The sequence below is a fragment of the Staurois parvus genome, unplaced genomic scaffold, assembly GCF_062004578.1.
Source record: "Staurois parvus isolate SC_StPar_1 unplaced genomic scaffold, SC_StPar_1.0 ptg001329l, whole genome shotgun sequence".
Lineage (NCBI taxonomy): Eukaryota > Metazoa > Chordata > Amphibia > Anura > Ranidae > Staurois > Staurois parvus.
The window spans coordinates 1,544,607-1,616,695 of NW_028319125.1; the positions used below are offsets into that span (position 1 = coordinate 1,544,607).

The window sequence follows — 72,089 nt, forward strand, 5'->3', positions numbered from 1 at the left end:
GTGTGCAATCAGACTGAATTGTGTTTGGGCAACTGGTTAGACAAAAACATTTTATATATACATATATACAGTTGTATGTTATGTGCAATTAAACCATGGCAACATCTAATGTTTGTGTAGTATTATGTTCAGCAGACCGTGTTCTTCTATTGTTGTGACTTAGATGACGTTCAGAGCACATTTTATGCCCAATTCATGCAAAACTCCACGTAATCCCAAGGGGTTCACATACTTTTTTCTTGCAACTGTATAGGAGTAGGTTAGAAAAAATTGAAATACAATGTGGAAATAAATATATAGTTTTACATTTTGACCATAGATGCTTTAAACAGTGTTTGATCTGCTAGGCATTGGGAATGTTTTTAATAACACAGAATGAATTGTCGGAAGGGAAGTGCTGCAAGGTAATATCAAGAACACATCATGAGACCCCTGCATCAGTTCCTTATGTCACAAGCTGGGGTTCAAAATGAAGACCTGTCATATTGGAAACATTGCCTGATGTACTTTCCCAACATGTAAAGGCACCCCCAGGGTTACACATACCCCAAACCTAAAACCACTACTATCTATTTATGTGCAAAATAATCAGTCATCCTTTTAAACTGACATTTTCAATTTCTATTTAGTCTAAAGTAAATGTCTGAAAGAAAGTGCTTGCCAGTACTGTTTTCATTGCAGCTGGGAGTGCTCATTATGTTATATATAGAAGAATTTGGGTATGTTCCAATTACGTGTGGTATTGTGTTTATTTTTGCTGGATGCTCACATCTGGCAGCATCAAATAGGAAGCTTGCCAGCCTCAGGGAGAAAGATTAACTATTTTTTTTTTAATAAATAAATAAAACCCATAAAACAATGGAGTTCTGTAATTTGTAAAAACAAAAACAAAACAACCTAACAATATAAAAAAAAACTCCAAGTATGGCAATGTGTTCTCTGATTGGATGAGGTGGAAAGGAAGAGCAGTGATGGCAACTGGTAAAAGGAGATTTATGATCACAACACACTTTCACTGCAATAACAATACAAACAATCGTTATTTTTAACAATACAATATAAGCTTACTTGAAAAATCTCCTTTCATGTTGCATCTTAATAGCATCATGGGCCCCTGGGCAAAGTAATGCACTGGGGCCCCCAGCAGCCTGCCCCAATTTACACACCCGCTCTCAAGAATTAAAGTATAAATAATTGATAGAATTAAAAATTTATTAGTACTATTAATGAAATCAATTTTAAACAAAAATGTGCCATAAATCAAAGTCTAATAACGGCCATTCTGGGAAGACTTAGTAAAGAGTGCGGTTGTCCCGGCATATCCGGGACAGTTGACAAGTATGATGTATTGCAAAATTATCATGGGGCCCCCATGCACTTGGGGACCCTGAGCAACGTCCTGGAGTCACTGCATGCTTGGCACCTTCTCCTCTGCTGTTTGCCTTTCATTACTAAGGACTACATATCCCATGGTACCATGCTGCCTGCAAGCAGTGATTCCTGTACTGAATCTGCCTCAGGGTGCATAAAAATCAATGATTTTTTTAAAAAATAAAAAAAACTGATTTTTTTGATTTAAATCTGATTTTTTTGATTTTAAATCTGATTTTTTTAAATAAAATGCTTTTTGAGGAAAATATATTACCATCCAAAGGTTATTCCATCATGAAATAAAGATTCGTTTTTTAATTATGTAGAATAAGGCTGTATATGTTTAATGTTTTTGGTAAATAAATTCCATGAATCCATTCACAATGTCATGCTCTTCCAGAGGTTTTTGTACGATTATTGGGCAGTTTCTCTGCCTACAAGATATTATCACAGATGTCGGTTTACTTTTGCAGTTCTCAAAACTGAATTTGACTCAGCGGAGATCACATGCCTCTTCTTCACAGCAAAAATGTTATAACATGAACAGAGTTAAGAAAAAGACCTTCATCCTAACTTCTACAAACCTATGAATACAGAATCAACCCCTTCAGTGCTAAGTTTCAAGAAGTTCAGTGAATAGAATAGAAACAATATTTTTCTGATTGTTTGGAGTGGAATAGATCTGCACAAGAAGAAAGTGAAACTAAGTGTGAGGAGGAAGGGGCTGACAGTCTAAGTTTCTTACAATATATAGATTTTGTTTAGCCAAATTAGTTACAAACATGAATGTTTAAGCAAATCACATATGCTGGAATGTTATTGTTTCAGATGAATAAATCTATTTAAGTTGTTATTATTAAGGTAATGATTATTTTTCTCCTTCCTAAATACAACAGAAAAGTTGTCCAAATATGAATGATTAACCTATTAAACTGCGGATGAAAAAACTAATATGAAAAGTTATTTTAAAAATCTTCATCTACTTGTATATTAAAGTTATACCAGCAAGAATTAGTCTTTATGTAGAAAACTAGGATTTACATCAAGCCTTACTGACTAGTGATTTAAATCGTGATTTAAATCGTGATTTAAATCAGTTTGATTTAAATCAAATCCACCCTGATCTGCCTCCTGAATTTCCTCCTCTCATTATCTCTGTAGTTCAGAAGGCAGGCTCTGTGAAATGTGTGACACAGCACTGCCTAGTCACAGGACATAGTGACTACATGTCACAGAATTCAGGGAAGTAAATGTGTGGGATCTTCGCAATGTATGTTAGCAAACTTCAAGATTGTTCAGAATGATAGGAAAAGGCTAGAAATAATTGAAATACAGTGTGGAAATGCATATATATGATTTTACATTTTGGCCATAGATATGCTTTAGATTCCAAACTTTCTGCATAACATTTTGCTATTATCCTTAGAATGCAGATAAATACAGACAATATTCCTTTTGCCTAATTTTTATTTGTTTTTAATTTTTTTTGCAAAAGACTGAAAAAATTGATTTCCGTAGCTACACTCTTGCACACAAATTTCTGATTATCCTCAGAGCTCACGCTGACACAAGGAATTGAATCTCATAACATAACTGCTTGTTTATGACAAACATTTGTGCTTTGGTAGGATACCACATGTGGAATTTATGTGGTAACACATTTTGGAACTGGACCAGAGAAAATGAGAAGATAACTGACAAGCTGTGTGTGCAGCGGACCAGAATGAAAGTCTTCTTGGACAGTGACTCAGTTTGTTTAGGGAACACAGTCAGCTGGCTTTATGATTTTAAAATATTTTTTCCCTGTTTGTGAGTCATACAGTGTGAGTGTTATTTATTTATCTAATCTATTTAACAATGAAATGCCAATTAAAGTGTCAACATATTCTGCAGTGTACATGGAACAGTTCACATCAGGACCTGCCCCTGAGGGAACTGCAGTGTAACCCTGTCCCCCACCATCACATTACAGACATAATCACGCACACATACTAGGGCCAGTTTGGAAGTTGGTGACCCAAATGTTTTGAAGGACTGGAATGAAGGCACCTAAAGTTCATTCCTGGGCAAAAAAAATCCCACCCCTTTACCATTTGAAAAAATTCCTCTAAGGCACCTCCTTTCTTTAATCCAACCTGACCATCATATGTCTCTTGCTGATGCCACTTCCACTAATAGGGATCGGTGTCAGCACTGCACTTTTGGTCCTGCCACTGACTGGCCTGGTAATAGCTCCTTATCATGATGTAAGCCGTGTACCGGGGTGGGCTCCCCAGAATACAGTGAAGTCATGAACGAGGAAAGTAACCCCAACACCAGCTTTTGCCACAACAGAATTTTACTTAGATGTGGCAAATAAACACAACCACAAATGCTGGGAACATACAATAAATTTACATACACCCAGCCCAAAGGCTGAGACCCTTGTGCTGCACAGCACGGCGCCTTCTGATGGATGAAGGTAGAAAGTGAAGTAATTTACCTACTGGCTGGCACAACTAAGCTGCCACACCTTACCTGTTATTACCCTAAAAGAGCAGGAATCAGTGTATGGGTGTACGGTATGGGCCAGCCTGCGGTGCAGCACAACAGCTTACAATCTTACACAAATCTACAGTATTCCCCCTCCCATAACTGGTCCTGTAGCACTTGCCTGAGTATTCCTTCTGAGCAAAACACCAGTCTCGCTTGAATTTGTAGGATTTTTATCAGCTCTCCAATGTGAAATGTCACTTTAAGTTGTGGAGTCCTTCCAATAATCGGTAACAACACTTGCGGCCTGACACAAACAGAGACCCTAACTAACTATAGGCCTGGACTGAGTCTATAGGCGCCAACACTGAAATGAGGTGCGTGCACGATCTTACCAACCTGGGTCTGCTTTGCATCTGCTGGTGACTCTGAACAGAACAAATGTCTCTCCAACAAGCTTGCGATATTGCAGTGTATGCTGCGTTGTTCCTCTGCTCTCATCAGCATTACTGGCAGCAATCTTCCTTTCTCTGAACAGGATCAGGGTCTTGGACACGATCAGCTTCACTTAGCTGCAGCTCTGGTTACTGAGGGATGTTCTCACACCTGGATGTCATTGGATTCTCAGCTCACACGGCCCCTTCGTTCAGCACCGTTCAAAACATGGCTGCAGTCTCCTCTTCCTGTTCACTCCAACTCTGTGTGAAAACTCCACCTCTTCATGAATATACAAATATCTATGCAGTCTGAGGCTCTGTTAGAAAAACAGTGACATCTTGTGGCTAAACCGCAGAATGTCAGTCAAAACAATTTACTTCCACACAATCAGTGTTCAAACAATGAGAGCTGTTTCCCCATCTCACAATGACATCATGATGCCATTGGATTCTTTAAAACCTGTGAGGATTGTGCCAATGTACAGATAATAGAAAGTGTCCATGATACAAAGCAGCAACATCAGATCCTGTGATGAGGGAACGGGGAGTGGGTGAGAGCCGCACTGGCTATGTCTGTGGATGCAGGCAGGGTTACTTGAGATGGAGCCCACACAAGTGCCCCCATAGTAAGCAGCTTTCTATGGGGGCAGTCACCTAAGAGGAGGAGGCAGGAGCATGGGCGGGCAACTCCAGAAGAGGAGATTCGGGGCTTTTCTGTTCAAAACCATTGCACAGAGCAGATAAGTATGGGTTAGGATCACTTTAGGGTAGCAACAGACCAAAGTGGTCTCGGTGACCCAGATTTGGTGTGCTAAAACTTAGAACTCTGTTAGAGTTGGTACTCTGCAGCTCTGCTGGAAGCTTCACGTCCAGTTACTGCCAGAATCTTGACATACCTTGCCAGAGGAAGTGTGATCTTGATACATTTCAATTTAATAAATTTTTTTAAAGGGTCACATCTGAGATTATTATTATTATTATTATTATACAGTATTTATAAAGTGCCAATAGTTTGCTCAGCGCTGTACATTACAGAGGGGAACAGAACATGTGACAGAACAATACCAATACAATGCAAAACATGAGGGGATCGAGGGCCCTGCTCTTTCCAGCTTACAATCTAGGAGATAATATATTGTACTTTTCAAAGATAGGGGCTTAATACCGAGTACCCCCCTCCTGTCACCCTTTGCAGCTATAACAGCCCCTCCACTCTTCTGGTAAGTCTTTAGAATAAAATTTTGGAATGTGCCTGTGGGAATTCTGACCCATTCCGCCAAATGAACACTTGTGAAGTGGGTACCAAAAGTACATTGAAAAACCAAGCAAACTCCCAGATGAAGGGCAAAGAGTCACCAACCTTGGTGGGTTGATTTCACCCAAGAATCTTTAAGATAATACAAGAAGCTGGCAGGTTGGATAGCCTTTTTAATTATTCAAACCAGACCTAAAGAAAGAGCTTAACAAAATAATTTGTTTAATATATTTTATTACAAAATTTAAACAATAAACACAAGTTATATTTAATTAAATAATATATTTTCCTTGCTGTACAGATCATTGAAATATCCGTCATTAGATTGGAATGTAAGTGCATTTTACATACATCAAGTGTCAGGTGATATTGGTTCCTCCATAAATAGGAGTTGTAAACACATTTTTGGAATATAATCAAAACACAAAAACGAAGCATTCCTACATCATGGCATTCTGAAGGCACATATATATATATATTTTTTTTGTACCAGCAGAGAAAGTGATTAAAGTAATTGCCCACATTTCAGGATCAGAGGACACTTATTCATCATTTGATTTGCTCATGAAATTACCAGTTATACATTCAACAACATTTTGCTGGAATTGGTTTTAAACGTCAACATGTGGACCATTTAGGTGAAACATTCTAAAAAAAAAAATCATACAAATAAACAGTTTTTTTCAATCAGCGGGCTGAATGAGAAAAACTGAACAGATTCCCTCATCCACACAAGCAAGGTGGATGAAGGAATCCTCTCCAGTGTGCTATTGTATACTTGGGACTCCCCTGCTGTCAGAATACACTTATGGGCTGCAACGCTGATCGAAGGAAAATTTTCCATCAAGCCGGTTCGAGAGAAGTTGATCATTAGATTGACTTCTCTAGAACGGGAATGGTTATAGATGGGTAAAAAGTCAGCCAATCCCTGCTGAACCACCCACATTTAGCGCTTAGACGTTTACTAATTTCGTTGGCCTTTCTCAACCAGGGTGCCCAGGCACCTTGAGGTCCCTTGGCAAAATGTCTAAAAATTGTCCAAAACTTGTATACAAGCCACCGGGTGGAACAATCCTGCCTTTTAGTTACACAAAGCCACGAGTTTTCATTGTGCACCATTACGACCGTCTAGCCGCCGGCGTCTGACAACCAATGACATCATCAGTTGATAAGGAGGATGTCAGCTGCCCACACAGCATCCTAATTTGACCCTCCACCGCCCCTCTCCATCAGTATTGGGGTCACATTAGCTCAGTGATGGAGAAAAACTGAGAGAGAAGAGAAACATTGGAATACTAGTCGGTACCAGTGTGCAAAAGTGTATTTGCTTTGGAAGAATAAATCACCTCTAATGTTGGGTGTCCTACGTGTGTGGATGTTGCTGCCTTATATAAAAGTATTAGAATACTTTTTCCCGTTTTAGAATGGGGTGCCTCAAGACTGTCCATCATTTTAAAGGGTGCCTTGACTGAAAAGAGGTTGAGAAACACTGGACTAGAGTACTTGCCATTGAAATGAATAATCGCCCAAGTGTTAACACGGTTAGAGCTGAGGTGAGTTTTATACGCGCTTTTGACACGTTTAGTATTTTTTGACAATTTTTTGAGAGTGACATTTACCTGCCCCTAAACTGTGGTGCTGCTAAACTCTGATAAAGGCCTACGTGTGCGTGGACTCGTGTTTAAGAGCAGCAGTGTGCATGAGGCCTTTAAAGTAGTTTCTAACCAAGCCATTAAACATTGTCAGTGCTGACATGGAGATCACATGACTTTGCTGATCAACTCGATATGCACCTGGGAAAAAAAATACTTTTAAGCTCAATTGAGCCCTAATTAATTATTACTATAATACAGTCCGGCTGCATATATAGTAATATTTATATTATTTTTACACAGGGTGCAGCAATGGTTACAAGACCAGACCATTTCTCTCGCACAAACAGCAAACCCAACTCTACAGCTGTCTGACAAGCCACCCAAACACTGCTTTAGGCCCCTTTCACATGGACGTTCCCATCGGGTCCACCTATCTGTTTTTCAGGAGGCCCAGATCGAAACCACTATTCTCCGCTATGGAGCGGAGTTGACATGTATCCATTTACACCTTCCCAGGGGCGGACTGACAACTCATGGGGCCTCCGGGCAATAGGGGATCATGGGGCCCCTGTGTCCTTGCCCAAACTCAAAAAAGCCAATGAATAAGGTACCAGGCAGGGGCGGACTGACAACTCATGGGGCCCCTGGGCAATAGGGGATCATGGGGCCCCTGTGTCCTTGCCCAAACTCAAAAAAGCCTCCTACTGAGCCCAGGCCCTCCGGTAAAGTATAGCCACACTATCTCCATGGTATAAAAAACAAAAAGTAGATGTTAAAAGGTAGCAATGAGAGGCATCTGCGCATACCTTCAGACTGTCTTATCATTAAATCCACATTTCATGGCAATCAACAGATCACATGTCAACATTACCAGAACACTTTTGTTCCTTTTTTTTTTTCTTTTCAGTGAAAACACCTTTTCCTTGGGGGGGAAAAGAAAACACTGTTCCTGACAGGGGTGGACTGACAACTCATGGGGCCCCCGGGCAATAGGGGATCATGGGGCCCCTATGTCCTTGCCCAAACTCAAAAAAGCCTATGAAAAAGGTACCAGGAGCATCTCATGGGGCATCCTACTGACCCCGGGCCCTCGGGCAGTGCCTGAGTTTCCAAATGGTCAGTCCGCCCCTGCACCTGCCTACATCCAATCAGATCCACCAAAAGAAACAGACGTTCCCCTTCCATGCATTGGGTAGAAATGGATGGCAGTCGGATGTAAACAGGCCGTCCATTTACATCCGACCGCCCATAGAGGAGAGTGGTCTGTGTCATCCGCCTGCGGATCTTCATCTACCTGCTCGGCAGGGATCAGCGGACAGATTCCCTGCTGAACAAGCTGATCGCAGCTGCAGTCCATCCCATGTGAAAGGGGCCTTAATCAACAGTGCCGCTGCTCAGAGAGTGCTGTGATTAAGGGAGCCTATTAGATCGCTGGAGAGCCAGACCACCACTTTGTTTGAGAGAACAGCTGTCTGACTCTCCTACATGCCTCTGGCACAGGAAATTTTGATGCAGCACTTAGCAGAGTAAAAAAGTAAAAGCAAATATGGTATTGTACAGCAGCCTGACTGCAATACAGTAACAAATCATGACCCCCGGTTCACATCTATGCGGCCGTGCGGGCCATGTTTTGCACGGGCACGAGATCCCATTCATTTGAATGGACTCCCGTGCCCCGTGACACGCAGGGAAAGAAGTCCCTGCACTACTTTGGAAAACGCAGCCCGCACGGGAACCTCGAATCCCAGTACGATTGTGTTTTCTAGTGTGGGCAGCGTGCCATTAGAACTAATGGCACCCGCTCGCGGGTACGCATGTCTCTGTGCGGGTGGTGCGGCTGCATGGATTTTTGTTCGGATCCGCAGCGTCACCACCCGGACAGATGTGAACCGAGAGTTAGGGTTCAATTAGGTTTTGAGAAAATGATAAAAAGTGTATGTATCTAAATGCAAGAGCAAAAATAAATTATATTGCAGCTTTCTTGGATGTGATGGCTGCATTAGTTTTCTTTTTTCATCTTTTTTTCTTTTCATCTGGTGATCTGGTCAGAAGGTCTGTTAATTGTTACCTTTCTTTTACAGGTCCAGCAAAAATGGCAGTTAGAGGGTTGAGATAAACCATTTACAACTGACAGGGGTGCTTAAAATGGTCAGTCTTTATTCACTTTGAAGACTTATATCCCAAAAGGGGAGAAAATATGCTTTAACTGCTTAAAATGTGTTAGCTGGAACTCTGCTTTAATTTCATTAATTAAGTCCATCGAAATCTGCTAGTGTATTTTAACACTTCCCTCTACCCAGGTTGACAATACTGCTGTCCAGAATTGTCTCAGTTGCTCCTCCATTGGGTGGAACCATCCAGATCATCAGATGAAAAGATTAAAAAAAGAAAAACAATGCAGCCACCTTATTATTTAAGGACTGGTAATCTGCTAAAGAGCAAAGTTTTTGTTTTTGTGGGGGTGGGGATTTACCCCTCCCCCCAAATGTAAATAAATAGAATGATAGAATGTGCCTCTATAATCCTGCGGAGCCATTTCAAGCTCAATGCACCCTTAAAGTGTTACTAAACCCACAACCGTAAACAATAAAATCAGTCTGTATATGGATCCATTATGTAAGAAGGCTGTTTGATCCTGTCTTCTCTAATTCTCTCCTTCTTTTGCAGTCCTCAATGCATCTACCATAGCACAAAGCAGCAGTGGTAAGTCTGCACATGCTCTGTTATGTGTTTTGCTAGGGAGTTGGTTTTTTTTTTCTGGGAGGGTGCATCTGCACATGCTCAGTTTAGTGTATATTGTTAGAGGGTTTTTTTTTCTTTGGTAGGGTGCATGTGATCAGCACAGGGCCGACAGCACTGTCCAGACAGAAGGTTATGGGTCATGCAGCCTCATAGGACAGTCCAAGGAGAATGAAAACTTCTCCTTCAAGATTAACCAGTGCTTGGCTGGACATTGATAGAAGTCACAAGACTGCTATATACTGCCGAGAAAAAGTATTTGGCAGTTTATAATTGCTAAAATAATTGCTTTCCCATGTTTTGTGTACTGTGGGAGACCAGATATATTGAATGCAGGGTCTGTGGAGACCAAATATAGTGAATGCAGGGTCTGTGGAGACCAGATATAGTGAATGCAGGGTCCGGGGAGACCAGATATAGTGAATGCAGGGTCCTGGGAGACCAGGTATAGTGAATGCAGGGTCCGGGGAGACCAGATATAGTGAATGCAGGGTCTGGGGAGACCGGATATAGTGACTGCAGGGTCCGGGGAGACCGGATATAGTGAATGCAGGGTTCGGGGAGACCAGATATAGTGAATGCAGGGTCCGGGGAGACCAGATATAGTGGGTGCAGGGTCCGGGGACACCGGATATAGTGACTGCAGGGTCCGGGGAGACCGGATATAGTGAATGCAGGGTCCGGGGAGAGCGGATATGTTCAATGCAGGGCCTAGGGAAACCAGATATAGTGAATGCAGGGTCCGGGGAGACCAGATATAGTGAATGCAGGGTCTGGGAGACCAGAAATAGTGAATGCAGGGTCCGTGAAGACCAGATATAGTGAATGCAGGGTCCGTGGAGACCAGAAATAGTGAATGCGGGGTCTGGGGAGACCAGAAATAGTGAATGCAGGGTCGTGGGTTTAGTAATACTTTAAAACCAACCAAAATCACCTTCATTCTTAATTTTCCTTGTATATTGCCTTCAATAGATTTAGCTAAAATGGCAATTTGTGAAGACTTTTTTGTGATGAGACACCTCTTAATTTTGCTCATCACTGCTCGCTGCCAAGCCACACCATCATCAACAGGGTGCAGTACTGCTATGTTTTTGGTGTAGAGTTTAACCATTTGTCATGCTTGTTCTTTCTGTCCTGTCCACGGGTATTCGCCGAGTAGATTCCATATTCTCATATCGCTCCAATACAGAGAATTGTATGACTTTCCATAACTTTGGTCGGTATCTACTTCTGTAAGTGCCCAAATGCCTTCCGAAGTGCTTTTAAGATGCAAGTTGCATCTGCCTTTATAGACAAAAATAATTGTTCCTATGTGTCTGTTTTTTCTCCCCATGCAATCTTATCCCCATCAGCTACACCCTTCTCCCGGGCACTCCCATATGTAGTGTCTATATTTATCTTGGTGTTCGTTGTTAGATGGGTATTGAGAGAGGGGAAGTTTGAGATGCTCTTGTTTTTGAAAGAGGTCTGGCAGCATATAACTAAACGCATCACCCTGAGAACAGAAGGTCGCAGGACGGTGAAAATCCATGGGTCTATGATAGAATTCACAGACAGGAATCTGAGCGCTAAAAGGTCCAGCGTGTCTTCACCTTTGTCACCGGCAACTCTGTTGATGTACGCTCTGATCTGCAAAACAAGTAAAACACAACAGTGGCATTAAAACTGGCAGTCTGGAAAGTAGAAATAAAACTTTATATAGTCAATATGTCTGTGAAGGTTTCCATTTATTCATGTTGTTGCAAAGCTAGTAGTAGTTGGTCACATTCAGGCCCCTTCCACATGGGACAGACTCCGCTTTGCTCAGCGGGGAGAATGCCCACTGATCCCCTGTAGAGCTGGGCAGAGCAGGAGGATGACAAGTACAGGTCCACTTCACTTATGTAGAGCGGACACGGACATAGCCTGCTCTGCTCTATGGGCAGCTGGGTGTATATCGAACGGCTTGTCCATTTCCCCCCCAGCTGCCCTCTAATCCAATCCGCTCAGACAGAGGGGAAGAAAGGATCCCCTTAAATTTTTTTTTTTTTTTAGCGGATTGTTTAAGATTGGAGGTAGGCAGGTGTAAGTCCGCTGCTCCATAGAGGTGAATGGAGGGTCCATTTGGGACCACCTTAAAAACAAACAGATGGTCCCGCTTGGACTTGTAAAAGAGTGTGTGTATAGGGAAGGTCCTATCATGTGGGTTTTTTTTAGTTTTGTTTTTGCTGTTTCTTGCTAGTTTTCCTTTCCTTCCCTTCCTGTCTTGGAGATGCAACAATTTGATGGGGAGTCTACCCAAAGTGAGGGGCATTCCCATCTAAGACAATTGTCAAAAGATCCTTTATCCTCTGGAAGATTTCTCTTCACCTCTTACACTCATGACAGCTCTAAAGCTTAGGACAGTTCATCACTTTCTGTCTCTGGTCAACAAGACACATGAAGGGTGAATCCAACCAGTGGGGATATAGATATCAGTAAAAACTTGGCAAAGAGTGTAGCTCTTCTCCCCTCTATCAAAAACAAAATGTAAGGGCTGGTTCAGACAGTAATGGTAAAATGGCACTTTTTCTGTACAGATAGTGTCAGTTCTGGATGAAGTTCCTGCCAGTGGTGCCTTGAACTCTAAAGCTCAGAGCACTGTTACTTTTTTAACTTTATTAACATGTTATAGTGTGACATTTTGCGGCTCAGCTATGGTGCAAATTAGCTTGAATACTAAACCATACCCAAATAATTTTCTGTATGTAGGCAAGTGCAGTCTGCTTTTTCCACTGTAGGTGGCTTTCAACAGGAGTGGTACTGCAGCTGGAGAGGAAGCCAAGAGAGACTTTGTTCCTCTATGGTTCCCCCTGGGCCTCTGGAGCAATGTGCCGGCTGGCTATGCTGCTGGTGGCCATCTTGGGTCAAGCAGAGTCTTTTTAAGTCCTTGCCCCCCTAGATTTTGGAGCATGTTTATAAAGTGGCTAGTATAGGGAGCGTTTACCCATCTGCAAGGGACAGCACTAGCAGTAGGGAGAGGTTCCGGAGGAGAAGGGAAAGCATAGGGCCTATGCCTAAACCTCTGCAAGCTCCCTCTTGGGTTGGATAGTCCACTCCATGCCTCACTCTGCCTCCCTTGGCAGGCACTACCTTCAGCTTAGGCCCACTACTGCTACTGCCTGCTGCATTGACTGTGAGTTGACCCCGCCGGGTTGTTGTATCTGTTCTGCAAGTTCTTCAGTACACTGTTTGCTTCACTCCAGGGCTTGTTGTCATTACTGCCAGGTGTAGCCCATACTTATATGCCCATCCAACTTTAAGATCAATGGCCTGCGGTCAGTGGGTGCCATGTTGTGTCTGGGCCTGCCCTTTCATTAGTGAGGAAGACCAACTCCACAGTTTCAAATTAGAATTTTTTCACAGGTATTACTCAACTAAGGATTTTTCACAAACTCTAGGCTATTTTTCTATAGAAAGGTATAATTTTTCTAAAATTGCAGTAGAGCTGATTTTAGTTATATAATTTTTTTTTTACGGTTTGCTTTCTTACTACCTACAGTTGCAAGAAAAAGTATGTGAACCCCTTGGGATTACGTGGAGTTTTGCATGAATTGGGCATAAAATGTGCTCTGAACGTCATCTAAGTCACAACAATAGAAGGACACAGTCTGCTGAACATAATACTACACAAACATTAGATGTTGCCATGGTTTAATTGCACATAACATGTAAACATTTACAGTGCAGGGAGGAAAAAGTATGTGAGGCCCTAGCTTAATGACTTCTCCCAGAGCTAATTGGAGCCAGGGGTGAGCCAACCTTGACTCCAATCAGTGTGATGATATTGGATGTGTTGCTGACAGCTGATCTGCCCTTGAAACCAGTAAACCCAAAACAGGTGTGTGTTTTTTAAGAAGAACTGTCTGATGTGAACCATGCCTCACAGAAAAGAGCTCTCAGAAGACCTACGATCAAGAATTGTTGACTTGCATGAAGCTGGAAAGGGTTACAAAAGTATCTCCAAAAGCCTTGATGTTCATGTGTCCATGGTAAGACAGACTGTCTACAAATGGAGAAAGTTTAGCACTGTTGCTACTCTCCCCAGGCATGGTCGTCCTGTAAAAATGACTGCAAGAGCACAGCGCAGAATGCTGCATGAGGTAAAGAAGAATCCCAGAGTGTCAGCTAAAGACCTACAGAAATCTCTGGCACATGCTAACATTTTTGTTGACACATCTACAATAAGGAAAACATTAAAGAAGAATGGAGTACATGGGAGGACACCACGGAGGAAGCCATTGCTGTCCAAAAAGAATATTGCAGCACGTTTGAAGTTTGCAAAAGAGCACCTGGATGTTCCACAGCACTACTGGCAAAATATACTGTGGACAGATGAAACCAAGATTGAGGTGTTTGGGAAGAACACACAACACTATGCGTGGAGAAAAAAAGGCGCAGCACACCAACATCAAAACCTCATCCCCACTGTAACACATGGCAGAGGGAGCATCATGGTTTGGGGCTGCTTTGCTGCCTTAGGGCCTGGACGGATTGTTGTCATTGATGGGAAAATGAATTCCAGAGTTTATCAAGACATTTTGCAGGAAAACGTACGACCATCTGTCCGCTAACTGAAGCTCCACAGAGGATGGGTGATGCAACAGGACAATGACCCAAAGCATACAAGTAATTCAACAAAACAATGGCTGCAACAGCACAGAATACGCCTTCTGGAGTGGCCCAGTCAGAGTCCTGACCTCAACCCGACTGAAATGCTGTGGCATGACCTTAAGAGAGCGATTCACACCAGACATCCCAATAATATTGCTACACTGAAACAGTTTTGTGAAGAGGAGTGGTCCAAAATTACTCCAGATCGTTGTGCAGGTCTGATCTGCAACTACAGGAAACGTTTGGTTGAGGTTATTGCTGCCAAAGGAGGGTCAACCAGTTATTAAGTCCAAAGGTTCACATACTTTTTCCTCCCTGCACTGTGAATGTTTACATGTTATGTGCAATTAAACCATGGCAACATCTAATGTTTGTGTAGTATTATGTTCAGCAGACTGTGTTCTTCTATTGTTGTGACTTAGATGACGTTCAGAGCACATTTTATGCCCAATTCATGCAAAACTCCACGTAATCCCAAGGGGTTCACATACTTTTTCTTGCAACTGTATACATTTAGCATGTCTAGTGGTATATTTTTTTGCATGAAATGGCAAAAATAGCATATTCTGCAGCCTCCCCTGTAAAGCTGGAATTTGAAGATTATGCTGCAAAGAGCTGATGTTTGGGTCTCGCATCATGGATAAATAACGAGGGTGATTCAGTTTTCCTACAGGAACCACTCTGTGCTCCTAAAAGCACCATTACAAGACCTGAAATTAGCCATAAAGCCAATCCTGGTCAATCTTTAAACCACCTAAGTGGTCTCAGGATGGGGCTATCTCTAGTCATTAGATAACATTTATCTTCTTTCAGACATTAGTTTTACAAAAGTAATTGGTAATGGACTGATGAGTAAATTACCTTGTCGGTTAGTGGAGAATGAAAAAACATCTAAACACAATTGTCATCATGTATGCATTAAAAGGATTTTAAAAGGCAAATGTACTCATAATGACCATAATGACCAGTTAGGAATGTTTACCCTCCATAGAAAGATGGAATTTGTTTCCTATGAGCAATAAAACCTATTAGAACATTTTCCATACAAAATACTGCAGTCTTCAACAACAGAAGATCCAAGTTTGTATCCATCATGACCTTGCTATAGGACATCAAACTTTTCTTGCATTGATTCCATGATGTTCCTGAAATAAATAATGACTGAAAAATACAGCTCCCTCCACAATGTTAAAAAAACTAGAAGACAACAAAAAAAAACGTATGGGGGTGCCAGGTACTCTTTAAAAGCATAGTCTACCCAAAAGTGGTATTTACAGATATTTGGGGTATTTTACTAAGACTGGAGAGTGCAAAATCTGGTGCAATGATGCAGAGAAACCAATCAGCTTCCAGGTTTTATTGTCAAAGCTTAATTGAACAAACTGAAGTTAGAAGCTGATTGGCTCCCATGTACAGCTGCACCAGATTCTGAGTGCTCCAGTTTTAGTGAATCTCCCATTGTCTATTACAAATGCACTGCCAGACAGGTCAAATAGAGGTTGGAAACACTATGAGCTGTATGCCCTTCTGCCTTTAGCATCCACATGAATGCGGACTACATTCAGCTAGGGAACCTGTGTTAGGGGCATGTGTAGATGGGTTTTTGCTTGCGTCAATCAGGTTTTGATTGTCCATACAGGTCTATGGGAATACAAAACACTTAAAAGAAAAGTTTGCACTATATAAAAAAACAAACATACATACTCACCTCCATGCTGCAGCTTTAAGCCAGAGAACTGAGCAGTCATATGACTGTTGATCTCTCAGTTCTCTGTCAGCTCAGAACAGAAAGTGATGACTGTCTGCTCTCTGTTCTACTGCTTACTGGAGCTCCAGACTGTCAATCTGGCAGCTAGGTGGATCCAGACAATATGGTCAAGATCAGGGGTGGACTGACAACTAATGGGGCCCCCGGGCAATAGGGGATCGTGGGGCTCCTATTTCCTTGCCCAAACTCAAAAAAGCCTATGAAAAAGGTACCAGGGGCATCTCATGGGGCCCTCTACTGACCCTGGGCCCTCGGGCAGTGCCCGAGTTTCCAAATGGTCAGTCCGCCCCTGGTCAAGATGCTTCCAAAGCCTGGAGCCGCTCTTTGACTTCAACCAATAGCAGCCCATTGTCAGCTGATTCTGAGTCACAAGAGTACAATAGTAAGTGCATTTCTGTGACCCAGAAGAGACGTATGACCAAAAAAGCTTTGACCATACTTCTCTTTTAAAGCAAGTCAAATGCAGGTCAGAAGCTGGTCAACTGTGGGTCAAAAACATTTGTCATTGAATACTAAATGGTCTCAAAAAGCATCTCGAATTGATGTCATCGACACAAGCCCAAAGCCTGTTGACACATGTCCTTAGGGCCCATTCACACTGGAATGCAGCGAGGGAGCGCCACTTTCCTGCACAGCTTCCTGCACCACATCCTGATCGCAATGCCCTTGCGAACTGCTGTGGGGGTCAGTTCAAAGTTAACAACACCCCAAACGCAGGTTGCAAATGAATTGCGTTTGCCCGCACCAGATTGCATGGTAGAAAAGCATCATGCGATGCTGTTGCCATGCATTTCAAAATGTAGTACATACACTACTTTTGGTGTGGTGCAGTGAGATTTCAGCCCCTTCCAAATGGATAGGGCTGAAATTGCACTGCACAAAACTGCAAGTGAATCACACAGAGACCGCACAGTGTTCCTGTGCGTTTCATATGCAGTTCCTAGTGTGAATGGGCCTCTAAACCCCAAAATGATCCCCTACATCTCTTTCATGGCTGGTCTTGATAGCATGGAAGCTGAAAAAACAATACCAAGGTACAGATTTACTATAATATGTGCTGTTTTCTCATCACAAAAACTTCCCTTTGATGGCACTGAATGTAGCTTGATAACTTGCCTTATGATATGAGCAGTCCCCCCCCCCCTTTTTTTTTTAATGCAAATGGTTAAAACTAAATTGGAAAGAAATGTTGCCACTCTGTAAAAACAAGCAGACATGGCTTTTTGAATCTTATTTGGCCCTTTGCATTGGACAGGAAATCCGGCTATTTGAAGAAAGCAATGCAATTGTAATATTCTCCTGAATTCTTTTTTTCTGTTCTCATTGTGTTGTAACTTGTAAAAGAATGTTATATGTTAGTCAGATTTGTACTTCGTCCCGTATAAATATTGTCCTTGAAGACTAAAAAAAAAGTTTACAGCAAAGGCTTATCCGGCTCATTTCTTTCCAAACCACCCCAATCCTTCCAGATTCCCAACACAGCTTTTATCCAAAATATCTGCACTGGGCCTCAGTTAACCCAAGTATGTGGTAGAAAAATTCTGCTGCTTTAACAACCAGTCAGAACCTCCTTAATGTGGCCATGGACGGGTAGATGTATTTCTGAGCTACATGTGGTGATCCCTGGCTGGACTACAACCCACAACTATGGTGCTGCCATTAATTATCAAGCCGTCATTTCTCACAATGTTTTTCCCATCAGAATGCTCAATTTACAGAATAAATGTCTCGAGGGTGTGGAATCATTATTTACTGCATGAAATAGATACCTTATAAAACTTCTCGATTTTTTTTCTTCCTTTATATCTTTTATTAAATGTTCTTTTAAGAAAAAAATACGTTACAAAACCATCATAAATGTTTTTACATCATACATATAAACTTTATCCCTACAACCACCCCAACACACCCCTGTCCTATTTAATCGTATCCTCTTTTTCCCCTCCTATTAATCTAGTCATATATGTAGATCTATTTAACCATTTAAATTCCCTGGTATTACTATCGGGGGACCTTTTCATTTTTAAGTATTTTTCTAAAGTTCTAAACTCATACCATTTACCCCAAATCTTTCTAGACTTTTCCATTTCATCTTTCTCCATGTAACAAAGTTCCTCCATCCTACCAACATATTCTACTCTGCCTATCCAATCCCTCATTGTTGGTGGAACCTGGGCCTTCCAAAACCTAGGAATTAAACCCTTTGCTGCACCAATCAGATGATATAATAAACTGTTTTTATACTGTTTTATCGACAACTCTGTTCTATAGAAAAGACATACCCATGGATCCTTCTGGATAGATGTCCCCCAAATCTCCTGTATATGATAAATTATCTCCTGTCAATTTTTGGGCATTCCCGCCATATATGAGCCATTGTCCCTATTGAATATATAGAATAAAAGGACAAAATTCTGTTTGGGTACAAACAGCAATAGACTGTTAGGATCTCACAAACTACAAAGTATACAGAGGTTAGATTGGCTAATCTAAACAGTAGAAACAGATTGAGGTTCGGAAAGGCTTACTAAATAAAATGTCCATTCAACTTATTTTGAAGTGTTTGCTTATCTAAAAACCAATCTGAACAAATCTCATTGAGCACTCAGGCTACTCTGTTCACACCTGATTGCGCGAACAAGCACCATAGAGAACAACTGATTTTTTAAGTTTGAATATTTTTGGAGCTTCAAGCTACAAATTGCTCAAATGCAAAGTTAATGTCAAAGATGCTCTCTGCAATTCAAGCAACGTAGGATATTTTAATTTATTGCAGCCATCTGCTGGTGGGTAGCCACAATCTGCGACTTGGCCAGCTAATTCTATCCAGATATCACAGCCATTCTAAAGTCACAACATTACAAATCATTAGTAACACCTCATCTGGAATATGCAGTTCACTTTTTGCACCAATTCACAAAAAGAAAATCTGAGAACTGGACAAGTGCAGAGAAGGGCAACCAAACTGATAAGAGGCATGGAGGAGCTCAGCTATGAGGAAAGATTAGAGGAACTGAATTTATTCTCTACTGAGAAGAGGAGATTAAGGGGGGATATGATCTCCATGTATAATACATAAGGGGGGATATGATCAACATGTAAATACATAAGGGGGGGATATGATCTCCATGTATAATACATAAGGGGGGATATGATCTCCATGTATAATACATAAGGGGGGATATGATCAACATGTATAATACATAAGGGGGGGATATGATCACCATGTATAATACATAAGGGGGATATGATCTCCATGTATAATACATAAGGGGGGATATGATCTCCATGTATAATAGATAAGGGGGGATATGATCTCCATGTATAATACATAAGGGGGGGATATGATCTCCATGTATAATACATAAGGGGGATATGATCTCCATGTATAATACATAAGGGGGGATATGATCACCATGTATAATACATAAGGGGGATATGATCTCCATGTATAATACATAAGGGGGGATATGATCTCCATGTATAATACATAAGGGGGATATGATCTCCATGTATAATACATAAGGGGGATATGATCTCCATTTATAATACATAAGGGGGGGTATGATCTCCATGTATAATAAATAGGGGGGGATATGATCACCATGTGTAATACATAAGGGGGATATGATCTCCATGTGTAATACATAAGGGGGGATATGATCTCCATGTGTAATACATAAGGGGGGCTATGATCTCCACGTGTAATACATAAGGGGGGATATGATCTCCATGTGTAATACATAAGGGGGGATATGATCACCATGTGTAATACATAAGGGGGGATATGATCACCATGTGTAATACATAAGGGGGGATATGATCTCCATGTGTAATACATAAGGGGGGATATGATCTCCATGTGTAATACATAAGAGGGGATATGATCTCCATGTATAATACATAAGGGGGGATATGATCTCCATGTGTAATACATAAGGGGGGATATGATCTCTATGTGTAATACATAAGGGGGGATATGATCTCCATGTGTAATACATAAGGGGGGATATGATCTCCATGTATAATACATAAGGGGGGATATGATCACCATGTGTAATACATAAGGGGGGATATGATCTCCATGTGTAATACATAAGAGGGGATATGATCTCCATGTATAATACATAAGGGGGGATACGATCTCCATGTATAATACATAAGGGGGGATACGATCTCCATGTATAATACATAAGGGGGGATACGATCACCATGTATAATACATAAGGGGGGATACGATCTCCATGTATAATACATAAGGGGGGATACGATCTCCATGTATAATACATAAGGGGGGATACGATCTCCATGTACAATACATAAGGGGGGGATACGATCTCCATGTATAATACATAAGGGGGATATGATCACCATGTATAATACATAAGGGGGGATATGATCTCCATGTATAATACATAAGGGGGGATATGATCTCCATGTGTAATACATAAGGGGGATATGGTCTCCATGTCTAATACATAAGGGGGGATATGATCTCCATGTATAATACATAAGGGGGGGATATGATCTCCATGTATAATACATAAGGGGGGATATGATCAATTGATGTATAATACATAAGGGGGGGATATGATCTCCATGTATAATACATAAGGGGGGATATGATCACCATGTGTAATACATAAGGGGGGGATATGATCACCATGTATAATACATAGGGGGGGATATGATCTCCATGTATAATACATAGGGGGGGATATGATCTCCATGTATAATACATAAGGGGGGATATGATCCCCATGTATAATACATAAGGGGGGATATGATCTCCATGTATAATACATAAGGGGGGATATGATCTCCATGTATAATACATAAGGGGGATATGATCTCCATGTATAATACATAAGGGGGATATGATCTCCATGTATAATACATAAGGGGGGGATATGATCTCCATGTCTAATACATAAGGGGGGATATGATCTCCATGTATAATACATAAGGGGATATGATCAATTGATCAACATGTATAAATACATAAGTGGTCCATATAGTGAGCTCGATGTAGATTTTAAAGGTTCTTTTTTTTTGCAAAATAACAAACATGTTACAAATACTTACCTGCTGTGTGTAGTGGTTTTGCAAAGAGCAGCCTGTATCCTCCTCTTCTCGGGTCCCCCGCAGGCTCTCTTGGCTCATCCTGTCTGTTGGGTGTCCCCACAGCAAGCAGCTTGCTATGGGGGCACCCGCTGCTCCGTGTGTCCATTCACACACAGAACCACAGCTTGGCACCGCTCCCTCTCTCTCCTCATTGGCTGACTGGCTGTGATTGACAGCGGCAGGAGCCAATGGCTCTCGCTTGCTGTCCCAGCAAAAGAGGAAGCAGAGACCCGGGACAGCCGAGGCTGTCATTCACATCGCCGGATCGTGATGGGGCTCAGGTAAGTATTGAGGAGATTGGGGGAGCTGCTGCACACAGAAGGTTTTTTACCTTCATGCATAGAGTCAGATTTCACAACCACTTTAAGGTCATCACAGACGACACGTCTTTACGTCTGGAGGAATAGGGATTTAATCTCCAAATACGGAAAGGTTTCTTCACAGTAAGAGCTGTGAATATGTGGAATAGACTATCTCAAGAGTTGGTTCTGGCCAGCTCAATGGATTGCTTTTAAAAAGTCCTGGATTCTTTTTTAGATACACAGAATATAACTGGATGCTAACATTTATAGGTAAATTTGATCCAGGGAATATCCGATTGCCTCTTGAGGGATCAGGAAGGACTGTTTTCCCTTGCAGGAGCAAATCGGATCATGCTTTGCTGGGTTTTTTCTTTCCTCTGGATCATCTGTGGGTATAGGATTATAATTTATTTTTTCTTCCCTTTCTTGGTTGAATTAGATGGACTTGTGACTTTTTTTTTCAGCCAGACTATGTAACATAATGTTACCTGTTTGACTTTTTATTGCGTTCATTCAGCAAGCTTTTCATGGTGGTTAACAACACTGCATCCTCTTCACAAACAGACCTTGCTATGACACCAGTGATAATGAACTTGCCCTGTCAGCATTTGAGAATGGTGGTTCTTTATCCCATACCTGTGTGCATACAACCACAGATATCATGGGTGGGGTTTGTTCTTGGTAAAAGATCTGGTAGTTTTAGATAACCAGTAACAGGTATTTGTGTTTGACAAGTATGATAAAGATCTTTAGCATACACAGACATATTTTCTGTAGACATGAATGGCTCTTGGAAGACGTGTTCATTTCAGTGGGCGGTAGGACTGGTAGCTAATACCATGGGCAGGGGCGGACTGACAACTCATGCGGCCCCCGGGCAATAGGGGATCATGGGGCCCCCCATTATGCATGGAAACTCAAAAAATCCTATGAAAAAGGTACCAGGGGCATCTCATGGGGCCCCTTACTGACCCCGGGCCCTCGGGCATTGCCCGAGTTTCCAAATGGTCAGTCCGCCCCTGACCATGGGTAGTGTTCTCATAGGAGAGAAATCTCATCTGCCAGACACAATTAGATCTGCAGCTGGCCATGACACAATCAGATTGTACAATCATCTTTAGATTTACCGATGTAGTGTGAGGGCCTGTCACTTCTCTGGCCTCGGAGTCTGGCAGTTAGTTCACATTTTGGGTGGGGGGGGATAGGCCAGTTTGCTATTTCTAGCCCTGTTTAGCTAAGCATGCATCCAGGAACCTGTGCCAGACACTGCAAGAACCTCACTTTTCATTGCATTTAAAGCTGAACTGTAGAAACTTAATATAGATCTCTTGATATATTTAAAGTGGTTGTAAACCCTTACACATAGCCAGTGGCTGGCCTGTGACTGGCCTCAGGGGATGCATAGAGATTAAACAAATCCTTCTACATAAGTTGTATCTGTTTATCTGAAGCCCTCTCTTTCTACATCTGTACAAAGTCCAGAATTTATAAAGCTTGTCTGGGAGTTCAGAAAAAAAGGGGGTGGGCAGCTGAAATTACACTCTGTAGAGCTCAGTGAGGAGAGCTCATGCATCCCTTCACACAGCACACAGGAACAGAGCTAAAGCTGTCAATCAGCCGAAGGTCCCTCCTCGTCACCATTTTCCTTTTGATGTCAGGAAAACTTGTCAGAAGTGATTCATACTGATAGCAGAGGAAGGAGGCAGCAGACAGAAATAAGACTTGGTGCTCTGGATTGAGACAACTCCACACTATAGAGGAATATGCTTTGTTCATATTTCATGGCTGATGTTCACAACCACTTTAAATCTGAACTCCAGCCCTACCTTCAGTCTTGTACAGTTGTACCATCTCCTCTTCTGTACTGAAATTGCTTGCTCTGATTTCAATGCACACCATGAGTTTCACAATGTGTAGAAGGTGCAGCAATAAAGATAGAGCCTAAATCCTGGCTAGTAAGCATCCAACAACCTCTAGCTCTTTTCTCCCCAGCCTGACTGTCTTTGACCTACCCCTTTTTTTTATTAATGGGATTTTAGTCTTTTCAATCATGGTGGCTCAGCCTAACATGTGAGCATTACCTTGGGTGTACTGCATGTAAAGGTGGCCTGTAGAGGAGCCTCCACTCCTCTAAACTGACATCCCATCCACCCATCAAAGCATTTGATATTTTACATATTTTTATGCACTGCATAGAAAAGCACAGAGATCCATTGATGACATCATTGGGTTTAAGGGTATATAAAGAAATTGGAAAGGTTTTAATTAAAATTTCATTCAAATGTCACTGGGGGCAGGAACCAGAAAAGGCATAAGATAAGTACATTAAACATCTTTTAAAGTTCACCTTTTGCACCATAACACATGTAACGCCCATATTTAGGGTGTAACATGGTACAATTGCCTCCCATCCCACCCTCAAACTGACCTCCCTCCCGTGACAGCAGGTGGGGTTTTCTCTCCTCACATTTAAAGTCGGCACAACTGTGCGGGCCTCCACCCGCACAGCTGTGTCATTCATTCGCAGAAATCAGTGAATGAAATATAAACCCATTCTGTTCCATGGACTGCCAGTGCAGTAATCAGCACACTCGTAGTCCATTGACACCTGGTTCACATCTATGCGGCCGTGCGGGGCTGCTTTTGCACGGGCACGAGAGTCCATTCATTTGAATGGACTCCCGTGCCCATGACACGCAGGGAAAGAAGTCCCTGCACTTCTATAAAAACGCAGGCCACACAGGACCTCTGTTTCCCAGTACGGTTGCATTTCCCAGTGCGGGCGGCGTGCCATTAGACCCAATGGCACCAGCCCACGGGTCCGCATTTCTCCTTGCGGGTGGTGCAGCTGCACAGATTTTCATGCGGATCCGCAGCGGCACCACCCGCACAGATGTGAACCGAGGTTGAATCTTCCTCCAACTCTCCAACTGAAAGCTCATACAGAGATACAGATAGCTGGAGGAAGAATTCGCAGGAACCTGACATTACACCTGTGATCCACTGATTGTGGGTGCAATGCTTTGCAGGCTCCTGGGAAAAAAAAGAAATCAAGTTTTTGCAGGAAAAAAAATGCATGTTGTGTTTTGTAAAAAAAAAAAAAAGTGAATCTAGCCTATAAGCTACACAACTTGGTAACTGACCCGTCTCATTTTACGTACTATACATGAGCTTGAAACGTGCTCACATGACTTTTCTGTAAAACAATCTGCCATATTCTTCATATAATAACTAAACAAATGGTTTTGAAGAATGCCACGCTCCGGTTACTTGGCATAGCGTGATACAATCAATGAAAAAATCACGTCTTTGGGTGCGTGTGTGTAAATATATATATATACACACAAATATAGAAAATGTTGAAAGCTAATTAAACCTGCAAGGAATCATACTGTAGATCTAAATCAGTGGGTTGATTTGACGAGTCCAAGAATGTGGCGCTTGGTGTTTCTCTGATCTTTATCGGAGTCTGTTTCTGTTTAAATAACTATTGCTCTTTGATGATGATGCTTGTGGACATAGACAAGTATTTGATTTTCAAATACTTTATTAGCAAGGATAAATAAAAAGTTGGATGAAACATCAGTTCATGCAAACTGTATAATTGCATAGTTGCCAACTGTCACTGATTGCCCAGGACAGTCCCGGATTTTTAAGCCCTGTCACTACCGGTCTTCGTACTGGGCTCCATCCTGAAAATTGGAAATATTCCCAGATAGTGTGTCTCCTGTGCCGGGTGGCCGGCGCCACAGTTCTTGTGCTTCTGAACAGAGAGACGTGAGGCAGATCACTCCTCCTCCCTCCTTCCCCTACAGCTCTGTCCAGGCGCTTTGAGGACTCCCTGTGAGGCTGTGCTGCAAGAGTGGATGGGAGGGGATGTGCGGCCAGCCTCACAGATAATCGCGCCCAGCCCCTCATTCTTTTACCTAGGGCAGCGTGAGCAATGAAAGTAAGTGCTATGGTGGTGGGACGTATGTTGTGTATGTGTGAATGTACTATGTGTGTATGCGGGGTTGCCAACTGTTTGTATATTTAGGGACAGTTTGAAAATTTCAGGCACCATGTCTGTAGTCTCTGACCATCCTGTGTGCCATGTCCACAGTCTCTGACCATCCCGTGTGCCATGTTCACAGTCTCTGACCATCCCGTATGCCATGTCTGCTGTCTCTGACCATCCCGTGTGCCATGTCCGCAGTCTCTGACAATCTCTTGTGCCATGTTTGCAGTCTCTGACCATCTCTTGTGCCATGTCTGCACTCTCTGACCATCTCTTGTGCCATGTCCACAGTCTCTGACCATCTCTTGTGCCATGTCTGCAGTCTCTGACCATCTATTGTGCCATATCTGCAGTCTCTGACCATCCCTTGTGCCATGTACGCATTCTATGATCTCTTGTGCCAAGTCCTCAGTCTCTGACCATCTCTTGTGCCAAGTCCTCAGTCTCTGACCATCCCGTGTGCCATGTCTGTAGTCTGATTCTCTTGTGCCATGGTCACAGTATCTGACCATCCCTTCTGCCCTGTCCGCAGGCTCTGATCATCTCGTGTGCCATGTCCGCAGTCTCTGATCATCTCGTGTGCTACACCTGCAGTCTCTGACCATCCCAAGTACGCAGTCTCTGACCATCTTCTGTACTATGCCTGCAGTCACTAACTCTGTCCTGTACTACACCTGCAGTCTCTGACCAACCCCTGTACTACACCTGCAGTCTGTGACCCTCACCTGTGCTAACTTCAGTAACCTCAAGCAACCAATCAGTGAGAGGTAATGATGTGCTTTAACCTCTAGCAACCAATCGCTGAGTGTGGACCAGTTCTTTATGTTTACATTATTAAAGTTTATAGATAAGCCTATGTGTGTGTTTTTTTTTTTTTGAATTTTGGGGTGGAGAGCAAAATTGCATGGGGGGAGCCCCAAAAAATCTCAGACTTTATTTAACCACACCCCCTTTAAACCACACCCAATATTTAGCGTAATTTAAACCATACCCACTTCACTCACCACTATATTTTTCTGTCTAAGCCACACTTACAAATGAATGCCCCACAACTAATTTACATACCACACCGCCTACACTGGCTTTCTGGACATACGGTAAAATAAAGTGTCCCTGAAAATTTTTCAGAAACAAAAAAGTTGGCAACTATGTAATTGTTGCATTCCAATCAAGCAGCAGTCTTTTTTTGCCACCCTAGTACACATAGTTGTTTCCTATGGAAGGTAGCACTGAATCTGCTTGATGGTTCTGGTTCAATGCTATTGTTAGAACTTATAGAGCAGATATAACAAACTGCTTTCAAGTGTATATTTATAATGTATCAAACCCCAAAAACCAAAAATGTATTAGGCCCCTTTCAGACGGGGCGGACCCATCAGCGGATCCGCTTGCTCAGCGGGGGATCTCTCCACTGCTGCAGAGCGGACACAGACATCGCTTGCTGTTTTCTAACTGGTGGTCAGATGGAAACAGGCCGCCTGTCTGTTTCCACCCAACTGTCATCCAATCTGCCAGACTGATGGGGAACGATGGGGATCCCCATCCGCCCTGTTTTTAGCGTACAGGATTGGATCAGATGTTGGCAGATGTCAGCGGATACATGTCCGCTGACACCTGCCACTCTATGGAGAGCTATGGATGGTCCAATCAGGTCCACCTGAAAAACTAACGGGTGGACCTGATCGTACCGTCTGCGATAGGGGCCTAAATACATGGCTTACCAGTCCTTACATGTAATAGCTACATTACTTTTCTTTAAGTGCTTTTTCCATATTTATTTGGATATTGTTTAATGTGTTTTGTCTTGTATTGTAAGTGTATAATCCAAATGCACACGTTTCTGCGTTTAAAATTGGCGGTATGTATAAGTGGGTGCTGCAGTGAATGTCGGCTGGACCCGAACAAAATCAGCAAGGAAAAAATGTCACCAGCACACCGAGGATCAACAATATGGGTCCAAAGGTTTTAATAAACGATCACATAGTTACAGTAAGGCAACGTTTCAGAGTCTCGCAGGTCACATGCCTGATGAAGGGGTCTTGCGAGACTCCGAAACTTTGCCTTGCTCTAACTATGTGATCGTTTATTAAAACCTTTGGACCCATATTGGTGATCCTCGGTGTGCTGGTGACATTTTTTCCTTGTCTTGTATTGTTGCACAGTGATTTATTGCACTTTATTTGTAAAGATTTAGTTTGGATACTGTAGAGCAGCTTTTCTCAACCAGGGTGCCCAGGCACCCTGTGGTGCCTTGAGGTTTCTTCCGGGGTGCCTAGGCAAAATGTATAAAAGTTGCCCAAAATTTGTATACAAGTCAGCAGGTGGAACAAGCCTGCCTTTTAGTAACACAAAATCACAGGTTTTCATTGCGCACCATTATGATCTTCTACCCGCCAACGTCCTGACAACCAATGACATCATCCGTTGACATGGAAAATGTCAGCTGCCTGCACAGCATCATAGCTTGACCCTTCCCTGCCCCTCTCCATCAGTGCTGCGGTCACATTGGCTTAGTGATGGAGAAAAACTGAAGGAGAAGATAAACATTGGAATACTAGTCAGTAGCTGTGTGCAAGAGCGTATTTTCTTTGGAAGATTAAATCACCTCTAATGTTGGGTGTCCTACATGTGTGGATATTGTTGCAATATATACAACTTTTGGAATAGTTTTTCACATTTTAGAATGGGATGTCTCAAGACTGTCCATGATTTTAAAGGGTGCCTTCGGGACTGTCCATAATTTTAAAGTGTGCCTTCGAGACTGTCCATAATTTTAAATGGTGCCTGGACTGAAAAAAAGGTTGAGAAACACTGCTGTAGAGTGTAGGAGAACTTTGATTACAGCAGAATTTTTGTGTATATGTGCATTCATCTCAGCACAGGTGTGCAATATTACACTGGTGCATCTCAATAAATTAGAATATCATCAAAAAGTGAATTTATTTCAGTAATTCAATTCAAAAAGTGAAACTAATATATAGATTCATTACACACAGAGTGATATATTTCAAGAATTTGTTTTTCTTTTATTTTTGAAGATTATGGCATACAGCTGGTGAAAACCCAAAATTCAGGATCTCAGAAAATTAGAATATTGTGAAAAAGTTCAGACTCTTATGCAGGCCATAGACAAGGAGAAAAACGGCCATTTTTTTGTTTAGAAAAACGAAAAATTGGTTGTTCAATCAGCCGACGTTACCACCATTGGTTAAAAAAAAGTCGGCTGATTTTCGTCCCGTCTACAGCCGGCAATTGTATAGAATATACAATATAATAGACCCTTTTTGATTACGTCCAATGACGAAACGCGTCAAAGGGAGGCGAAGTCAGACGCATATGAAAATTCCGGAAGTAGAGTGGCGGCCATCTTGGAGAGGGCAAAATCTCGGCTGTGAGTTGCGATTGGGACTCTCCTGGATTCCGGATGGCAGACAGGTTTTTTATTATGTGCGATTAAAGATGATTTTAAATGTAAGCAAGATAATTAAAAGTTTTTTGATCAAAGTATGTGGCAGTATTACGCTATGATCTGTTCCTTATATATGGAAACCGGGCTGATGTATATGGTGAAAGTATCTCCAAGCTACTAGGGTGGAAGGATCCATATAAAGCTAATCCGGAGGATATCCATACAAAGATCTATACTACCAGAGAAATTTTCTGTGGATTAAGATAATAAAACATATATTGTCTTAAATATTGGTAAGGGTATATATTCCTTACCCCAATAGAAGTGTGCACTGTGTTAAGAGTTTGCAGCACAGCAGAGTGTGTCACATGCATGGTTTTGCACAGTATATCACATGTGTATGTGTTTTGGATATATACACGTGTTTTTCACTTGGGTGAATAAGATTGTATTAACCTTATAGGTTAATGAGATTTGTATAAAGGATAATGCACTATGTGAATCTTTTTGTTTTTTGAGGTAATCAAGGTTTACAAGCAGTGGAGAGTTTTCGTTGGTTTATATTGGAAACAATTTTTTCGGACTACACGCATTTGCTCTTTGGGACTTTAATTCAAAATTGGACTTTATTTATAGATGTGAGATCATATAAGAAAAGTATTTTAGTAGTGATCACCGAGCATATTTGTATTTATAATTGTATAGAATATGCAGAAGAAGAAGAAATAGAATATGAATAGGAAAAAGTTTCAACATTGTATCTATTTGTATCCATTTCGGATACAGATGTTTCTATTCGGATACAAATAGATACAATGTTTCTATACTTTTAAATGTCAAATATAATATCAGACTGAATTTCTTTTTTTTCTTCTTCTTTATATTCTATTTCTCCTTTTTATTCATATTCTATTTCTTCTTCTCATTCATATTCAATTTTTTTTGCCTTTTCTTCTTTTTCCTTTTTCATGTCACTGCTCATGCGCATTTTTTAAAATCGCAAACAGATCAGCAGATTTGTCCATCATTGCTGCGAAAATCGTCAGAACGACAAATTTGGCCAATTATTTTCCTGCAGGACCGATAATCGAAAAGGGCAAAAATCACTAAAAACGGACGACAGATTACCGCACTAACGATCCGAAAATTGGCCGATTTTTTTTTTTTTTCCTGGCCAATTTTTGGCCGTTTTTCATCCCATCTATGGCCCGCATAAGTGTCACACTCTAATCGGCTAATTAACTCAAAACACCTGGAAGGGTTTTGTGAGCCTTTAAATGGTCTCTCACTCTGGTTCAGTAGGTTACACAATCATGGGGAAGACGGCTGCCTTGACAGTTGTCCAGAAGACAGTCATTGACACCCTCCACAAGGAGGGTAAGTCACAAAAGGTCATTGCTAAAGAAGCTGGCTGTTCGGAGTGCTATATCCACACATATAAATGGAAAGTTGAGTGGAAGAAAAAAGAAGAAAAAGTTGCACAAGCAACAAACATAACCGTAGCCTTGAGAGGATTGTGAAGCAAAGGCCTTTCAAGAATTTGGGGGAGATCACAAGGAGTGGACTACGGCTGGTGTCAGTGCTTCAAGAGCCACCACACAGACATATCCAGGACATGGGCTACAACTGTCGCATTCCTTGTGTGAAGCCACTCCTGAACCAGACAACGTCAGAAGCGTCTTACCTGGGCTAAGGAGAAAAAGGACTGGACTGTTGCTCGTTGGTCCAAAGTCCTCTTTTTGGATGAAAATAAATTTTGCATTTCATTTGGGAATCAAGGTCCCAGAGTCTAGAGGAAGAGTGGAGAGGCACAGAATTCAAGTTGCATGAGGTTCAATGTGAAGTTTCCACAGTCAGTGATGGTTTGGGGAGCCGTGTCATCTACTGGTGTTGGTCCACTGTGTTTTATCAAGTCCAAAGTCAGCGCAGCCGTCTACCAGGATATTCTAGAGCACTTCATGCTTCCCTCTGCTCTACAGCTTTATGGAGATGCTGATTTCATTTTCCAGCAGGACTTGACACAGCTCAGCTGTGCCCAGGGCAGCCCCCCCTCCTGCCCACCCCTTGTCCCAGCCCTGCCACTGCAATATGCTACAACACTGACAGACGTCAAATGATTATGGGCCAGTTTGGTCCAGGTGACAGGAAATCTGGCTTTAAAGCTGAACTCCTGGCTAACAGATGAAATACATACAGTATATGAAAGCAGTATTTCTGTTCAACCTTGAGATTTACAAAGCTCTGTCACGCAGCTCAATCAGCCTTGGGACCTGACCAGGGGCGGACTGACCATTTGGAAACTCGGACACTGCCCGAGGGCCTGGGGTCAGTAGGGGGCCCCATGAGATGCCCCTGGTACCTTTTTCATAGGCTTTTTTGAGTTTGGGCAAGGACACAGGGGCCCCATGATCCCCTATTGCCCGGGGGCCCCATAAGTTGTCAGTCCACCCCTGGACCTGACTCTTTTTTGCTGCTGTAAAGCAACTCAGCTACATCTAGTCCATGCTCCCAGGCTTTGAATGGACAGTGAAGGAATAGTAGCGGACTGATGAGTTTCTGTCATTCTGTTCTCTCCTCCTGTTGACATCTTACTTGCTACTGCATGAGCACTGCAACATTAGATGTGTAGAAATCTCCCTTGTCTCTGAAGCCTGATCCCCATTCGGATAGCACACCAGAGGCTACTGACAGGCGGTGAGGAAGCAATGTGACACCTCCCCATCACCTCTTTTACCCCATTTTTGCTGACAATCGAACAGCAGTCATGTGCATTGCATGCAGGTGCGGGGCATTTGTGGCACTTCCCCATTTACTTGGCTTACCGCCCACCGATTGCTGCATGTCAGGTGAACTTTGCCATGGGCATGAACTGAAGAATCGAGGACAAGGCAGGTAAACATGCCTATTGCAGCTTAAGTGGTGGGGGGGGGGGTTGGTGGGCAGCAGAAATGCATTTTTATCTGCACCCCAACCTCAAGTCTAAACAAAGCCTCAAGCTCTTGTAAGGGGTATTAACATGCTCTGTTTGAATTTTACGTCAAGGTTCTTCCACTTTTGGTTACGCCTCTGCTTGTTGTATGGGATGGATTTAAAGTCGCATGGAACTTGTTTTTTAAGGTCAGCAAAGTGGAGACCAGATTGAAGATTAAAGGGTTTATAACCCTTGGTGGATGACTGGAAGAATGCGAAGACTATTTATGAATTCTCTGCTACGGACATCGATGGCAATGCAGTTTCCCTGGATAAATACAGGGGCTATGTCTGTATCATTGTCAATGTAGCATCTAAATGAGGAAAAAACACCTGTAAACTACACTCAGCTTGCAGAAATTCACGCCAGTTATGCTGAGAAAGGTTTACGTATCCTCGGATTTCCCTGCAATCAGTTTGGAAAGCAGGAACCTGGGGATGAAGCTGAAATTAAAGACTTTGCCGCATCCTACAATGTAAAATTTGACACACATGAAGCATTGATTTGTATCAAGAAAAATACCAAAAATGATCCATGTAAAAAAAGCATGGAATTGAAATATGCAGATGAAGAAAAACTGAAGTACAGCCAAAGTCGGGGCGGCTTCATCTGCTGTTTCTCAATGTGTATGCAGAATGTGTATGTAGTGACACACAGGAAGGCGCGTCATGTTATGCGATGTCCCAACAAGGTTACGTAATCGCAAGAATATTTGAATAAACCGTTTTCTGCCCGAAGGTTTTTTTTTTTTATTTCCCAGATCTAGAAACCACATTTCTGTCTTTAGAAACGGTGTACCTTTGGTGCCATAATCCCCTGAAATATCAGCTCTTGCTCAGGCAAGATATTGGCGTGTCTAAGACTTGACGATGGGTTTTATTGGAGGTTATCCAGGTGGTGCTATGAATCAGGTCAGAGTTATGAATGAAAATATTGCTGAGATGTTTGGAGGAGGATTCTTGTTCAGGGATACTTCTCATCCAATCAGCTTTCAAATGACAGTCCTACAATGGGTCTATTAGGCTCCATGCACACTAGCAGTTTTTTTTTTAAGCTCCTAGAAGCTGTTAACATTTTTTCCTGCTCCTAAAAGCTAAAAGGTGTTATCCTATGCACCCATGCACACTACTTTAGGCTATTAGCATTTTTTGAGCTTTGGCATTTAGGAGCAGGAAAATAAATTGTTTTGTAGAAATGTTTTGGAGCGTTTTTTGTTTTTTTTGCAAAAAAAAAATGCTAAATGCTACTAAAACAGAAGAAGACAGACACAGCACCTCTAAGTGTAGACTGTTACAATTTATTAAACAAAATAAAACAGAGGTACAGTGGATATAAGTTATACACACCCCTGTTAAAATGTCAGGTTTCTGTGATGTAAAAAAATGAGACAGATAAATTATGTCAGAACTTTTTCCACCTTTTAATGTGACCTATAAACTGTACAACTCAATTACAAAACAAACTGAAATCTTTTAAGGGGGAATAAACATAAAAAACTAAAATAATGTGGTTGCATAAGTGTGCACACCCTCTTATAACTGGGGCTGTAGCTGTGTTCAGAATTAAGTAATCACATTCAAAATCATGTTAAATAGAAATCAGTAGACACCTGCCATCATTTAAAGTGCCTCTGATTAACCCCAAATAAAGTTCACCTGTTCCACTAGGTCTTTCCTGACAATTTCTTAGTCGCATCCTACAGCAAAAGCCATGGTTCGCAGAGAGCTTCCAAAGCATCAGAGGGATCTCATTGTTAAAAGGTATCAGTCAGGAGAAATGTACAAAAGAATTTCCAAGGCATTAGATATACCATGGAAAACAGTGAAGACAGTCATCATCAAGTGGAGAAAATATGGGATGAGATATGTTTGACACAAAAATTGGCCCTAGTACTTGTATGTATGAATGTGAGTTAGGGACCTTAGATTGTACACCCCTTGAGGATTAGGGACTGATGTTAATGTACAATATCTATGTAAATCGCTGCGTAAATGGACGGCGATATATAAGTACCTATAATAAAATAAATAAAACAACACTGCACATCACCAGAAGAACACCATACCCACCGTGAAGCATGGTGGTGGCAGAATCATGCTTTAGGGCTGTTTCTCTTCAGCTGGAACTGGGGCCTTAGTCGAGGTAGAGGGAACTATGAACAGTTCAAAATACCAGTCAATATTGGAACAAAACCTCCAGGCTTCTGCTGGAAAGCTGAACATGAAGAGGAACTTCATCTTTCAGCATGGCAACAACCCAAAGCATACATCCAAATCAACAAAGGAATGGCTTCACCAGAAGAAGATCAAAGTTTTGGAATGGCCCAGCCAGAGCCCAGACCTGAATCCAAATGAAAATCTGTGGAGTGATCTGAAGAGGGCTGTGCACAGGAGATGCCCTCGCAATCTGACATATTTGGAATGTTTTTGCAAGGAAGAGCGGGCAAATATTGCCAAGATGTGCCATGCTGATAGACTCCTCCCCAAAAAGACTGAGTGCTGGAATCATATCAAAAGGGGGAGTTCAGTCACAAAATCGTTTTCAGTGTCTGATGACGAATTTCCCCCACGAATCATTATCACTCAATTCTGCAAGTGGTTCTGATTTACTATCGCTGTTCTCTAGCCGGTCTAAAACCGCTTTTGACATAAAGGGACGCTTTTTGGAGGACATTTCTCAGTTTCCAGGCAGAAAGAACAGTAAAAATGCAGGCAGGGCGCCGGACAAAGCACTCGGGACAAAATGTATGTGAAATGGTTTGATACAGGAATGTTATACTATGTGATTTTAGTGTATTTAGTGAATATCACTTTTTAACATTTTTAAATTTCCCGCCAGTTACGTCCCCCGTACGTCCCGATGTCGCAGGGAATGGAACCCGGAAGACGGATATTGCCGGAGACACTGCAGGAGGGACATTGCGGGAGCGCAGGACAAGGTAAGTGCAGAAGGGATCCCGGAGCAACGCTGCAGGGTATTCCCAAGTGTAGCTCGGGGTTACTGCTTGTGGTGCTGAAACTTTACTCCGAGCTACACTCGGGAATACCGCCAGGGAGGTGAAGGACTGGCACCTTTTGGGGAGTGGGGGGGGAGGAGCGGGTACCCGAATTTGACAGGTACCTGTTCCACTTCCGCTGTGATCGCCTAGGCAATCGGAAGCGGAAGTTGTACTCCCCCCTCCTCTCCCTGTAGTCTTCTAGGAGACGTGACAGGTCACAGAAGACTACGGGGCCATTCACAAAACGCAGCGCTTCTTGCGCATGCCCAGTGGGCACCCGGCTGTGAAGCTGCAAGCTGTCACAGCCAAGTGCCCACAATAAAGATGTCGGCACCAGGGAAAGAAGATGGCTGGTGAAACCAGCCATGGTGAGGATACTACTGGACCAATGAACAGGTAAGTGTCTATATGTCTGTATTTTAAAAGTCAGCAGCTACAGTTTTTGTAGCTGCTGACTTTTTTCTTTTTTTTTCAGCTGGGACTCCGCTTTAACATGGCATTAAGGGATGAATGGCAGCTTTGGTTGAACTTTTAACAGTAAATGACCAATTTAATTTTTGCCAAAATGTTGTTGAATTTGTCGTATAATTTTGCCATGCAACAAAGGTAAATAAACTTTATGTAAAAAAAGAAAAAAAAAAGTTTCCTGTTTGACATGGCTATTTCAACAAAGCAATTTCACTGACATGACTTTTTTTGTATAAAGAAAGCTGTAAAGAAAGGTTTATATATTTAGCTCATACTTAAAAAAAAAAAAAAAAAAGCAAAAAAAATACTATTTAAAATGTGGAAAAAAAATAAAAGGAACTCCCCTAGCCTTCAGCCATTAAACACCGATTGCTTCCTTAAAAAACACCCAAAAGTGCCATCATTTACCTTTTTAATAGCAGCAATGCAATATTAATTTTTTCTTGTTGAAAGATATACTGTACTTTATTTTTTACATAAGTATAAAAAAAACAAGATACTTTAGTCGGGGTACATCTCACCCTGTACTGCGACGCAGCGCTTAATACACATGACAATACAGTTCCAATCGTACAATAAATACACTCAGCGGTATGATGCATTATTAACCTCCCTAGCGGTATGATTCTTTCCTATTTTTTTGTGCTGAAAGCGGTACCATTATTTTGCATGGAAATATGTAGTTTTTTATTGTAGGCTGTAATTTTTAGGAATAACTCACTGAAATCTGTCCGAACAAGAGTCTAGTAAACATTCCGGATATGATAAAATTTGAAACATGAAATCATAAATTATAATTTAATAAATAATCATAAAAAATAATAATATAATAATAAATTTAATTCAATAATATAATCAAACCAAAAACACTGAAATTTGAAATACAGAGGCAAATTCGCACATCGCTGAGCAAAGTCGCAAAATCGTTTTCAGTGTCTGATGATGAAGTTCCCCCACGAATCATTATCACTCAATTCTGCAAGTGGTTCTGATTTACTATCGCTGTTCTAAAACCGCTTTTGACGTAAAGGGACGCTTTTTGGACGCCATGGACTTTTCTAGTGTTTCCATGCAGAAAGAACAGACAAAATGCAGGCAGGACGCAGGACAAAGCAGTAGGGACAAAATATATGTGAAATGCATTGAAACAGCAATGACAGCAAAAATGACATTTTTTAAAAATTTCAAATTTCCCGCCGGAACACGGAAGCCGGATGCCGACATCGGCCGGAGGAGATGGCCGGGGACGCTGCAGGGGACACATCGCGGGAGCGAAGGACAAGGTAAGTGCTGCAGGGACCCCCTGAGCAACGCCGCATGGTAAGCCCGAGTGTAGCTGGGGGTTACCACTCTTGGTACTCAAATTTTACCCCGAGCTACACTCTGGAAAACCGCTAAGGAGGTTAATGCTGAACTTCATCTAAACGCTCACACAAAAACTTTACATTTTCTCATCCCTGAAGCTCGGTTCACGCTCCTGCAACCTGATAGGCGTGCGACTAGTTATGGTTTGCTGGTGACTAAATGCGACTGGAACATTACTTTGATGCGACTTTCATGCCATGTGCCAGGAATGCCTGGGTAATCTTCCTGTTATGTCGGTTCCAAATCACATCAATATAGAGGAGGATCTGACTTGGAGGCGACTTCCATTATAGTCTATGGGCACAAGTTGGATTGAAGTCGCCTTGAAGTAGTACAGGAACCTTTTCTAAAGTCTGAGTGATTTCAGTAGTGCTAGTTAAGACAGCTCTCATTGACTAACATGGGATTTGACATGTCATGCGACTTGGGGTCTCACAAGTCAGATCCTAAGTTGTGGCGGTGTGAACCGATCCTCATTGTTTTTTCTAATACAATCAAGATATTTATTTTTTAGAGATGTTGTCACTGTGGCCATGTTCCGGGTAGCATGGCTGGCTGTGGAGAAGGAATCCGCTGCAAGGAAGCGCTAGGAAAGTGAGAATATGGAGGTCAGGTTTGGTCCCCTGTAGTGACCCTGTCACTTTGCTCTGCATTGATAGGTGATGGTGGGGGGGATTTACCAAAACTAGTGCACTTAGAATCGGGTGCAGCTATGCATGCAGTGGTGTATTTAGGTTTTGTGCTGCCCTAGGCAACATAAAAATTGGCGCCCCCCCGCAGAGAGAGCCTGACATTGACCAACAACACCCCTGACTCCCACCTGAGAGAGCCTTCCACTGTCCCCCATACACCAGCCACCATCCCCCATGGCGAGAGAGAGAAAGGCACTCACCTTCATAGCTTCGAACATCCCCGGGAACAAGAGTCGGGTTGTGCATACACCGTCATGAAACCCGCAACTTCTTGGAACCCACCAGGTTCCCATGCCGTGTGTGACCCTTCTCCCATCCCTTCTTCCAAGGGGCAGTGCTGCCCCCACCCCCCTGAAAAATGCCACCCTAGGCAAATGCCTTGTTTGCCTTGTTTTAAATACACCTCTGTGTGCATGGTGGACAATCAGCTTCTAACCTCCTTATATGTGCATTCTTGTTCAGGTAGATACACAAGAATGAAGATGTATCGCCTCTAAAAACAAGCCCAGTATGGCAGCTAGCGTAGTTTTAGCCTGACAGGTTCTGTTTATAAAATGAATCTCACATGTGTAAGAAGTGAAAAAAAGAAAACAAAATCCTTTTCTTGTTGCATATGACTAAATCAGATTTTGTAACCAGATAACTGCCTTCTTCACAATTTTTTTTGTGGTTCGCTGGTATCATAACTACAGGAGGATGGCAGGTTTCCAAGAACCTCCATTACAAATTCCATTTTCCAACAAATTGCGAAACGTTGAAGGATGATTGCAATTTTATTGAAAGTTATAGAAGAAAAAACTCCAGTACCTAAATAGATCCACCTGTCTTGCTGAAAATCACAATTTCACTGCCTAGCTTGTCGGAGCCGGCACAGCTTTTATTTCTGTTACAGCTCTATAATATCCAGCAATAGGAAAACAGCTATGTCTCCTAGATTGTAAGCTGGAAAGAGCAGGGCCCTCGATCCCCTCATGTTTTGCATTGTATTGGTATTGTTCTGTCACATGTTCTGTTCCCCTCTATAATGTACAGCGCTGAGCGAACTATTGGCGCTTTATAAATACTGTATAATAATAATAATGTGTTGACGGGGGGGGGGGGGGAGTTTGTACCAGGATGATCCCCATTGGTACCATGATTTTTGTGCAATTTTAAGGCTTGGCATATTTGGTATCTATTTACTCGACGCAACATCATTTTTATATATTTAATTACAAAATTGGGTAATCTATTGTATTTGTTTACACTAAAATATATTTTAGTGTATTTTTTCATAAAAAATGTGTTTCAAAATTAGCTGTGTAAATATTGTACAACAAAAAATGACAACTAGAACCATTTTATTCTCCAGGGCCTCTGCTTCCAGAAAAAAACTTGTTTATTTGGGGGGGAGGGGGGGGGATTAAAGTAATTCTGAGCAGAAAATGCTAATTTTCAATTTGTGCAAAAAAATAATACATTGCCTCAGTAGATAAGTGGCTAAAGTACAGCATTTTTTTTATTTTTTTGGAGTAGGAAAAGCTAGAACCGCGAAACACTCTACTGTTGTCCCCATATGGGAGAATTTTCCTCACTTCCTGTGTTCGCTGTGTTCTTCCCAAACCTCTAATGGGTGTTACAAAGTCATGGTATGGGCGCCTTCTCAGCCTTTCAAGTACATAAAAACACGCATACAGTAAATGTGCATTTTTCATACGTTTATGCACATTGTGTTAAAGAGGCATCCCGTCAACTTGGAATGGCCAATGAAAAAGGCTCAATGCACAAAAAGATTTACCTGCACTATTTTTTGGCAACACAGTATGGATTATTTACTAATTGTGTTACTTCTCGGAGTTCAGCTTTAACTTCTTCTGAGGTAGGTAGGTTGGGTCTACTTGGGTACCACATATGGTTCTTTTTTTTTTTTTTTAACAAAATTGCCTTTAAAATGAAGCTTCATACATCTTGCAGTACAGTCCAGGACTAATATTCATACAATGATGGCAAAGCAGTCAGTAAGTGTTTATTTCCTGTTTATTAGGCAACAGGACTGTGATTTGCGTTGGTGATATTTCCCAGACTCTGCTGTTTATTAGTTCTCCCAGCTCAGTGATAAGCCCTTAACCCCAGCTTCATTCACTGATCTGAATCCTGTCATAGAGCCAATATGTGGAAATTGCCATTAAAATCAAATGGAGCCCCAAAAAATTTAAAATTCAGTTTCGTTTATCGTGTGTATGGATGCTATTTGCAAAAGTGATTTGCATTTGAGTTTCAGTATGAGACTGATGCCTTGCACAGAACAGATGACTTGAATGACATTGTTGATTACAGCATGATAAATTATCTGCCCCTGATATTTACAGACAAAATCACTGTTTTTTACAAACTGTCTGTAAACGAACTCATGCAGAGCCCACCTCCGCAACATCGCCAAAATCCGCACGTTCCTAACCCCGGAAACCACTAAGCAGCTCATCCACTCCCTCATCATATCACAACTCGATTACTGCAACTCCCTCCTCACTGGCCTGCCTCGCCACAGGCTATCCCCGCTTCAGTCCATCCTGAATACAGCTGCCAGACTCATTCACCTTACCAACCACTCCATCTCCACCACCCCCCTCTGCCAATCCCTCCACTGGCTTCCGATTGCGCAACGGATCAAATTCAAAATCCTAACACTGATGTACAAAGCCGTCCACCATACTGCCCCGAACTACATCACTGACCTAATATCCAAGTACCACCCAGCACACACACTCCGCTCCTCACAAGACCTCCTTCTCTCTAGTTCCCTGATCTCCTCCTCCCATGCCCGCCTCCAGGACTTCTCCAGGGTGTCACCCATCCTCTGGAACTCCCTACCCCAATCCATCAGACTATCACCTACTCTCCTCTCCTTTAGGCGCACCCTGAAAACCTATCTCTTCAGGGAAGCCTACCCCACCCCCTGCTAATTGCCGACCTCCTCCACTCTTCCTACCACTCCATCCCCTACAGCCATTTCCTCCTGTACCACCATCCCCTCCCTCCTAGATTGTAAGCTCCAAGGAGCAGGGCCCTCAATCCCCTCATGTATCACGTTGTATGTACAGCGCTGAGCGAACTGTTGGCACTTTGTAAATACTGTATAATAATAAATTTAATGACGGTTGGCAACCCTGTAACTGATGACAATTAGGCTGTTCACTTTGCAAGGGAATTTTTGTGAATGAGGGGAAGCTCTGCTAACTTCCATCATCCAAATATGTGCAAGCAGAAATGCTGTTTTGTTTTTTTGTTTTTTTAATTTCGGCAGTGATAAGTTTCAGTAACTCTCCTCCTTGGAGCAGTGGTGTATTTAGGTTTTGTGCTGCACTAGGCGACACAAAAATATCCCCCCAACCCCCTTCCCCCAGAGAGCCTTCCACTACCACTGCCCCTATACACCAGCCACCATCCGCCATGGCGAGACAGAGAAAGACACTCACCTTCACAGCTCCGGATATCCCTGGGAACAAGAGTGAGGCTGTGCATACACCATCATGAAACCCGCAGCCTCTTTTGGAACCCACCAGGTTCCCATGTTGTGTGTGTCCCTTCTTCCGAGCCCCTCCCCCCGAATACTGCCGCCCTAGGCAAATGCCTTTTTAGCCTTGTGGTAAATACACCCCTACCTTGGAGTTAACCAATCAACATTTCAAAAAGACCCTGAGTGATGTGAACCTATGTATTAGGGGCTCCTCAATACCCATCCCAGAGTCAATCTAACACTAGGAACAGTGTACTACAAGAGGGTAGAGAGAACAGAGTGCTCTTCCATCCTGCAATCAGCATCTGTCATAAGGAGGTGACCAGGGGCGGACTGACCATTTGGAAACTCGGTCACTGCCCGAGGGCCCGGGGTCAGTAGGGGGCCCCATGATATGCCCCTGGTACCTTTTTCATAGGTTTTTTTGAGTTTGGGCAAGGACACAGGGGCCCCATGATCCCCTATTGCCCGGGGGCCCCATGAGTTGTTAGTCCACCCCTGGAGATGACATCACATTTTGCTTTAGTTTTGGGTGAAAAAAAAAGTTATGGTTTCCCCTTTACTTTCTATCCTAGAACCACAACTGGAAATTAGAGGAATACTCTTAAATTCACCTTAGGACTTGTGTCAATAGGCTTTGTGCTTGTGTTGGACATCCGTTTCAGATTATTCAGAATTTGTTGGCCAGTTCAGTTGACCTGCAGTTAACCTTCTTCTGACCTGCATTTTACATGCTTCATGCACTTCTATTGACTCACTTGGAAATGCAAAACCCACTTAAAGCAAACAAAAGCCTGTTAACACTTGTCACCAGAACACATGTACCCTATTGGAAAATCACAGCACTGTCTCTTTTTGGATTTGGCAGCTGGTCCTTCATGATGATCCTATAGCTCCTGCAGGGAGACAAAGCAGCTGGTGCACCGATACATGGATCATTTGGGGAGGGAGGGCAAAGTTTGGAGTAATGTAAGAAAAAAAAAGATATATACACTCACAGGCCACTTTATTAGGTACACCTTGCTAGTGGGGGGTTGGACCCCCTATTGTTTAGAACTGGCTTAATTCTTTGTGGCATAGATTCAACAAGGTGTTGGAACATTCCTCAGAGACTTCGGTTCATATTGACATGAGTTACTGTTGCCTTTCTGTCATCTTGAACCAGTCTGCCCATTCTCCTCTGACATCAACAAGGCATTTTCCTCCACAAAACTGCCACTCACTGGATATTTTCTCCGTTTTTGACCATTCTCTGTAAACTTTAGAGATGGTTGTGCATGAAAATTCCAGTAGATCAGCAGTTTTTGAAATACTCTGGCCAGCCCTTCTGGCACCAACAACCATGCCATGCTCAGGTCACTTAAATCCCCTTTCTTCCCCATTCTGATGCTCGGTTTGAACTTCAGCAAATCGTCTTCACCACATCTACAAACCAAACTACATTGAGTTGCTGCCATGTGATTGGCTGATTAGTAATTTGTGTTACCAAGCAATTCAACAGGTGTACCTAATAAAGTGTCCCCACTTTCTGGGCCCTGCCTTCTCAGGAATTGGTGGAAGCCCCATGAATATTCAGGCTGTAGCCTCTGCCTACTATGTTCTGGAAAAATCCAGTGAGTTCCAGAACTCATACCCACATCCCAATGAGATGAAGAGTTGGACTTTAAAGTCACAGCAAATTCTATTTTTAAGTAAATGCTACAATAACTCAATATGTATGTTTCAAAGAAGTCACATCACCCATCTGAGCTACACCCTATACTGTATTGGGCTTAGTCACCCACATGGACATGGAAGAAAAATATATTTGAAATAAAAATCAGAAGAATATATTTTTTTAATATATATTCTTCAGATTTTTTGTTAAATATGTATTTCAACATGCAGTATATATGTATGTGTGTATGTATGTATGTATGTATGTATGTGTGTGTGTGTGTGTATGTATGTATGTGTATATATATATATATGTATGTGTATATATATATATATATATGTGGGTTTCCTCCGGGTACTCCGGTTTCCTCCCACACTCCAAAGGCATGCTGGTAGGTTAATTGGATCCTGTCTAAATTGTCCCTAGTATGTGTATGTATGAATGTGAGTTAGGGACTTTAGATTGTACACCCCTTGAGGGTTAGGGACTGATGTGAATGTACAATAATATATGTAAAGCACTGTGTAAATTGACAGCAATATATAAGTACCTGAAATAAATATATATATATATATATATTTATTATTATTAATATTTAATATAATATTGAATATGACCAAAATTGTAGTATTTCAAATATGTCAATATATTTGGGAAAAGTATTTTAAAATATATTTCAAATATATTTTTCTTCCATTTGGGCATGGATTCTACCACTAAGCCTAATAGAGGATTAAATGTGTCAGTGGAGGAGCTCAGGCAGGTGTTGTGACTTTTTTTAAATAAACATATAAAGACATTTTTGGATTGCCTATATTGCAGAGACCTGGAGCTCAATATTATGGGATTATATGTGTTGAATTCAAAATGTGTTTAATGGAAAATTAACAATTCTTATTATTTTTTCTAAATGTAGAAATACACTACGAAGTGCTACTGACTGTATAGTATAGTTCTAGTGAAATATTTAAAGCTGAACTGCAGGAATTCAGCCACTTTGTAATATGTGCAGCACCCCCTGCCCCCCCCCATGACAGAAGTGCAAAATCGTGTGTGTGTGTGTGTGTGATTTTGCACAGGAGAGACTCCCTGTGGCAGTAAAACTGCTATAGGGTGGACCTTGAGTGATTAATAGTAATCCATGAAATTCAGCTTTAAGATATGTTTTTAAAAAGATGGCAAACATTAAACACATTGGTCTACAGCAGTGGTTCTCAACCTGTGGGTCGCGACCCCTTTGGGGGTCGAACGACCCTTTCACAGGGGTCGCCTAAGACCATTGGAAAACACATATTTCCGATGTGTAAAGAGCAGCTACTGTGTAGAAAGCAGCAGTATTGGAGGTAAAACACTTCATTAATTATAATTACTGGGTAAAGAATTTTATGGTTGGGGGTCACCACAACGTGAGGAACTGTATTAAAGGGTCTCGGCATTAGGAAGGTTGAGAACCACTGGTCTACAGAGTTCCAATGCCTTGAGCGATCAGGTACTTTTACAAAAAGTTAAAAGAAACATACATTTTAAAATAGGACCTGTTAGACTTTCTTCCTTCTTATCTTGCTATAGCCAACCAGATCCAACCAGGTTAAACAAAAACCCCTCCCTTATCCATCAAAAAGGTGTGATGGGAACAGGAACAAGCTTCCAGGTGTCAGACAATAGAAATTATATTCTCTTTTATTTTAAAGGAAAGTGATACCTGCTTTTATTTAGCAATTATAACAGATTCTTGGGAAACCTCCATCTGTTCCCATAGACCGTAATTCCCTCGTAAGAGGAAATATCATTTGACAGGTCAAGTGTTTTTATCTTCTATGACATCCGGTTTGTCATGTTGCCAAATGGCTGCACGCAGGTCTGACTGGTTGTAATTGAATGGACAGTAGAATGTTGTTTTGTGCAATTAGCAAGTTTATACAAGCCTATGCAGTGTCCAGAAAAGTTACTGGGACTTCTGGTTTTTACAAGAATTTAACTTGCTACATGTGAAGGAACACGATACGGGCAGGCACATGCCCTTCCCTGCTGCCTGTGTAAAAGGAAAATATGCAGCTAGCTTTGTAAAGCTGAACCACAGACAGATGTGAAAAACACAAATCACGCAGCTCTGCCTCCATGAAAAATAATTAAATGTATTGTTTTAAATGCAAGCTTTTTTTTTTTTCAGTGGGAACTAGGGGGAACACAGTTCCAGCATCTCCAGCGCTGAAAGTATGTAATGGCAAGGAGTTCTGGGGTGTGCTGGAGGATCTGTTGTTGCTGGCTGCTGGGGGATCTATTGCCACTGAAGAGAACATATTGTTGCTGGGGAAGTCTATTATTGCTATTGGGGGATCTATTGTTGATGGCGTCAATTTTTGCTGGAAGGGATCTACTGTCGAGGCAGGGGTCTATTGTTACTGGTTGCTGGAGAGTTTATTGATGCTGTCTGCTAGGGGCGTCTAGTGTAGCTTCTGGGGTTCTATTGATACTAGGGTGGTATTTTGTTTTGGAGGTCCATTGTTGCTAGAGGAATCTATTGTTGCTGGGGGGGGCTAATACTGCTGGCTGCAGGGGATCTCTTTTTCTGCTTTTCTTGTTGTTAGCAAATTCCATACAAATTATTTAGCACAACAAAACGATACTTGGTTCTGTATTCTCTGATAGGGAGGTAAGTATGGGGGCTCAAAAGGGGGGAGTTCCTGCAACTGTTATTTTTTAGAAAAAAAGCCCTGAGTGTAATTACCTAAATTTGACTTGGTATGAATCTCTTGCTGTCTGTGTACAGTAGAGCTCATACCCGGAGAAGGAGAAGCAACATAAGGAGCAAATCAGTTGTGCTGCAGTGCTCATGTGCTAACAAAGAACATGCTGATTATTGCTTCAATCTGCTGCTTCTCCTTTCATTGTCTTGTCACATGTTTAGAATTGATAAAGGAGCTGCAGGATTACTATAGTTGGGGAAATTCTCCCAGCGATGATTAAACGATAAGTTCTTTTTTTTTTTAGTAAAATTCTACGTTACCCCCACACTCAGGGCGTGACATGTTACATACATACCTGCCCCCACCCCAACCTGATCCCTCATTGTGACAGCGGGTTGGAGATCCTCTCCCCACACCCGCTGTCACAATTTAAAAATAGCACTGGTATGCTGGGCTCTGCCCACACAGCTGCATCATTCATTCACAGGGTTCTGTGAATGAATGAACTACAAGTCCTGTCTGCCACTGCGGCAGATGGCTTGCAGTTCTCAATGAACCTCGAGGGCGCTGGTGAGCACTGTCATAATTCATTGATCTTCCTCAGGGGCGTCCCTAGGGTTGGTGTCACCTGGTGTGTTAACACTTGGTGACACCCCCTCCGACGATCCCCGCAGAATGGATCAGATCTGAGGATTGAGCATAATGGATCGGACCCCGATCTATTATGCTCCCCAATCCGCAGATCTGATCCATCCTGTGGGGATCGTTGGCATGCAACTTATATGGGGTGACACCAAACCCGCTCCACAAAAAGGTAAGTTGTAAAGCAAGCCGACGATCCCTGCAGGATGGATCAGATCTGCAGATTGGGGAGCATAATGGATCGGAGTCTGATTAATTATGCTCAATCCGCAGGTTTTATCCATCCTGCAGGGATTATCTGCTTGCTTTACAATTTACCTTTTTGTGGATCGGGTCTGGTGTCACCCGGTACGGCGCACACCCCCTGCACCTTCCTCAGGGCGCCACTGATCTTCCTGCCATTCAGTAACTGCACGTTCCTACCATACTGAGTGTCTGCAGGAGCCTGACATTGCACCTGAAATCTGCTGATCATGGGTGCAATGCTTTGCAAGCTCCTAAATGAAAAAAATAAATGTGCAATTTTTTGCTTGCAAAAAAATGTTCATTTATTTATTTACTTATGTGAACTTATCCTTTAAATAACAGTAGTGTTGATTTTTTTTTTTATATTACATGCAGAGTGTTTTAATTCACATCAAACATAATAAAGGCTGTGCACATTTACTGTCTTCTTTAGAAGGTGTTTGCATTGACACAAAGGAGAGGTGCAACACTCTTCTCTAGATGGAAGAATGCTTGGAAAGTAAAGGATGAAAGAGGAAGCGATGGTAGCGGTTCTCATAAATGTTGTGCAATTTACAGTAAACCGTGTCTGTCCCATAGTGTGCTATGGTGCAAAGTGTAATGACCCTAAGCAACAATCACCAGTTCTGTCTCACCAATTTGAAGCTAGGCTAATGAAAGTATAATTAATTGTTTGATGTGGGATATGTACGTTATTGCACTTTGTTTGCTTTGATAAATACATTTCTATTGAAGGTGTTGTAGATGCATGGAATACGACAGGTACAGGCAGCCTTACATAGAGGAAGAAGAAAAAGTCTGGCATTACTCCACAAGTGGGCAGCACAGTGGCTAAATGGTTAGCACTTCCGCCTGGCAGTACTCGGGTCGTTGGTTCAAATCCCAACCACGGCACCACCTGCCTGGAGTTTCGCCCTGTGTCTGCGTGAGTTTCCTCTGGGTACTCTGGTTTCCTCCCACACTCCAAAGACATGCTGGTAGGTGAATTGGCTCCCGTCCAGGGGAGGAACGACAACTTATGGGGCCCCCAGGCAATAGGGGATCATGGGGCCCCTGTGTCCTTGCCAAACTCAAAAAAGCCTATGAAAAAGGTACCAGGGGAATTTCATGGTGCCCCCTACTGACTCTGGGCCCTCGGGCAGTGCCCAAGTTTCCAAATGGTCAGTCCGCCCCTGCTCCTGTCTAAATTGGCCCTAGTATGTGTATGTATGAATGTAAGTTAGGGACCTTAGATTGTACGCCCCTTGAGGGTTAGGGACCTTAGATTGTACGCCCCTTGAGGGTTAGGGACCTTAGATTGTACGCCCCTTGAGGGTTAGGGACCTTAGATTGTACACCCCTTGAGGGTTAGGGACTGATGTGAATGTACAATATATATGTAAAGCGCTGCGTAAATTGACGGCGCTATATAAGTACCTGAAATAAATAAATAAGTCACGGCTGAAACAACTGGCTGCATTGAAATATTACTTGGTATGAATCTCTTGCTGTCTGTGTACAGCAGAGCTCATACCCGGAGAAGGAGAAGCAACATAAGGAGCAAATCAGTTGTGCTGCAGTGCTCATGTGCTAACAAAGAACATGCTGATAGGAGGAGAGAGCAGAATAACAGAGAGATTATTGCTTCAATCTGCTGCTTCTCGTTTCATTGTCTTGTTATATGTTTAGAATTGATAAAGGAGCTGCAGGATTAATATAGTTGGGGAAATTCTCCCAGCGATGATTAAAGGATAAGTTCTTTTTTTTTAATAAAATTCTACATGTTACCCCCACACTCAGGGCGTGACATGTTACCTAAATACCTGCCCCCACCCCAACCTGATCCCTCATTGTGACAGCGGGTTGGAGATCCTCTCCCCACACCCGCTGTTACAATTTAAAAATAGCACTGGTATGCTGGGCTCTGCCCACACAGCTGCATCATTCATTCACAGAGTTCTGTGAATGAATGAACTACAAGTCCTGTCTGCCACTGCGGCAGATGGCTTGCAGTTCTCAATGAACCTCGAGGGCGCTGGTGAGCACTGTCGTAATTCATTGTATTCATTGTATTGATCTTCCTCAGGGGCGTCCCTAGGGTTGGTGTCACCTGGTGCGATAACACTTGGTGACACCCCCTCCGACGATCCCCACAGAATGGATTGGATCTGCGGATTGAGCATAATGGAGAGATTATTGCTTCAATCTGCTGCTTCTCATTTCATTGTCTTGTTACTTGTTTAGAATTGATAAAGGAGCTGCAGGATTAATATAGTTGGGGAAATTCTCCCAGCGATGATTAAAGGATAAGTTATTATTGTGTATGTATGAATGTGAGTTAGGGACCTTAGATTGTATGTCCCTTGAGGGTTAGGGACCTTAGATTGTACACCCCTTGAGGGTTAGGGACCTTAGATTGTACACCCCTTGAGGGTTAGGGACCTTAGATTGTACGCCCCTTGAGGGTTAGGGACTGATGTGATTGTACAATATATATGTAAAAAAAGTGCTGCGTAAATTGACGACGCTATATAAGTACCTGTAATAAATAAATAAATAAATAAGTCACGGATGAAACAACTGGCTGCATTGAAATGCATCTTAGTGGGTAGCACTTCTGCCTTTCAGCCTGGGTTCACATATGTGCGGTGTGGTATATTGCATGTGATTCGCACAGGAACCGCACCGAATTCCTGCGCAAATTAAATGCGATTTGTGTGCAGTGCGATCGGAGCCATACATTTTGCACCCTCACCAAAAAGGTGCAGGACCCTTTTTTGGGTCCACACTGGAATCGGTTCGCATGGATATTCACACCTACGATCCGATTCTGCACATCGCACCGTGTTTTGCTGACCGCTTACGGGGTGTTGTTAACATACACACGCGTGGCGGTTCGTATGAACAGGATGCGATTCTGATGTGGTGCCGAAAACGCTGCGAATTCCGCACCGCATCAGTTTGAACCAGGGCTCTGTGCTGGGGCCCCTCGTTGGAGTCCCTTTTTGGTCAGGACACTGTGGGGGGGATTTACTAAAATTTAGAGCACTCAGAATCTGGTGCAGCTGTGCATGGGAACCAATCAGCTTCTATCTTCAGCTTGTTCAGTTAAGCTTTGACAATAAAACCTGGAAACTGATTGGTTTCTATGCAGAGCTGCACCAGATTTTGCACTCCTCCAGTTTAAGACCTGGTTCACACAATGCAGTTTTGTCCATTTTTCAGTGCTTTTTTGTGGTGCATTTTGTAGTTTTCTTTTAATGTATTTTGAGGGGGGGTTTTGGGCTGGACAGATTAAAAATGCGAAACGTGTCAAAAACGCACTACGTGCATTTTGTTCAGCATCTCCATTAAAGTCTATTAAACCAAAAACACAACATTTTGCATTTAAAAAAAAAGTAGCTGACCCTCTCTAAAAATGCAGCGGCTCAAAAACGCATAGATGTGAACGTGTTCCAAAGGAAACCATGTTAAATGGACTGTAATGTGTTACTGCAAAAAAAACGTGAAAAAAACACATTGGAGTGAACCAGGCCTTATTAATTTCCCTCCTATGTTGCTTGTGTGGGTTTCCTCTAGTTAATCTGGTTTTCTCCCACACTTCAAAGGCATGCTGATAGGTTAACTGCCTTCTGTCTAAAAATCCTATTATGTATGTATGTTAGATCGAGTTCGAAGATTGGAAGCTCCTCGAGGACAGGGACTTATTTGTATGTACATTATGTTGTATAGACATACCTATAGCAAATAAATATTTTATTTGTGATGTGTGTCCACAAGCAATACGAAAGGTTGACCATACATGTGGAAATCCAATTCTTTAAATTCGATTCAATGTTTTCTTGAAATTTTATAAATGAAACAAACATGGTTGAAGATCGGATCACTTCCTATCATATTGCTTCACAGGCTCCATTTTCAATCAATTTCTTTTTTGATTGCAATTTTTTTTCAAGGTAGTAAACCTATCTCAAGCCACAAAACTGACCTAAGGTATATCTCTAGGTAAAACTTTTTTTTCGTTTTGGATGGAGTGGGAAAGGGTTTTGTCAGTGTTTAACGCTGTCCGTGTCCGCATTGGGGGATTTGCCCTTCTATTTGTCCGTGTGATTAATGTAATTGAGAGAAAATTAGGTAAAATCACGTATTTCAGAGTTGTTTACAAAACACGTCTGTTCCATGGACAACTGCATGTAGTTTCCCCATAATTTTCACAGTCTTCCACTAACTTCCTGTTGTGTTTCTGGAACAGGAAGTGAAGGGAAATTTCCCCAATAGTACAGACACAACCAAAAATAAACTGGAAGGAGTTTTATTCAACTCTACAAAAGTTTGAAGTATACAAACGCTTTTTGCTGGTGCTGGTAAGTTGCCCCTTTCCATAACTTTCAATAGTATTATCAAACAGCAGTTGTCTGATAATGTATGAAATTGCCTGAAAACTGATATGGGCAGAATTAGGCAAGCCATACATCAAGCAATTTTATTCCCTGCAACCAGAAGTTGCAGGAAAGAAAATTTCTCAATTCCCCCATCAATAAAGTCAGTGTTGATGGGGGAATCCCTCCCACAGCACTATTGTGTTCTGCAGGCTGGGATGCTTCTCTGCTGGTAGAACACAATGATTACTGCTGGCAGCTATAGCCACAGGCAGTGATTGCAAAAAAAATCAAACAGGCTGGTTGTACTGAAGTTGATTGATAGATCGACTTCTGTACAACCAACCTACCCACAGATCGAATATCGCCCGGCCCGTGCTGAACCAGCTGGGATTCGATCCATCTACAGCAGGTTTTAAGTGCCACAATGGATCCCTTTCACTACTGTCTACTCTTAGATAAGCTGGCAGTAGAGGTATTTGGCATCATGTGCGTGCATGTTTGTTACCACCTCTAATAAACAAAGACTGCCGACAATCTAATCGTTCCCGTATATCAGGCCCTTTATTGTCTGCGCCTAGCATTGATGCCGTTTTACACTTTATCATTTCAGCCAATTATCTAATAACCCTCTGCACACAACTCTGCAATAAATACATTGATTTAGTTATTCCTTTTAAATCTTATATCTGGGCTATTTGAATTTTAGAACAATTTCTAGAGACTTCAAGACTTGAAATGCTATCCAAGTGCCATTCTGATCCCTGGAGTCAAAAGCGAGCATAGGGGAACCCTGGCAGACACACTTTTTCAAATGGCCAGGGGCGGACTGACCATTTGGAAACTAGGGCACTGCCCGAGGGCCCGGGGTCAGTAGGGGGCTCCATGAGATGCCCCTGGTACCTTTTTCATAGCCTTTTTTAGTTTGGGCAAGGACACAGGGGCCCCATGATCCCCTATTGCCCGGGAGCCCCATGAGTTGTCAGTCCACCCCTGATATGGTTTAGCTCTAACGCTTTGATCCAGATCTAAACACAGAATGAACAAGTTATATGTGTTTACCTAAAGCATCTTTATTATGGCTCCCTGTGGCCTCAATTCACAAAGGTGCTTAGCATACTTTTATATAGCCCACTCTGTCTTTTACCACGAGCAGTCCAATCAGAGCCACCTATCAAGTTTTTCATGCAGACATGATTGAAAGTTCAATTTTAGTCTATAGGCAGTCGAATGTAAATGAACAGGCTTCTGTTTACATCCGATTTACCTTTGAGTCCATCTAGGACAGTTTGTGTCCTTTTCTGTTTTTTCAAAACATAAGTAACGGATCAGACGTTCATCCATTTACTGTGCCTGCCCATAGACCTAACCTGGGTTAATTTGCCTCCAGTCACAAGCTACAGGAAAAAAAAAATACACAGGTGCCACTTTTGTGACACAAGAGTGACATCCATTCCATTTGACTCAAATTTAGCAGGGGATCGTTTCATGGATCCCAGGGGCGGACTGACAACTCATCGGGCCCCCGGGCAATAAGGGATCATGGGGCCCCTGTGTCCTTGCCCAAACTCTAAAAAGCCTATGAAAAGGGTACCAGGGGCATTACCTAGATTGTAAGCTCGAAAGAGCAGGGCCCTCAATCCCCTCATGTTTTCCATTGTATTGGTATTGTTCTGTCACATGTTCTGTCCCCCTTTGTAATGTACAGCGCTGAGCGAACTATTGGCGCTTTATAAATGCTGTATAATAATAATAATTACATGGGGCCCCCTACTGACCCCGCAATGTTTTAACTGTTGCTACAATGAAAAAGAAAATTAAATACTGGTTTTAATGGGTGTCTACATAACAAGAAAAGGAGGTGTTTGGTCATATAATAACATAAAGTACTACTTTAATGTGGAAAAAAGATGTTTAAATGCCCGTATCTGTCAGAAAAATGTCAATGACTTAAGTGATGTTCGTGTTTTTGAATCAGACATTTTTAGGAGAAAATTATTGTTAAAGTAAAAAGTAAAGAAAACTTTATCATAGTAAGCCAAGCCTTGTGCATCCCATTGCTGTGCAGTGCTGAAGCCTCGCATTTTCCTCCCTGTAATTCTTTTGCAAAATATTGACAGCAAGAGGGCTGTCAGAGTATAACCCCAATCTACAGGTGTGTAGAGCTAAGTGGGCAACTACAAATGAGAAAAGGAAAATGCACAACTCAAGCTAGGATGGTTACCCTTAGCAAAACACCTTGCAACTTACCGTAAAAGGTAGCGAACAGATAATGAAGGCGATGGTCATGATGGACAGCAGAATAAGGTGGTCAATCTCCTCAGACATGGAAATCCTGTCCCGCTTATTGGCAGTAATGGAACCAATCCTACGGGTCTTCTGCCTCTTGTGCATCCTCACCAGACTGACAATGACCACAAGGTTACAAGTTAACACAGCAATGATGAGAATGAGAAGAAGGGTGGCGTAAAGCATGGAGTAGACATTGTTGAAATTGGAATTGGCATTTCGATTCTTCATGTCAATGAAGCACCATGTGCCAGGACAGTATTGGATAAACTCCCCAAAGTTCATTACCGGGAAGAGAGAAAAGAAGATGGAGAAGCCATAGATGACTGGGAAGGTGATGACCCCGCACCGCTTCTTGATGAACTTCTCGTAGAAATAGGGGTGCCCAATGGCCAGGGCTCGCTCTAAAGCCGTAGCAAACAGGATCATCATGGTGGCCAAGCTGAAAAAAGTCATGGCAAAGGCAAAATATTCACAAAGTCCCATTTCAACTAATGATAGCCTCCTGGCATAAGAGGCCATGACTACGGGGCTTATCATGCAGGTGCCGAGTAAGTCTGTGACCACCAGTCCAGAGACCAGAATGAAGAATAGAGAAATATTCCCTCGGGTTTCCCTGCGTCGAGTCTCCAGTAGCACCAGCGCAATCACGTTTCCCACCACGCCGGCAGAGAACATCACAGCAGAGATGGCTGGGCTGTCATTAGGGCTTAGGTGGGTACGGTTTCTGCAGTCTGATTCCTCAGTCATAGTCCAAAGAAAAGCAGGACTGAAAATTCAGCCAGCAGGGTAAGACGCTGCTAGGTCATTTGGTCTTCCTCTATGAACACATGTTGCAGCACATGTAGACTTGGAACTTAGCAAAGTGAGACTTCACTCAACCCGGGCAAAGAGAGAAGCCTGTGACATCATACAAATGCTCCCTCCTCCCCAGAGCACACAGGGAGGGAAGAAAGGAAACACAAAGAGACACAATACTAGTTGGACCACTTGATCTGTGTATGCTTCAGTATCCTAGGACTCTAAAAGGCATAACAATTGAAGAAGTCTTAGTGAGTTTATGAAGGACACTTACACGTCTTGTGGTCAGATTTCTTGGGTCAACGAGCCTCTGTAGAGCCAAGATGCTGCTTCTCGGTGTCCCTTTGTGGCAAATGAAAAAAATGCTTCAGCAGTTGTATGTGAAACAAATCCATGCTGCTTGTAGTCCCTCCCAGATCCTTACCCACTGCAAGTTCCCTGCCTATAGAGTAAGCAACACCAGCCCGGTTTTTATTCAGAGCCAGCAGCGAATAGCTGCAGAATTTTATGACTCTTTGACCTGAGAGAGTCTGTAGCTGGAGGAGGCTGGAAAGAGTCATTTGCAGGACTCAGCTTTTCAGTCATAGAGTAGCAAGTTGCAGAACTTTGATTAGGGAGAGATTTATATCACTAATTTTGATTTTGTACTTATTTTCCTTTTTTTTTTTTTTTTTTTTTACATATTCTGATCTACCGTTGGATTGTTTATATAGATGAGACCAGGGGTGGACTGACCATTTGGAAACTCGGGCCCGGGGTCAGTAGGGGGCCCCAATAAGATGCCCCTGGTACCTTTTTCATAGGCTTTTTTGAGTTTGGGCAAGGACACAGGGGCCCCATGATCCCCTATTGCCCGGGGGCTCCATGAGTTGTCAGTCCGCCCCTGGATGAGACTGTCTACTGCACAAAAATTTCAACTATACGAAATAGTGTAAATTAACAAATGCCTTAAAGCAAAGTTCCAGCCATTTTTGTGTTTATTAAAAGTCAGCAGCTACAAATGCTGTAGCTGCGGACTTTTAAAAAACACACACTTACCTGTCCCAGAGTCCAGCGCTGTTCTCACCCACGCTGTCCCTTCTCTCCTTCTGTCCTCCATGGTGCCAGCATCCAGGCAGGGGCGGACTGACCATTTGGAAACTCGGGCATTGCCCGAGGGCCCGGGGTCAGTAGGGGGCCCCATGAGATGCCCCTGGTACCTTTTCATAGGCTTTTTTGAGTTTGGGCAAGGACACAGGGGCCCCATGATCCCCTATTGCCCGGAGGCCCCATGATTTGTCAGTCCGCCCCTGCCGTCATCTCAACTGTGGTCACCAGGCTGTGACAGCTTGCGGCTTCACAGCCTGGTGCCCACTGCGCTGCACCTCTTAATTAGTCTGGCAGTCTCCTGGGACCTTTGAAAGTCCCCAGGAGACTGCGGGAGGAAGGAGGGGGCCGAATTTCCTGGTCAAAATCAGGTATCTGCTCCCCCCCAAAAGGTGCCAAATATGGCAGTGGAGGGGGGGAGGAGGCAAATAAGCAGAACTTCCGCTTTTGAGTAGAGCGCCGCCTTAAAAGTATGAATACATAATAATATGATACGAAATATTTTTTTGTAAAAAATGTTGATTAACGAATATATGTATTTGTACATGCCGGGAGCCTAAGGAAAAATGAAAAAAGGTAATAAAAGTTTTTAGTGTATGGATGTGTTTATTGTAGCTGAACTAATAAAATTTGTAAAATAGAAGATAGTAGTGATTACATTTGCACCGAACAGAATGCCCTTAAGGGTAATGCACATAGATCAAAGAGATAAAATTCCCAATGGTGCTACAGATAAATGAGAATAGATATGGACATCAGCCCCAGCTTACGTTAGAAAAATTTAAAAACATATTTTATTTCTAATTGGCTTAAAGGATAAGTTCACCCTAGGGAACATGTTACATGTTCCACCTGTTTTTAGGGCGGAACATGTTCCCAATCCTGCAGTCGCTGCCCTATCCCCGCACTCCCTGTGACAGCAATACAGGGAGAATTTCCCCATACTAGCTGTTTTTTTTTAAAAAAACAGTGCGGCCGTGTGGGGCTACACCCACACAGCTACGTCCTTCATCTACAGAGTTCTGTGAATGAATGAACTACAAGTCCCGACATCCTTTGTGGCTGTTGGCTTGTAATTCTCAATAAACGCCATGGTAGTTCATTGAGTCTTCCTGTCAGGCTGAATCCGCTTGCCTGTACGAGATGTACAAGCACATAGATACACTGACAGGCTTGCAGGAGTCCTGCATGGCACCAGCTTTCCAGGCTCCAACAAAATGAAAAAAAATAGTAAATGCACATTTTTTAACTGCAAAAAAATGTGCATTTATTATTTTTTAAAGTGAACTTATCCTTTAAAAGTAAAGTATTGGTTTCTGGAAAAAAAAAGATACTCGCCTAGGTGGATGCAGCATCAATCCCTTCTTTATCTGTTCCATGACATTTTTAAGACTGAGAACTGAGCAATCAAAGGCTGCTGATTGCTCCGTTATCAACTTTTAGTGAGAAGAGAGCCGGTGATTGCCAGTCCACGATTTTCTGCTCTGCCCCTCCAGCGCTCACTGAAGAACCAAGCTGTGGAAGGGCCTGAGTGACTGGTTCAGGCTATTAGTGGCATGCTGGGAGGCTGAGCCAGCTGCCGGACTAGGCTTCTCAGTGGATCCCGACCAGGGGTGGACTGACCATTTGGAAACTCGGGCACTGCCCGAGGGCCCAGGGTCAGTAGGGGGCCCCATGAGATGCCCCTGGTACCTTTTACATAGGCTTTTTTGAGTTTGGGCAAGGACACAGGGGCCCCATGATCCCCTATTGCCCGGGGGCCCCATGAGTTGTCAGTCCGCCCCTGATCCCGACCATATAGTCGGGATATTTCCAGAGCCTGGATTGGCTCTATGACATCAGCCAACTGCTTGCTTTAGCCTGCTGTCAGTTGAAAAGGGTCACAGGAATGCAGAGGGCCAAAATAGATTTGGCCATAGTGCTCCCTAAAATCACAATCAAATTACAGGAATTCTATGGTCACAGCATATACTTTCATTTTATAACATCAACATTGTAATAGATAATAATAATACAAACAGTAGTTATTATTGACAATCCAAGATCAGGCGTTCTGCCTGTTTGCTGGCCATCATAACCAGATCCTTCCAAAGTGGATCCTTGTGTTGGGTTGTAGTGGACAGGAGATCTGAAAATGGTTCCTGAATTTGCTGTGCTCTCTGGTACCATGTAGTAGCTTTTATGGCATAACTACATAAGTGGAGTTCCTGGTGTAAAGTTTGGACCTGGGTTTCACCTTTCTAAACCCAGTGTACTACCGCCTCCTCTTTTTGACCACCCCAAAATCTCTGCTCTACAGGAAATTTTACATTAGGTTGCATGAAAAGGCACTTTCATAAAGCTTGTCCCCGGCAGTAGTGGCACAGGGAGGATGATGATGATGGTGTGAGTGTGTTGTATTTTTGCCACTTTTCATCTTCCCCACACAGCAATGTTATGGAGGATCTTTGGATAACGCCTCTCTGTTTGGCAGCTCTGCTTTATGTGAGGGCAATGAAAGGGGACCAGAAACCAGCTGAACTCCTGTAAAGCAGGGGGATTATCATGTCCAGATAGTTAACGTGGAACTAAATATGAAGTTTCTTTACTTCCTCCTCTCACCCTCTTCTATTACATTTGGCACATTATTTTTTTGGGGGGAGCAGGTACCTAGTTTTGACAGTTACCACCCCCCCCTCTTTTTGCCTGCAGCCCTCTGGGACATGTCACAGATCCGAGAAGGCTGTGGGACCATTCGCAAAGTGAAGCGTGGTTCATGCATGTGCAGTGGGAAGCCAGCTGTGAAGCTGCGAGGAGTCACAGCCAGCTTCCCACAGTAGCATGCCATCGCTGAGGACCAGAAGGAGAAGAACCGGCCTGGGTGAGGATAGCGCTGGATCTTTGGATAGGTAAGTATCCTTTTATTAAAAGTCAGCAGCAGCTACAGTATTTGTAATTACTGACTTTTAATGTTTTTCCAACTAGGGTGAAGATCGTCTTTATTGTGTGGGAAAACCATGGCATTCCCACCTCTGACAATTGTCATTGTAGTCCTTGCTTAGCAGCCATCCACTCTTGTTCTGTAAAATTTTAGGATATTCCTCACTTTCTGTCCTGGTGGCAACAATCAGAGGATTCGTAGTATTGTTAACATTTCCCCAGCAGGGAAACAGACAACAGTAAAGCTTTGCAATAGTAGACAGAGAAACCTCCTACGCTCAAGTTGATAACCCTTTAGAAGCTGCTAACACCTGCAACTTACTACCTAAAAGTGAAAAAACAAACACATAAACATAGGAAATGACGTCACCTACGCGTTGCGTCACTGCTCACGTGACTCCATCAGGGACCCTGTAGGCTCTTTTAGGGTCGCAATAAGGAGGTGAGGAGCCAATCTAGCTGTGTGTGGAGTCATCACAAGAAGCCACAATGCACAAGAATCACCTGCATGTTTCTATTTTTAGTTGTGGACACTGGTGTCACATACCAATATATTTATATGTATATTCCAATAAGTTCGAATGATTGTTCACTATATTTTAATTGTTTATAGGTCCTTTTTGATATAAGAGTGTGAACACTGAGCACTATTGTGTCACTTTGTGGGTAGATTTTATCTCCCTGTATTGGGAGCACATACAGTTGCAAGAAAAAGTATGTGAACCCCTTGGGATTACGTGGAGTTTTGCATGAATTGGGCATAAAATGTGCTCTGAACGTCATCTAAGTCACAACAATAGAAGAACACAGTCTGCTGAACATAATACTACACAAACATTAGATGTTGCCATGGTCTAATTGCACATAACATGTAAACATTCACAGTGCAGGGAGGAAAAAGTATGTGAGGCCCTAGCTTAATGACTTCTCCCAGAGCTAATTGGAGCCAGGAGTGAGCCAACCTTGACTCCAATCGGTGTGATATTGGATGTGTTGCTGACAGCTGTCCTGCCCTTAAAAAACACACACCTGTTTTGGGTTTACTGGTTTCAAGAAGCACTGTCTGATGTGAACCATGCCTCGCAGAAAAGAGCTCTCAGAAGACCTACGATCAAGAATTGTTGACTTGGATTAAGCTGGAAAGGGTTACAAAAGTATCTCCAAAAGCCTTGATGTTCATGTGTCCACGGTAAGACAGACTGTCTACAAATGGAGAAAGTTTAGCACTGTTGCTACTCTCCCTAGGCGTCGTCATCCTGTAAAAATGACTGCAAGAGCACAGCGCAGAATGCTGCATGAGGTAAAGAAGAATCCCAGAGTGTCAGCTAAAGACCTACAGAAATCTCTGGCACATGCTAACATTTTTGTTGACACATCTACAATAAGGAAAACATTAAACAAGAATGGAGTACATGGGAGGACACCACGGAGGAAGCCATTGCTGTCCAAAAAGAATATTGCAGCACGTTTGAAGTTTGCAAAAGAGCACCTGGATGTTCCACAGCACTACTGGCAAAATATACTGTGGACAGATGAAACCAAGATTGAGTTGTTTGGGAAGAACACACAACACTATGTGTGGAGAAAAAAAGGCCCAGCACACCAACATCAAAACCTCATCCCCACTGTAAAACATGGCGGAGGGAGCATCATGGTTTGGGGCTGCTTTGCTGCCTCGGGGCCTGGACGGATTGTTGTCATTGATGGGAAAATGAATTCCAGAGTTTATCAAGACATTTTGCAGGAAAACCTACGACCATCTGTCTTCCAGCTGAAGCTCCGCAGAGGATGGGTGATGCAACAGGACAATGACTCAAAGCATACAAGTAATTCAACAAAACAATGGCTGCAACAGCACAGAATATGCCTTCTGGAGTGGCCCAGTCAGAGTTCTGACCTCAACCCGAAATGCTGTGGCATGACCTTAAGAGAGCGATTCACACCAGACATCCCAAGAATATTGCTACACTAAAACAGTTTTGTGAAGAGGAGTGGTCCAAAATGACTCCAGATCGTTGTGCAGGTCTGATCTGCAACTACAGGAAACGTTTGGTTGAGGTTATTGCTGCCAAAGGAGGGTCAACCAGTTATTAAGTCCAAAGGTTCACATACTTTTTCCTCCCTGCACTGTGAATGTTTGCATGTTATGTGCAATTAAACCATGGCAACATCTAATATTTGTGTAGTATTATGTTCAGCAGACTGTGTTCTTCTATTGTTGTGACTTAGATGACGTTCAGAGCACATTTTATACCCAATTCATGCAAAACTCCATGTAATCCCAAGGGGTTCACATACTTTTTCTTGCAACTGTAAGTGTTTTCACTTTATACACTTTTAAAATAAATAGTGTAGCGCTAATAATACTATCAAATTACGTGTTAAAATGCACAAACTCTATATACATCCCCTACATATATATATCCAAGGTGATAAATCAATACATAAATAATAAAATAGTTGTGTCATATACGTGAATTCCCTCACGGGGAATATTTAGTGAAAAAAGTGACAAACACATTCCTATTTGCACATTGTGAAACAAAATGTATACTGGTGCACAAAATTAGTGAACAAATAATCAATTCAAAAAGTCCAAAATGATATAGTAATAGTAATACGATAATTTGTGGTGATCCTCACACTTCACTCTTCATGCAAGAATATATAATGTGCTGTATACGTGGTACACACGTGCCAATCCTTTACCAGCCAAAATACCCCCTCACCTCCTTCATTAGACCCCACAGGGTCAACACGCTTTGAGGATCAAGTGATCCTATCAGAATGGGTCCCTCTCAGGACGTCATTTCCGGCGTGGGGGCCATATTGGATCACCCTGTTGAGTATACCCATGCAGTACACCCAGAGCATGTGGTAAAAAGCTGGAAAACTCGTGGGCAAATGTGAGTGTAATTCTTATTGTTTTAAATTTGATGCAATAAAAGCCGGTTGCACTATAGAGGGTCTCTGCTTGTGTCTTATCATGATCCCGTGAGGAGCTGGCTGCTGGTCTGTTGGAGGCTGGAGATGTGAGGGGAAAGCCTGAGAGGGACCCATTCTGATAGGATCACTTGATCCTCAAAGCGTGTTGACCCTGTGGGGTCTAATGAAGGAGGTGAGGGGGTATTTTGGCTGGTAAAGGATTGGCACGTGTGTACCACGTATACAGCACATTATATATTCTTGCATGAAGAGTGAAGTGTGAGGATCATCACAAATTATCGTATTACTATTATTATATCATTTTGGACTTTTTGAATTGATTTTGAATTTGTTCACTAATTTTGTGCACCAGTATACATATTGTTTCACAATGTGCAAATAGGAATGTGTTTGTCACTTTTTTCACTAAATATTCCCCGTGAGGGAATTCATGTATATGACACAACTATTTTATTATTTATGTATTGATTTATCACCTTGGATATACAGTGGGGATAGAAAGTTTGGGCACCCCAGCTAAAAATTTGTATTAATGTGCATAAATAAGCCAAGAAAAGATGGAAAAATCTCCAAAAGGCATCAAATTACAGATTAGACATTCTTATAATATGTCAACAAAAGTTAGATTTTATTTCCATCATTTACACTTTCAAAATAACAGAAAACAAAAAAATGGCGTCTGCAAAAGTTTGGGCACCCTGCAGAATTTATAGCATGCACTGCCCCCTTTGCCAAGCTGAGACCTGCCAGTGTCATGGATTGTTCTCAATCATCGTCTGGGAAGACCAGGTGATGTCAATCTAAAAGGTTTTAAATGCCCAGACTCATCTGACCTTGCCCCAACAATCAGCACCATGGGTTCTTCTAAGCAGTTGTCTAGAAAACTGAAACTGAAAATAGTTGACGCTCACAAAGCTGGAGAAGGCTATAAGAAGATAGCAAAGCGTTTTCAGATGTCAGTATCCTCTGTTCGGAATGTAATTAAGAAATGGCAGTCATCAGGAACAGTGGAAGTTAAAGCAAGATTTGGAAGACCAAGAAAAATATCAGACAGAACAGCTCGCAGGATTGTGAGAAAAACAATTCAAAACCCACGTTTGACTGCACGATCCCTCCAGAAAGATCTGGCAGACATTGGAGTTGTGGTACACTATTCCACTATAAAGAGATACTTGTACAAATATGGTCTTCATGGAAGAGTCATCAGAAGAAAACCTCTTCTACGTCCTCACCACAAAAATCATCGTTTGAAAATGAACATATAGACAAGCCTGATGCATTTTGGAAACAAGTTCTGTGGACCGATGAGGTTAAAATTGAACTTTTTGGCCGGAATGAGCAAAGGTACGTTTGGAGAAGAAGGGGCAGAGAACTTAATGAAAAGAACCTCTGTCCAACTGTTAAGCATGGGGTTGGATCAATCATGCTTTGGGGTTGTGTTGCAGCCAGTGGCACAGGGAACATCTCACGAGTAGAAGGAAAAATGGATTCAATAAAATTTCAGCAAATTTTGGATGGTAACTTGATGCCATCTGTGAAAAAGCTGAAGCTAAAGAGAGGATGGCTTCTACAAATGGATAATGATCCTAAACACACCTCGAAATCCACGGGGGATTACATCAAGAGGCGTAGGTTTTGCCATGGCCTTCACAATCTCCTGACCTCAACATAATTGAAAATCTATGGATAGACCTTAAAAAAGAGCAGCGCGTGACAGACAGCCCAGAAATCTCAAAGAACTGGAAGACTTTTGTAAGGAAGAATGGGCAAAGATACCTCAAACAAGAATTGAAAGACTCTTGGCTGGCTACAAAAAGCGTTTACAAGCTGTGATACTTGCCAAAGGGGGCAGTACAAGATAATAACTCTGCAGGGTGCCCAAACTTTTGCAGACGCCATTTTTTTGTTTTCTGTTATTTTGAAAGTGTAAATGATGGAAATAAAATCTAACTTTTGTTGACATATTATAAGACTGTCTAATCTGTAATTTGATGCCTTTTGGAGATTTTTCCATCTTTCCTTGGCTTCTTTATGCACATTAATACAAATTTTTAGCTGGGGTGCCCAAACTTTCGATCCACACTGTATATATGTAGGGGATGTATATAGAGTTTGTGCATTTTAACACGTAATTTGATAGTATTATTAGCGCTACACTATTTATTTTAATTGATCATTCACTTACTTGGGTATAAGTTTGGTGTCGGTAGCTTTTGAAGGATAGGATTCCATTTAAGCGCAGGAGGTTGTTTTTGGAATTTTTTTACTTTATACACTTTGTATTTAATATTGAGTTGTGGTCATCTATTGTGTAATATTGTATTGTTTGTTTCACCATTTGGCACATTATCATTTTTATAGAGAGCGCTACACCCTATGCTTATGTGTTTAGTAAAATTTTGCAGATACTCCAACCCTTCCCAATGTATCCAAAACCAGAAGAAACACTTTAACAAGAGTTTCACGTTCAGTTGAACAACAGCTTTATCTTTATGGCCAATAATGTGAAGGTGTGGGTGATCAAAGTTCAGAAATCTTTATTGTTTTTTCCCTCAATTAACTAGCGATTAAAGCGGAAAACCAGCCAAAAAAAGATAAAAATAAATAGCCCATTAAAAGATGAAATAACAACCGCTCTTTCTACAATATTTGGCTTCAGTCTAGAGCAGGGGTGTCAAACTGGCGTCCCTCCAGCTGTTGCAAAACTATAAGTCCCATCATGCCTCTGCCTTTGGGAGTCATGCTTGTAACTGTCAATCTTGCAATGCCTCATGTGACTTGTAGTTTGGCAACAGCTGGAGGGCTGCCAGTTTGACACCTGGGCCCTGATTTTCTAAGACGTGAGTCTACTAGCAGACTCTGACCATTCAGGCAGACTCAATTAAATCAATCAAGACCTGTCAGTCTTCTGAGCGGTGTCTAGCAATCTCATTGATGAACGTCTGCTTTGCTATTAGTAAATGTGGAATCTGTGGTCTAGAGATTTCCCTGCAATATGTTTTTTGTTTCTGCCACTAGATGTCCTCAATCTGATGGCCAACATCATTTAACCCACTTTGAGCCCAGATCATCCTGCAATTTACAAGCCTAGGGAAACATGTATTCATATCTATTAAACATTTATATATTAGCTTTGATGACATCTGAACGTCCATGACACAAATAACAATCATATAAAAATTACCCCTTGAGGAAAATTATTATATTTGTTTGTAATTCATCCTGGATCAGCCCCAGACAGTGAAAGAAGAACAACGTAGCAATCAGCTCAATGAGCTCTCTGTCAGTTTGCTTTCTCCAAATACCAATATATTTGTCAGCTCAACTAATTGGCTCCTTGTGCTGCTTCTTCTTCTCATACCCCAGCCCTGCTGTGCAGGAACTGCATGAGGCTGATACCAGGTCACATTCTGGTACTTACGGTGTTTGCTTTTGAAAAGAAATGTAATGACTTTTAGATTGTAAGCTCTAACGAGCAGGGACCTCCGTTTCCTCTTGTACCAAATTGTATTGTAACTGTAATGTCTGACTTCATTTTGTAAAGCGCTGTGCAAACTGTTGGCGATATATAAATCCTGTATATTAATAATAATAGTGTATTATTTATTATAGAACTACATCGATGTGTATCTTGTATTAGTCTTTTAGTATGACTAGAATGAAAAAAGGGATAAAACCTGCGCTACACCTCAGACAGTACAATGTGTGAAAAAAATATATATTCTGAAACAATTCGTGAACTGCTGTTACTCTTTCCCTGGACACCAGAAAATACAAAACATATAAAAAATGAGTGCGCTGTACACTAAATAATCATGAACCATAATCAATCAAATAAATGCTGCTACATGAAAAATGTGCATAAACAGTGTTCTCCAATCCCAGAGGATGCGTCGGGGGGAGCTTTCTGTGACGTCACCTCGTTCCGGTCGGTGGTCTGACACCACGGAAATTTTAGAAGTTTACTCTGCCTTTATACACTTTATCTATGCAAGTGCAATACTTTAATACATTCTTTGCTGGTTTATCGGGTCGCACTATGAAGTTTTCTTCTGCTGTTTTAAACCTTTGCTTGCATGATGTAGAGAGCTGTCTGATGTGATGGATTTGTTCAAGTGAACCTGTAGTTGTCCATCATCTCCTATTCATCTCCTTGATACGGCTAACTAGGGTGTCAGTGTGGGATCTGAACACCATCTGCTCGTTTGATCACTTGATTGGAGATCAAAGTGTCTGGTAAGAGGCTGATGTTTTTCAAGCTGTCAAGCATTTTTGGACACCTATGCACTTTACGTTGAAAGATTGTTTTTTAGCACACAGCACTGTGTTATTGGATCGGCAGCACAGTGGCTAAGTGGTTAGCACTTCCACCTGGCAGTACTCGGGTCGTTGGCTTGAATCGCAACCACGGCACCAACTGCCTGGAGTTTGCTTGTTCTCCCTGTGCCTGTGTGGGTTTCCTCACACACTCTAAGACATGCTGGTAGGTGAATTGGCTCCTGTCTAAATTGTCCCTAGTATGTGTATGTATGAATGTGAGTTAGGGACCTTAGATTGCACAATTAAGGGTTAGGGACTGATGTGAAGGTACAACAGGGGTGGACTGACTATTTGGAAACTCGGGCACTGCCCGAGGGCCCGGGGTCAGTAGGGGGCCCCATGAGATGCCCCTGGTACCTTTTTTCATAGGCTTTTTTGAGTTTGGGCAAGGACACAGGGGCCCCATGATCCCCTATTGCCCGGGGGCCCCATGGGTTGTCAGTCCGCCCCTGATGTACAATATACATGTAAAGGGATGTCTAAATTGATAAGTACCTGTAATAAATAAAACCTCTAATAATTTTGGGACTTTTAATTATTTAATATATACATCTTTTAATTATTTAATATATAAATGTGGACTTATATAATTTCAATTAATTTATACACATTTTTCTTGTAGCAGCATTTATTTGATTGATTGTTTATGATTATTTAGTGTACAACGCACTCATTTTTTATATGTTTAGTATGACTAGAATGAAGAGTATAATCTCGTTCATCTTACAGAAGCTCGAAAACTTGTAAGAGGGAGTCACAGCTGCAAGAGGGCTTTCCCTTATCGCAACAAATCACACATTTCATAAAACATCTGAGTCACCTTCACTGTGTGGGCGAGACTCCTTCCTGAAATCATTGTCATACGCTGACTGTCGGGGTTCGTATAAAACTTCACCTTTTCCCAAGAGCTTACTTTAAAGCTGAACTCCAGACAAACCTCTAAATAGATGAGATACATATGAGAGCTGCCAATGAGATTTGTTATTCTGTTTATCCAGTCCTGAGATTTACACAGCTTGGACACATCACAGGCCTGTCTCTCGGGGTAAGGGCCCTAATTGATCTTTGAACACTTGCAGGTCTTGTCCCTCCCCTTGCTTGTGATTGGATGTGAAAGGTAAAGCAGCAGATTATTATTATATTATACAGTATTTATGTAGCGCCAAAAGATTTGCTCAGCGCTGTACATTATAGTGGGGGACAGTACATGAGACAATACAGTAACAAAACCGTACGCGAGGGGTACAAGGGCCCTGCTCTTTCGAGCTTACAATCTAGGAGATGATGAACTTATTTGTTTGTCACTCCGCTCTCTCCTCCAAAGGGAAAGCTCCTGAGACTGCAGCACGACTGATTGGCTCCTTTTGCTGCTTCTTCCTCCCCCACTCTGAGCTGTATTATACGCAGACTGCAGTAGGCTCATACCAAGTCAAAATCGGGTACTTACAGTGCTTGCGTTAAAAAATACATTTACCCTGGGTTCACATATATGTGGTGCGGTCAGAGGCGGACTGATCATTCGAGCACTCGGGCACTGCCCGAGGGCTCGGGGTCAGTAGGGGGCCCCATGAAATGCCCCTGGTACCTTTTTTGTAGGCTTTTTTGAGTGTGGGCAAAGACACAGGGGCTCCATGATCCTCTATTGCCCTGGGGCCCCATGAGTTGTCAGTCTGCCCCTGGGTGCAGTAAATCGCATGTGAATTGCACAGGAACCGCACCGCATTCCTGTGCAAATCACATGCGATTTGTGTGCAATGCGATTGGAGCCATACATTTTGTATGGCTCTAATTGCACCGCACCAAAAAGGTGCAGGACCCTTTTTTTGGTCCGCACTAGAATCGGTTTGCACGGGTATTCACACCTATGCGTTCCGATTCTGCACATCACACTGTGTTTTGCGGACCGCTTTCAGGTTGTTGTTAACATACACACCCGCCATGGTTCGCATGAACGGGGTGCAATTCTGATGTGGTGCGGAATTCGCACAGAAAACGCTGCAAATTGCGCACTGCATCAGTGTGAACCTGGGCTTAGGCTTCATTCACATATAGGCGTTTTGAATTGTGGTCGTGATCGCCGCAATTCTGTCCATGATTTCAAAATGCACCGTTAAAAAGTCGAATTGCACATCAGTAAGTTTTTAGGTGCCATTAATTTCAATCGCACCTAAAAACGCAGCACCCTGCCCAGGGGCGGACTGACAACTTATGGGGCCCCCGGGCAATAGGGGATCATGGGGCCCCCTACTGACCCCGGGCCCTCGGGCAGTGCCCGAGTTTCCAAATGGTCAGTCCACCCCTGACCCTGCCTATGTGTCTGCTTACATGCTCAATGCAAGCCTGCTTTCAGCTGTAATGGTATTCTTTTAGTTATGCTAGGCTTGCTAAAAATGGATACAGCCGTAATAGAAAGGTGTTCCAAATATGTAGCAGGAGTTTTGTGTTGGTGAAAGTGTTCATATGTAAGCATGAAAAGACAGAATTAAGCGGCGGTATGCCATTCAGCAACTGAAGATATAACATGCAATGACAATACACACCTAAGCAAACAAGGTCAGCTCAGGAATGCCATGAAGCCAATGTGCGACATATTTTTGTGCTGCATGCCCTTCGCTATACGTAAGCACAATCATGTTTTTGACTTTTGCCTTCATTTTACAGCTCTGAGCTTCTCCCAAAGACATTGTCAAATTTTCATTTCCGCATACTAAAGGAGCGATCTGTCATTCCGGGATGTTTTATGATGAACTCACACGCAATAAAGGTTCACATGCAATCATTGTTCAAACAACATTGCCATAGACGAGTAAGGTCCAGCCGACAATCCAAGACGTCACTTTGACATGGAACTTTCCCAGTTTTATTTATATTTATCAAAATGTTAGGGATTAAGAGCGACCATGCATGGATTGAAATTCGGATGGTTCAGAAGGGACAGGCCGAATTTTGATCCATGTGTGGGCAAGTGGTTGTACAGATGTCACTCCATTGATCGACTTCTGTACAACCAAAGCGTGCAAGCAAATTGCGCTTGATGCTAAAAAAACAAAACCAAAATCCAAAATAATCAATAAAATAAACAAAAACAGCAGCATTCGCAGATATCTGAACACCACGATTTCTAGAATACATTTATTTAAAAAAGTAACTTTTTTTGTTACATTGTATGCAGTTACCACCAATCTGCATAAAGGAAAGAGCAATTCATCCTGCTTGTCACTGGCAATTTAATGGCAAATTTAAAGGGTAAGTTCACTTAAAAAATAAACACATATTTTTTTGCAGGAAAAAAATGTGCTCTTTTTTTTTCTCACAGGAGCCTGCAGTGCATTGCACCCACTACTAGTGAATTGCAGGTGCAGTGTCAGGCTCCTGAACACATTGCCTGCAGCCCTGTTACCTGTACCTGTGTACAAACCTTCTGTTTTTGCAAACGTGAATGGACTGCAAGCATGTTGATCTGCATGCTGGCGGTCCAATGAGAGTTACAAGCTGTCTGCCGGGAAGGCTGCAGCACGGTGGCCAAGATCATACAGCAGTTTAACAGGGCAGGTTCCACTCAGAACAGGTCTCGCCATGGTCAACCAAAGAAATTGAGTGCACGTGCTCAGCATCATATCCAGAGGTTGTCTTTGGGAAATAGACATATGAGTGCTGCCAGAATTGCTGCAGAGGTTGAAGGGGGGGGTCAGCCTGTCAGTGCTCAGACCATACGCTGCACACTGCATCAAATTGGTCTGCATGACTGTCGTCCCAGAAAGAAGCCTCTTCTAAAGTTGATGAACAAGAAAGCCCGCAGTTTGCTGAAGACAAGCAGACTAAGGACATGGATTACTGGAACCATGTCCTGTGGTCTGATGACACCAAGATCAACTGATTTGGTTCAGATGATGTCAAGCGTGTGTGGCGGCAACCAGGTGAGGAGTACAAAGACAAGTGTGTCTTGCCTACAGTCAAGCATAGTGGTGGGAGTGTCATGGCCTGGGGCTGCATGAGTGCTGCCGGCACTGGGGGGCTACAGTTCATTGAGGGAACCTGAATGCCAACATGTACTGTGACATACTAAAGCAGAGCATGATCCCCTCCCTTCGGAGACTGGGCTGCAGGGCAGTATTCCAACATAATGACCCCAAACACACCTCCAAGATGACCACTGCCTTGCTAAAGAAGCTGAGGGTAAAGGTGATGGACTGGCCAAGCATGTCTCCAGACCTAAACCCTATTGAGCATTTGTGGAGCATCCTCAAATGAAAGGTGGAGGAGCGCAAGGTCTCTAACATCCACCAGCTCTGTGATGTCGTCATGGAGGAGTGGAAGAGGACTCCAGTGGCAACCTGGGAAGCTCTGGTGAACTCCACACCCAAGAGGGTTAAGGCAGTGCTGGAAAATAATGGTGGCCACACAAAATATTGACACTTTGGTCCCAATTTGGACATTTTCACTTAGGGGTGTACCCACTTTTATTGCCAGCGGTTTAGACAATAATGGCGGTGTGTTGAGTTATTTTGAGGGGACAGCAAATTTACATGTTATACAAACTGTACACTAACTACGTCACATTGTAGCAAAGTGTCATTTCTTCAGTGTTGTCACATGAAAAGATAGAATCAAATATTTACAAAAATGTGAGGGGTGGACTCACTTCTGTGAGATAGTGTATACACTATATTGCCAAAAGTATTGGAACACTCCTCCAAATCATTGGATTCAGGTGCTCCAATCACTTCCATGGCCACAGGTGTATAAAATCAAGCACCTAGGCATGCAGACGGCTTCTACAAACATTTGTGAAAGAATGGCTCTCAGGAGCTCAGTGACTCCAAGCGTGGTCCCGTGATAGGTTGCCACCTGTGCAATACGTCCATCCATGACATTTCCTGGCTACTAAGTATTCCACGCTCAACTGTTAGTGGGATTATAACAAAGTGGAAGCAACTGGGAACAACAGCAACTCAGCCACCAAGTGGTAGGCAATGCAAAGCGTCGGATGCAGTGGTGTAAAACACACTGCCACTGGAATCTAGAGCGGTGGTGACGTGTTCTCTGGAGTGACCAATCCCACTTCTCTTTCTGGCAATCTGATGGACATGTCTGGGTTTGGCAGTTGCCAGGAGAACGGAACTTGCCTGACTGCATTGTGCCAAGTGTAAAGTTTGGTGGAGGGGGGATTATGGTGTGGGGTTGTTTTTCAGGGATTGGGCTTGGCCCCTTAGTTCCAGTGAAGGGAACTCTTAAGACGTCAGCATACAGTACCTTGAAAAAGTATTCATACTGTCAGGGTCCACCGCGGCTCCGTCCCCGGTGCATGCGCAATAGCGGCGGCTCACGCCTGGACACAGGCACCAGATCCCGGCGGGCCGCGGCTTACAGGAGGCCGCGCATGCGCAGTAGGAGCCGCGCGCGCCTCGGGCGGCCAATGACAGCCCGGGGCGCGTCCTGGGCAGCCAATGACAGTGCAGGGTGCGATATTTAAAGATGCCCTGCACTGTCACAAATCGCCTCAAGGTCTGACCTGTTACCTGTGTTCCCTGTGATTGTGACCCGGATTGTTTGACGTTCTGCCTGCTCCTGCCCTGACCCAGATTATCTGACTATGCTGCCTTCTACTGTGATTGACCCGGATTGTCCCTGACTACGCTGCCTTCTCCTGTGATTGATCCGGATTGTCCCTGACTACGCTGCCTGCTCCTGTCCCGAGCCCCGGCTTGTTTGACCATTCCGCGGACTGACTTCGGTAACTGACCCTGCGTGTGACCTGACCACTCTCTGCCTGCCGTCTCGGTACCACGCCATTTCCCACGGTGACAACCGCCGGTTTATCCTGCCAGGTCCTGCCGGCCTCCTCACATCTGGCTCTATTCTGTCCTACTCTTATCCCCGGAGGCTCCCTCTGCCACGGGTGGTATTGCTCGGAGGTCGTGCCCTGGTCCTGGTTCTGCTCCAAGTCCATCCCCACCATCAGGGGCCCTGGTGAAAACGCAGACCGGGACTTAGACTCCACGCTCCGGGTGATTCCGCCTAGTGGGCTGCCAGAGGTGCCACCTGGCGGATCCGTAACACATACCCCTTGAAATTTTGCACATTATGTCATGTTACAATCAAAAATGTAAATGTATTTTATTGGGGTTTTATGTAATAGACCAACACAAAGGGTTTGGTATGGATGGGGGAGGGGGACCCCACACGTTTTTGATTTTTAATTCTTTGTATACCCCTCTGACAGCTGAAACATTAAAGAAAGTTTTCAGTAGCTGTGGTAAGATACTGCTTAGTGAATTGTCCTCTCTGTTTGAAATTCACAGTCGAACTTTCGCTAGGTTCGAATGTTCATCCGCGAACCAGGGGTGGACTGACAACTCATGGGGCCCCAGGGCAATAGGGGATCATTAGGCCCCTGTGTCCTTGCCCAAACTCAAAAAAGCCTATGAAAAAGGTACCAGGGGCATCTCATGGGGCCCCCTACTGACCCCGGGCCCTAGTTTCCAAATGGTCAGTCCGCCCCTGCCGCGAACCGAACAGAAGTTACTTGTACTAGAAGTTTACTGAACAGTTTCCATTCCACAGGTTCTACTTTCATTTGTCCTATTGCCCAGGTTGATCAGTAAAGCCCTCCCACTGGTTGCAAGCTCTTGTGTCTCACTCACTGGCTCTATATAACATTGGCGAGTCCTTGGGATTTCTTTTGCTAAGTCTAGAAATCACGCTACAAAAAGTGATAATCATGGATTCAAAAAAGAGGTGCCAACGACCAAAAAGAGGAGCCATTCTCTCACATGTCAAACATCATCCGGTGTAAATCCATTCATCTTCTATTCCGGCTGGTGTGTATCTTTATATTCTTTTCTTTGTGACTATCTGAGGGTCTTCATCCGGTAAAAACATAAACAGACTTGTTTGTTGCTAACAAGGTGACATACGCAATGATGCGTTCGAGTGCAGCCAACTTTGTCGAGGGAGGAAGCATTGTTGACAGATAAGCTGTGTTTGTAACGAAGCAGATCTTATATCTGTGTCATGTTTAACAAGCAGAGTGAAAGTTATGATGAC

The 72,089-nt window shown here is 42.7% G+C and overlaps 1 protein-coding gene across 1 annotated transcript; it reads right to left on the reverse strand.

The window, feature by feature from the left end:
* Positions 1-5,752: 5,752 nt before the first annotated feature.
* PTGER2 (prostaglandin E receptor 2) lies at positions 5,753-54,118 on the reverse strand. Its single transcript, XM_089661365.1, has 2 exons — positions 52,932-54,118; positions 5,753-11,498 (listed from the first exon to the last, which is right to left on the reverse strand). Exons 1-2 carry the CDS (start codon positions 53,718-53,720, stop codon positions 11,178-11,180), a joined length of 1,110 nt encoding a protein of 369 aa, XP_089517491.1. The 5' UTR covers positions 53,721-54,118; the 3' UTR covers positions 5,753-11,177.
* Positions 54,119-72,089: the final 17,971 nt, after the last annotated feature.

Excerpts from the sequence above, each read along its gene's own strand:
- PTGER2 (XM_089661365.1), bottom strand. The coding sequence starts at position 53,720 with ATGACTGAGGAATCAGACTGCAGAAACCGTACCCACCTAAGCCCTAAT. Across the intron at positions 11,499-52,931 it reads TCTGTTCGCTACCTTTTACG|ATCAGAGCGTACATCAACAG; the intron begins GTAAGTTGCAAG and ends CTTGTTTTGCAG.